This window comes from Canis lupus, chromosome 21, assembly GCF_048164855.1.
Source record: "Canis lupus baileyi chromosome 21, mCanLup2.hap1, whole genome shotgun sequence".
Lineage (NCBI taxonomy): Eukaryota > Metazoa > Chordata > Mammalia > Carnivora > Canidae > Canis > Canis lupus.
The window spans coordinates 52894926-52967014 of NC_132858.1; the positions used below are offsets into that span (position 1 = coordinate 52894926).

The 72089-nt window shown below is 36.7% G+C and overlaps 1 pseudogene; it reads right to left on the reverse strand.

Moving 5' to 3' along the window:
• Positions 1–1631: 1631 nt before the first annotated feature.
• Positions 1632–36096, reverse strand: LOC140613255 (mesoderm-specific transcript homolog protein-like; annotated as a pseudogene).
• Positions 36097–72089: the final 35993 nt, after the last annotated feature.

A 72089-nucleotide genomic window follows, 5' to 3' on the forward strand; every position in this document is an offset into this window, starting at 1 on the left:
TAATAAAAAAAGAATTTAAAATGATCACTTAATCATCCTGTTTTGACTAAGACAATGAAACTGGTTTAAAAGAAAGAAAAGAAAAGTATTCAGCACCACTTGCTCATTGGCTTTTCAGAATTTGTTCCTAAAGTTTCTGGAGATTTCTTGTCTGTAAAGTATAGGAGTCACAGAGTTACATGAGGAAGCCTTTCTGGGACAACCAAGGAGGAGTTAAATAATCATCATAAAAAGAATCCCTGTACATTCAGCTCAGTAACCTGGACTCGACGATGACCCTCTCCCCTGTAACTCAGGAGGGACATGCTTCCATGCACTGAGGTATGAAGAATCAGACTGTTATTTGCTGTTAGAATTAGCCAATAGCAGTGGCTCTCTGGCATAGATGCTACTGGTCCTTAATATCCAGTGGCTTTAGGAAAGTCTGCAAATAGTTTTGATCTAATTCAATTTATTCAGAAATTAAACACATGTAATATGGTTCACTACTCTACCAGAGTATCTGCTGGTTTTGTGTCCTTATATATATATGTGTGTGTTATAAGGACACACACATATGTGTGTGTGTGTGTGTGTGTGTGTGTGTGTGTCGGTAAATCATAGTCTTAAAACATACTTAGAATGCTGCATTATGCAGACCAAAACCCATTTTAACAAAATGTCTATAATTAAAAGCAGCTGATGAAACAAAACCCAAAATATGACAAGAGAGACTCATCTCACTTGAAAATGTGTTGCTTAGAGATTAAAAAAAAATGTGCCCTTAAAGCCATCCAAGGACAAGGAAGGAGACACTCTCTCCTCATTCTTTGCCATAGGATTCCAATCAAGGATGGGCCAGAAATTTGCATTTCTAAATATTTCAGAAAAGTCCATAGAAGCGTTAAAAAGACATTTAATAATGTTTCTCTTTATCTGTGAGTAGTAGTGCTCATAAGAATTTCCAAATAATGCAAAGACTCATTCACTCAGATGTGAAAAGAATAGGAGGTGGACTGTTGGTCATCCTTTTTTTTTTTCTTACTCTTTTTTAAATTAAAAAAAAATTTATTTATTTTAAAGATATATTTATATATATATAAATTAATTATATATTAAAATTATAGTTAATTTAACATCTCAGCCTGCTTAAATATATATATATATATATATATACATAATTGCATTTTGATTTACCAACATCTAGTATAACAACCAGTGCTCATCCTATCAAGTACCCCCCTCAGTTCCCCTCACCCTGTTACCCCATCCCTCTGCCCACCTCCCCTTCCACTAAGTCATTCTTAGCCATAGCTGCTTCTATTTTGTTTAAATACTTGTTTATTTATTTATTCATGAGAGACACACAGAGAGAGGCAGAGACACAGGCAGAGGAGAAGCAGGCTCCATGTAGGGAGCTGGATGTGGGACTTAATCCCAAGATCAAGACCTAAGCCAAAGACAGACGCTCAAGGTGCTCCTTTAGCCATAGCTTCTATGGGCTTTTTCTATATGCTGATCACCAGTGTGACTCAGGTGGGCTTTTGTGAGAGAAGGATGTTTGATGACTAGAACCAGACATTTCTTCCTAGTGGAATACACAACAGATAAGGGAGTAGGGGAGGTAATTTAGGGGACCTTCTCTTTCCACCTCAGAAGTAGTTGGTGAAGCCCATATACACATTTAAGGTGTCCATGGGGTCCTCTAGCTGTGAATAGTGGCTTCTATGGACATCCAGAATCTACACTGTTGACTGTGTGGTAGCATTTTCCTATACAGCTCCAAAAACTCTGGGTAGGGATTTGTAGGATCCAGTGGCACATAGACAAAATAAATTAATATAGTCACAGAAGCAAAAGCTACCACCAGAGTCTTCTGAACTTCCTTTGGTTGATGTTCCATAAGAGATGGTCGATAACTAAGTTCCCTCCTTGTTGGGTATCCCTTCCCACATGTTCCACAGCTCACTCTCAGAGGGTCAGGTATGCAGCCCAAAGGCTGGGGTGAGACCTCAGGAGAATACAAAGAAGTTCATCAATCATGTGAGGATGGGTGACTGCTTGCTTTCATCTTTGAGAATCTTTTGGAGAAGAAGACAGTGAGTCTCAGGAAATATACCTCCATCTGACAGACAGAGACTCTTTATAGTAAACAGACCCGATAGATGCTGCTTGAACCTATAGAGCAGCTCCTGAGCAATGATATCTCCATAATCATGAGACAAAAAAAATTGATTCTGTGATTCTGGAGCCCCAGATGCCACAGACATGCACCCACACTGCCAGCCTGCTTAACTATGGAATAGTCATATGGTCTCGGTTTGTCACTGAAGCCAAAGCTCAAGAAAGGAAGAGCAATCACTTGATAAAACCTCAAGGTCAGACTTTCCCAAATCGTGTGCCAATCATAGCTGGATGTTGGAAAGCCATGTGAAAGTACAACTATCTCAGGACTTCCAAACACACCCACAGAGTCTTGGTAGAGGATGTGCAGTCCCTTACAGATGAGAAATTTGCCTAACAACTTCAACGAGTGATGAGTGAAGAGCAAGAGGAAGCAGAGAAAGGAGGCAGGGGGAAGATATGAAAGTAGGCCACAAGCAAGGGCGCAACCACTTGCCCCACTTGAACTCACTACCTCCTTACCCTGATTCAGTTAACACCTGGGCTACAAGACTCCATGTTTGGAGGACACTCATATTTCATATTTAACTAGAACTCATGGCTAGTAGGAGACCTGGGAGAAAATAGCAAGACAGAGAAGTGAGGAGATAGGATATTATATAGCTTAGCAATGTATAGCTTAGGCAGGAAATGCAGGGTCCTGGAATTAGGGAATCCTAGTAACAAAGAACCCACTAGTGTTTATTAGGAATCAAGGAGCAACAACATCTCAGATAAGTCATCCAGATCACAGGAAGGTACACGGAGTACTGTTCTAAAGCAATGCACCAGAATATTAGATGATTTAAGCAAAATAGTGTGATGCCAAGCTTGAGGGAGGGAGACATTTGCCTTTAGTATACATGCATATGTCTTGTGCAAACAGCACTGGATTGGGTAACACCAGATATGAATTCTGGTCCCAAATGTCTTGTGTGTAAATCAACCCACCTCAATTTCCCTCTCTGTAAAAGGTAACTTTTATCTACTTCTCAGGGACAACATATTAATAAAATGTCCAATAAAAAAGAATGGGAAAATACACACATGGATATCAATTTGTATTGTGCTCAGAGTAGTGTGGCAAATAAATTTCAAAGTGTGTGAATACCAATATTATGAACGGGGGTTGTTCTGGGAGCAACGTATCGTGACAGGGATCCAGGAGCTAAACAACTATCATATGGTTTGAAATCTATCCCCTGCATTATAGAAACAATATATAATTCTGGAACTGACCAGCAGAGGTCAATGGTACCATTTTCATATGCAAGTGCCATACACAGTTCTTTCCAAAGACTTCCTATATGTTCTACATTTTCATTGGTTGACATAGCTGTAGTCTCTGGGTGCCTCTGTTTCTTTTAATGATGTGATGAAACCTGATTATCTACTATTCAGACTTATTTTTCACAGTTTCCTTTGAACTCATCTACTTGAGATCTAACAAAGGGAAAACTAGCATTGTTGCTAGGGGCAACATAAGAAATGAATTCTATCCTGTGTGAAACAGGCTCTTCCCTTGGAAAGTCTGTCAATAATGATTTCCTGCACAGACATCTCCAACAGGTAGATAGTAACCCATCAATAGCTTCATCGCCCTGTGTTCTCAACCCCAGAGTGTCTTCTTCTGTGCAACTTCAATCCACAAAATAGGTAATGATTGGCAAGAATTCCCCATATCTCTGCTGTCCCAACCCCTTGTTGATAATTAGGTAATAAGTAGCAAACTTAGTTTGCATCAGGCATCTGTCAAGCACTTTACAAACATTAACTCACTCAATCCACATGAGAGTGGCATGAAATAGGGATGATTATTATGTCCGAATTATAGAAGACAAAAGAAACAATGAGAGCATGTAATTTGCCTGAATTTGTACAAGTAGAGCTGGGATCTAAACCCAGATATTCTATACGTAATGGGTTCAACCACTCTGCTAGGCTGATGCCCAATACTTGAGGTGACGATTTGTGTAGAATGAGTAATAAATTCACACAATTATATTTTAAAGTCCTTTACAAAATTCTCTGATAACTTGTTTTTATTGTAAATTTTTGCTTAAACTCTTTGGTTTAATCTTATTCTTTTTGATACGACCACATGATGTCAAATTTGGTTGGGACTGAGTTTACTGCACAAGGTCAAAGGAAGAGCATGGGGCCTCATACCTTACCTGGACACAATGCACTGTGATTTGTAGGGCAGCTTTTTGATTACTAAATTACACACCCTAGTGCTATATCTCTAAATTGGTGAAGGCCATTATAGTGTCTTTTTGTGGCCAGAAACAAATGTTAGAGGAGTTGCCCTGGTGTTCCAGCTTGGAGGAAACCTGCACCCACAGTCTTTTAATTGCAATTGAGTTGATGTGCAATGATGCTGCTGAAGGCCAACATGTGTGTCTTTCCTAAGATTTCCCACCGCCATGTCCTTCGGCTTCCCTGAGACTGGGGCTCATCTGCTGATATTAGATGTACCAAGTAAGCTTGCCATTTGTTTACTTCAAGCCAACTGTGATCAAAAGCTCCTAACATAAGCTAAAAAGATAGCTTAGTGGAATCAACATCTGGTAGATAATACTTAAATTCCCTGCAATCCTGCTTTTACATCCTAGTAGGGTAAAATCAATCTTCCTTTTACTGGGAAAAATGCAATAAACTATAACTTTCTCAGTGTGAGTTTGTTGGTTTTAAACTTTTAAAACTAAATCATATTTGTTTTACACAGTGACAACTGACAACTTTTGAAGTGATTTGTGACTTCTTCGGACAAACTGGGTATATAATGAAAATCTGTCAATACCTCTTTATGACTACTGGATCAAACACAAGTTTCAGGTTGAGAAACAGTATCTTAATGAAGTCTTAAAGTATGTTTATTTTTATTATGAAATGATGAAAATATCACAACAGAAAACTCAAAAGTAAAGCAGGATTTATTCCCTTAGATGATTATAGAAAGGTGGGTTTTAAATTTGAAAATGACAATAATAAAAAAATAATTAAATAAAATTATATTTTACTTATATTTATCTGTAATTAAGTGACTTTGAAGGATTTGTTATTTTCAACTGTGTGGACCTTTCCCATTCTGAAATGAATTTTGACAAATAAAAGTTATTGCCACAGTGAGTCACTATTTCTGATGAAATTATTTTAATTCCAGTGTCTTGGAAAATATTTTAGACTACTGATTTGAAAACTATCATATGAGTTCATTATATTGCTATTGATATAACTTTATCCAAACTGGATAAAGATGTGAATAAGCAGAAAAATAGTATATTAGAAAGAAAATACAGCCTTAATTAAGTGTATTATTTTAATTTTCTATAAAAGTAATCTTATATATAATTATATATAATATACATATATATTATGGAGTACATAATATGGATTTCAAATTCCAAAGACCAGACCAAATCAAACATCTGTAAGATGTAAGTATTGAGATTGATATAACATAACAAGTAATTGGTAGATAAAATTATTTGAATCAAACTTTATTCTTATTTTGTAAACTTTAAGTTATAAAATAATTTTAGCTGAACTCAGACACCAATCTGGTATAATTATTTTTCTTAGAGAGTTTCTTAGAGAATTCATGAGACTCTCTAAGAAGTCCTATTAGAAAGGAAAGAGAAAAAATAGTTCTTTATTTTCTCACAGATCTTCTTTTAGACTCTACATTGAAAGTCACTTACCTGTATACTTACCATGTACAAAACAACTTGTTAGGAAAATGTACAGGATGCTCAAACCAAATGAACACATAATTTTAGAAAATGTTTTGTGCATTTAATCATCCTTCTTGGAGAAATAAGACCTCAGTGCAGCTTCTGAATGGTAACTAACTGATTAACCCAAGTACTTCTCTATGAAAATTCCAACAGTATTCAGTACTTTGGGATTTTTTATCCCAAACAAATGGATACTTTGGGAATAATTGGGCCTATGCAATGCATGGAACTATATACACTTTACGTAAGTGTATTAAACACAAACACAGCAGAAACTTATCATGGGGCACAACCACGAATTACAACATCATGTAGTATATATTTGAATCCTGTAATTAACTTCTAATACAGCCACATGTTGGCGAAACATGACCCTATGCCAAAAACAACCAACAACAGAATCAACAAAAAGACACTGTTTTTTCACTTTTATCTTTGGTCAAGTGTATTGTCCAAAACCTACTTCCCATACTTCAATGGAAAGGCTATGGTTCTTCTCATAAGACCCTTACTACTAAATGGAAATTTCTTCTCATTTGGATCACAATTGCTTGCTCCATGTTGGATTCAAGAGAATCCTTTTCAACCGTATTTCTGTCTGAGTCTTTATTTTTAACTGAAAAGTACTCTCTCCTTACTGCTCAGAAACAGCATCACCAGGTATTTCAAATTCCATGAAATACCTGATCTGAGATCTCTATCTTTTCCCAATTGTAGAACAGGACGCAAAATACGTATAAAGATGTTGAATCCCATGATACTTCTTGGATAAATCAAATATACCTGCTCCCCCCCTTCCACAGCTGACCCTGATGAGAAAGATAAGGTGTGATCTGGTTGCCCAAGTAATGCCCTGTTGCTCACAACACGGCCTTTGTTGATTTATCTGTTTGTTGTAACCCTCTTCTCTCTGTGCTTTGTGTGTCCCACCTGAAACAAAACAATTGGTTGAAGTCTATGATTTTGTCTTCAGGAGAGTGGAAAGCCTCTACCTTCTAACACTTCCCCAAAACTTCCACTTGGCAGCACAGGTATTGTAGCAGTTCCTCTCTGTCTAACTCAAAAAGGATGAAGACAAACTTGTAATCCGCAGAGCTGCCTCTAAAGGAAGTGAACAGGTATGGGAAACACATCTGCCCCAACACACTCCATCCATTACCAGAGTAAAAATCAAAGAAATATAAGGTTGGCAGTTACAGCGGCTTGAGAGGTCACAACTAGCAAATGAAATCAGATGGGAAGGAGGATTCATATAATTCTGCTGAAAAGGAAAAGAATGTGGTGAGGTTTAGAATCAGACAGTCAAGGCCAGCAAAAATGTGGGTGGGATGGTGGCATGTTTGGGAATTAATTTAACGACAGTAATGGACCTTTTATTGTTTTCTACTTCAGAACGATATAGTAATATATAAAATCTTTAATTACTCAAGACATTCTAAATCATTCTGGTTACTTCCTTGTTGGGTGTAGCAGGAAAGGGGCCTCACCGGGAGCTCTAAAGGAAAGATGACACATGTCTCTAGCTGTGCCAAATACTGATGACCTTTCATTGAGCTCTTATTACCTGCTATGCACCACATCATGTGATTATTTTTTATCTACTTTGATGTCATCTGCCTGACAATCTGTGGAGTGGTTCTAGACTCCATTTTACAGATGACAAATTAGAGGCTGAAAAGACAGATAACTTTTCTCTGCTAGCAAAGAGTAAAGTCAGATTAAAGATTCCATGACTCTTTAATGAAATCTAACTTAATGATTGATCTGAAATTTCATTTCTGGAGAGTCCTTTCATTACATGAGATATTGCAAGAGTCACAGAGAGAATTAACTTCAAATAATAATAACGATGGATGTAAATTCATTTATTCATGATATTTTATGCTGGATGCTGCTGCTGCAGTGAACAAGAGACAAGGCCCCTGACCTTAAGGAATAAACATAGAGTGAGTAACTAAGGAGAAACAGAAAAAATAAGCATATTTACATGATATGTCAGATAAATAGATGAGAGTAGGAAATTTATTGAGAATGCCTTTTTATAAAAGGGTTGATTAGGGATAGTCTCCTTGATAAGGACACAACTGTGATGAAGCAGGAAAGAATCATTTTTTTGTTTGTTTGTTTTGTTTTGTTTATTTTTATTATTATTTTTTAGGAAAGAACCATTTGGATATTGCTATAGAAAGACTTCCAGGAAGAGAAAATAGCAAATTTCAATGGCTTTGTGAAAGCAAAATGTACTTGGGAAACAGTACTGAAGTTCGTGTAGTGGAAGCAGAATGGAACTGGAACAGATTTGCACAGTGGACCCTTGAGCAATCTAGGGGTTAAGGGCCTGACCCTCTTCATGGTCAAAAATCTCCATATGACTTATGAGCCTTCCAATTTAAATACTAAGAGCCTCTATTGTTGACCAGAACCTTTACTGATAACACAAATAGTTGATTAACACACGTTTTATATATAATGTGTATTATATAATGTATACTTACAATGAAATAAGCCAGAGCAAAGAAAATGTAATTAAGAAAATCAGAAGGAAGAGAACCTATGTTTATAGTTCTTCACTATATTTATTGACAAAAATCGTAAATTAAGGGGCCCACATAGTTCAAACCCATGTTGTATGAGCATCAACCATAGAAATTAGAAATAAATGCAACCACCAGGCTTAATAGAACATGAAGGGTCATCTGAAGGTTTAGAGCAGAAGAATATCATTGTTTCTGCAGCAGAGAAGTTTTTTAAGGGGCCAGGTGTTAGTCGGTTTTGACTGCTTGAACAAAACACTGTATACCATATGACTTAAATACTGAAAATTTATTTCTCGCGGTTCTGAAGCCTAGGAAGTTGAGATCAGATATCAGCATGGTCACGTTCTGGTGAAAGTGCTCTTCCTAGTTTGCAGACAGACTTGCACCTGCTGTGTCCCCACATGGCAGAGGAAACAAGCGTGGGCACCTCCTCTTCCTAAAAGAACACTAATCTCATCACTACCTCCTGAAGGCCGCACCTCACAATACCATCAAACTGAAAATTAAAGCCTCCACATATGAGTTGGGAGGGGGGGCTCAAGCATTTAGTCCATTGCACAGGGAAATCAAAAAGGAGGTGTTACAATCTGCACTACAGTCGAGGTAACAGATGCTGTGTGTTGTCAAATGCTTACTATGCTTACTCTACATCTGTTATGATCATATAATTTGTATCCTTTATTTTGTTAATGTGTTGCATCAGGTTTATTCCTTTGTGTTGAACCATCCTTGCATCTAAGAGATAAATTCCACTTGACCATAGAGTAAGATTCTTTTAATATATTGTTGAATTTACTTTGCTAGTAGTCTCTGGAGAATTTTGCATCTATATTCACCAGAAAACTGAACTAGACTGTGATTTTCTTTTCCTATAGTGTCCTTACTTTACTTTTTTATCAGGTAACTTGGCCTCATAAAATGAGTTGAACATGTTGCTTCTTCCTTAATTTTCAGAAAGACTTTGAGAGATTTGTGTTCATTTTTCTCTTTTTTTTTTTTGAGATTTTATTTTTATTTGAGATTTTATTTTTCTTTATTCATGAGAGACACAGAGAGAGACAGAGACACAGGCAGAGGGAGAAGCAGGGAACATGACGTGGGACTCGATCCTAGGACCCCGGAATCTCCCCCTCAGCCAAAGGCAGATGCTCAATTGCTGAGCCACCCAGGTGCCCCAGTAAGTAAAATCTTTAAAAAAAAAATAAAGAAAAGGGGTCTGTCTTTCAAGAATAAATAAATAAAATCTTATTTATTTGAGAGAGAGAGAGAGAGCAAGAGAGAGAGAGTGGACAAGCAAGGGAAGAGGGGCAAGGGGAGAGAGAGGAGCAGGGGCTCGATCCCAGGACCCTGCGATCAGGACCTGAGCTGAAGGCAGATGCTTAACTGACTGAGCCACCCAGGCGCCCCTATTTTTTCTTTAAGTTATTGCCAGATTTCACCATAGAAGTTATTAGGTCCTGGGCTTTTCTTTGTTGGGAAGGTTTCATAGCTGATTTGATCTCCTTAGTCATCATTCATCTATTCAGATCAAAATAGAACAAAAATAGATTTTTGTTTCATAATTTAGCCATGGTAGGTTGTATGTTCTAGCAATTTACCCTTTTCTTCTAGGTTATCCAACCTGTTGGTGTATCACCGTTCATAGTCATCTCTTATTCCTTCATGTATCTGTGGTATCAATTGTAATGTCTCTTCTTTCATTTATGATTTATTTGATTCTTCTCATTTTTTTTCTTGGCCAATTTTGTTTATCTTTGTAAAAACCAACTCAGTTTCATTGATATTTTCTACTGTTTTCTTATTTTCTATTTTACTTCTTTCTACTCTGATCTTTATCATTTCTTTTCTTCTGCTAACTTTGGATTTAGTTTATTCCTCTTTTTCTAATTCACTTAGATAAAAATGTTAGATTGTTTATTTCAGATCTTTCTTTTTTTAAATGTAGCTATTTATTAGCCCTAAACTTTCCTCTTAACTCTACTTTTGCTGCATCCTATAAGATTTGGAATGTTGCGTTTCCACATTTGTTTGTCTCAAGATAAGTTGTTTAATATATTTTTTGATCCATTTGTTGTTCGGGAGTGTGTTGTTTAATTTCCACATATCTGTGAATTGTCCTCCTGTTATCGATTTCTTTTTTTTCATATCTTTATAGTCATAAAAGAAATTTGATATAATTTCAATTTTCTTGCCTTTTTAATACTTGTGTTGTTTCCTAAAATATGATTTATTTAGGACAATATGATGTGTGCTTGAGAAGAATACATATTTTGCTGCTGTTGCGTGTTCTATTAGAAAGCAAAGCCTGTTAGGACCATTTGGTCTATGGTGTTGTGCAAATCTGCTTTTTTCTTATTGATTTTCTGCCCAGATGATTTATCCGATGTTTATAGTGGAGTCACCTACTAAAGTTTCTTACTATTATTGCCTTGCTGTTCATTTTTCCTTTCAGTTCTGTTAGTATTTGCTTTATATATTTAGCTGTTCTCATGTTGGATGCATAAGCATGTGTAATTATTACATCTTCCTAATTGACTGTTTTATCATTATATAAACTTTCCTTGTCCCTCCGGACTACTTTTAACTTAAAGTTTATTTCCTTTCTGTAAATGCAGCTTCTCTTGGTTATCATTTGCTTGGAATACATTTTCTACCCTTTCATTTTGAGAGTATATGTGTCCTTAAAGCTCTTTCCTCTTCCTTTTCTTCTTCTTCCTCTCCCTCCTCTTCTGTCTTCCTCCTTCTGTTCATCATTTAATCCATTTAGCCACCCTATGTCTGTTGACTGGAGAATTTAATTCATTTACATTCAAAGTAATTCTTTTTAGGTCAGAACTTACTACTGAAACATTTTTAATTGTTTTTGACTGTTTCATAGTTCCTTTCTTCTTTTTTCTCCCTTGCTGCCTTCCTTTGGATTTGATCACTTTTTTGGCAGTATGCTTTACTTCAATTAAATTCACCATTTTGCGTATCTACTATACAGGCTTTTCCTTTTGTGTGACTTACATAAAATACCTTACCATTAGATCATCTTATTTAGGCTAACAACAACTTAACTTTGATACTAGGGCAGAACTATATTTTTATTTTTTCCCCTTCACATTTTACATGATCAATATTTAAAATTTACATTTTATATTATGTATCTAATAACAAATGATTGCAGTTTTAGTGATTTTTAATGTATTTGTTTTTCAACTTTTAAACTAGTGTTGAAAGTGATGTACGTACCACGATATAATATTAGGAAATAAACTAGACTATGTATTTACCATTATTGGTGAGTTTTACTTTGTATGTTTTACAGTATTGATTAGCACCTTTCTTTCCCCTCCCATTCTTTTTTATTTTTCCAGTTTTTTTTTTTTTCCTTTACTTTTTACTGTAAAAATTTCTATTCACAGACTCAGAAGTTCGGGTATTTTTTTTTTTTTCTTTAGCTATGTCAGTTTACTAATGATCCCATCAAAGGTGTTCTTGATTTCAATTAGAGGTTCTGGTTCTTTTGCTTTTTTCTTAGAATTTCCATCTCTCTGCTTAGATTATCATCCAATCTCGCATGTTATCCAGATTTTTCATAGTTGTTTCACATTGAATGTTTGGTAATTCCAACATCCCTGCCATAGCTGAGGCTTACTCTGATGCTTACTCTGTGGCTTCAATTTTTTTTCTTTTGTCCTTGGTATACATTATATATATTTTTTTAATTTTGTGGAAAGCTGTACATGATGTACTAGGTGAAAGGAACACTACTAAATAGGCCTTCAGTGAGGTTGTGATGAGGAATATGGAGAGGAAAAGAATTCTATAGTCCTTTGATGAGATCTCAGCCTCTTCGAGAGCCTGTGCCCCTGAGCTGTGAACTTCACAAATACCTCTCAGTTCTACGTCCCACCTTAGGGGATGCAGAATGGCTTGAGGAGCTTAGGGTGACTGTAGTTGGGTCTTTCCATTCCCCCAAGTAGTTAGGCTCTAATAAAACCCCAATAGATTTTGGTAATAGGTTCTGGTAAGATAATTTATCTTGAGAGTAGTCTTTTTTAGGAAGAAAAGAATGCTCTGGCACATTTCCACATAGTTACTTTTCAACTTCCCCTGCTTAAAGCCCAGGGGGATTTTTCTCAGCTATTCACTGTCAAAACCTGGGAAAGGTCCAGGAAATAAAATTCACAGAAGTGTGGGGGACCCCCCTGGAGTTTTTAACTCCCAGACTTTCTGGCACTGATCTCCCAGCAATTTGTCAATCACAGTTCAGGTTTTCCTGCCCTGAGACTGGTTTCCACTGAAGTTTCTGTTCCTGGAATGGGCTTTCTGCTCTAGTAAGTTGTGATTCCCAGTATCAGCCTGTATGTTTCTCTAATTTTTAGGGGAAGCTGTTTGCCCCATGACCTTAACAGACCTTTGATAGCCCTCAAAAGAGCTGTTGATTTTTCAGTATGTTGAGCTTTTTACTTGCACTGAATACTTTTCTTTTAGAAATAAAACACAATCACAATACAAAATTTCACCAAAATGTATTTGAACAAAATGTATTTGATCTTTTTTTTTTTTTTTCATAAAGAAAGCTAATAGCAATCAGGCAGGAAAGAGGTAACAATTAAAAAAAAAGCAAATTTAAGTGTGTTCTATTAAAAAACACTAATAGCAAATAGTAGCAATAAAGGTAATAAACCTGTACATCATTTTGTTGGTTTAACAAATGAGAAAAAAAAGGAGAACTAGACTTCTATAATGATGGAGTAAGGATGTTATTCAATCTTCTGCCGCATAAAAACAAAGATGATATTGAAAAAAAAAATTCTGATCTCTGAAATTTAATCAATAGGACAGAATAAACTAGAAAGCATTTATTCAAGAGGAGCTACTGGATATTGATAAGAACAGCAAGGCCTGTGGTACTTTAACTGGGGTTGCACCCATTTCTACCTTAGGGACAGTGGTGTGATAAGACCCTTATAAAGCCCCCAGTCTGAAGCCCTGTGTATTTTGATAATACTTCCAGCATTTTCCAGGGGAAACTGTATTCCCATGGCATTGTCAATCTTGACATGATTCTGATCCCTGCCCCCAGGATAAAGCCTTTCCTCCAAGGTGTTAATAAACAATAGCAATTGGCTGGAATTCAAAATTACAGTTGTCTAAGGCTGTGAATTTTTGTGGAGCAAATATAACAGCCCAGCAAAAATTTAAATAGAAAGCTTCAGAAATAAGAAATGGATGATTATGCATGACTGAGATGCTCTAACACATTCTGCTGTTATGGACTAATTGTCTTTCCCCAATTAAATTCATATGTTAAAACTGTAATCATCAGTATGACCATATTTGAAGATAAGTCCTTGGGGAGGTAATTAAGGTAAAATGAGGTCATAGTGTGGAGCCCTAATCTTACAGGGTTAGTGACCTTCTAGGATAAGGAAGAGTCATGAGAGACCTCTCTACACACACAGAGAAAAGACCACGTGAAGATACAAAAAGCAGGTGGCTGTTTATGAGTCAGGAGGAGAATTCTCTTGAGAAACTCAGCTTACCCGTAACTTGATCATGAACTTCCAGCATCCAGAACTGTGAGAAAATAAATGTCTGTGGTTTAAGCCACAAGTCTGTGGTCATTTACTATGGCAGCCTGAGCTGACTGATAGGGATGCACATATATAAGCATGGCTATGCATATGCCCGAGATTGACCCTGGTAACTTATCTCTGCTGGTGGTGAGGTCCTACAGAATAGGAAATGATCACTAAGGATGACTTCTGTTAGCTTTTCATCATCCTAAAATTTGAAATTATGCCTTTAACAATCACAAATCACTATGCTAATGTGTGTAATACTTGCTGGGTCAAGGCATTTTAGGGACTCTTCTGACCCATTATTGGCTAATCATCAAACTATGCTGACTGAGAGGCAGACCTTGAGAAGTGTAGGCTTTTAAAAATGGATTCTAAAAAAAAAAAAAAAAAAAAAAAAAATGGATTCTAAAAATAAAGGTGATCAGAGAACTCAGTGGCTGCATGTAGCCTTGAATACAGAATCTACAAAATCAGTCCTGGAAATCTGGTAGGCAAACAAACAGAACAAGAAGGAAAAAAAACAAAACAAAACAAACAAACAAACAAAAAACTGTTAGGAAAAACCCATGGGAGGGGAAGAATGAATTTCAGATTTGTTAGATCATCTAACATTCCCGCTTTTCAACAACAACAACAACAACAACAACAAAATCATGAGAACCTCACAACAAAACAAAACAAGAAACAACACAAACCAGAAAGACTGTCCTGATGGGCTTATACTGTCTAAAAATGTAATCTGTATGATAATGACACCAAAAAGGGAGAAAGAAGAGAATGATATGGGAGCCATTTCAATGTACTAGATAATCAAATTATCATTAATCTGTAATAGATTGGTTTAGGTTAAGCTGCATATTGTAATATCCAGAGAAGCCACTAAGAAAGTAATTCAAGATAACATTTTTTTAAAGAAATTTAAGTGGCACACAAGAAAAGACCTGTTAAACAAAAAAGCAGGAATAGAGAAACACATAAGACATAAAACACATAGAAAGCAAATTGCAAAACCCAATCATATTAATAATTAAACTAAATAAATGGATTAAATACTCCAATTCACAATCTGGTGACTGTATTAAAAAACAGAATCTAAAATAATAATAATAATAATAAAATAAAAAACAGAATCTAGCTACAGACTATGCAAAAGACAAATTCTATTCAAAGACAAATAGTTCAAAAGTAAAAGAATTGTAAAAGAAATGTCTTACAAACAACAACCAAAAGAGAATTGTAATGGCTATACTAATACACAAAATAGGTATTAAGGCAAAAATATGATACTAATAGTAATACTAGAGACAAAAAGAGATATTTTGCAATGATAAAAGATTCCATTCAGCAGGAAGCAATTACAGATATTTCGCTAGCAACAGAACCCCAAAATACATGATATTTAGTCAGAACTGAAGACAGAAATAGTTCATAATAGTAGTTGAAGATTTCAATATTTGATAGAACTCAATAATTGATTGAACAACTTGTCAAAAAATCAGAAAAAATTAGACAATTGAAGAACACTGTCAACTTGACTAGCTTATGATAACCAATAACAGCAAAAAATACATTTTTTTAAAAGACTTGTTTATTTATTTGAGGGGGGGGAGGGACAGAAGGAGAGGAGAGGGAGAGAGAGCAACTCAAGCAGACTCCCTGCTAAGCACACAGCCGGATTCAGGGCTTGATCTCAAGACCCGGAAGTCATGAACTGAACTGAAATCAAGAGTGAGAGATTCAGCTGACTCAGCCACCCAGGCGCCCAAAGCATATTATTTTCAAGAGAAAACAGAACATGTAAATATCAATATGATGTTCATAAATAAGGAGTATAAACCACATGATTATCTCTACAGGCATAAATAAAACATTGGGAGAAACCCAACACTCATTCACGATTAAACACTCTCAAATTTTTCGTAGACATTAACTCTTTAATAATGGGCATCTATACAACACTCGCAATGAGCACTGCACCTAATGGTGAAAGATTTAAGATATCCTGCCTAAAATCAGTAGTAAGTCAAGCACGTCTGCTTCTATCATTTCTATTAAATGTTGTCCTGGGATTTCTAGCTAGTCCAATCAGGCAACAAAAAGAAATAAAAGGCATCTAGATTGGAAAGGAGGTGGTAAAACTACCTTTTCTCACAGACAACATGATCTTGTATATAAAAAATGTCCAAGGGCATCTACAAAATAATTAGAAGTAAAATATATAGAGAGCAAGTTAAGTCAATACTGAAAAACCAACCATGTGTCTTTATACAAGCAATGTCTAATAAGAAAATGAAATGAGGAACAAAATTTTTCACAATCACATCAGAAAGAATAGAACACTCATGAATAAATTTAACAACAGTAGAGTAAGACTTGCATGCTAAGAAATAATAAAATAAGAATTGCCGAGGGAACTTGAATGTCAGAATAAACAGACATTCCATGTTCTTGGATTGAAAAACTCAACATTGTTATGATGTCATTTCTCCCCAATTTGATCCATAGATTCAACAAATAGGATTAAAAAATATAGATTGTCTACAGGATCTACAAATATTCTATAAATATTACAACAAACTTTTTTTACAGATACTTTGAAGCAGATTCTAAAATGTATATAGAAATGCAAAAATCCAGATAAACTATTTTTTTTTTGAATTTCAATAAACTGTCAGAGCAGTTTTAGGTTCACAGTGAAAGTAAGCAGAAGTCAGAGCGTTTCCAAATACCCTCTGCCCCTGCCCCCACAGTTTATCTCTCCCACTATATAGCACCCTGCATTGGAGCCATACATCTCCTACTATAGATAAACCTACACTGACACGTGATGCCATTATCACCCAAAGTCTTTATTCCACATTAGGGTTCACTCTTGGTGTACATTCTATAAGATTCAGCAAATTTATTATGACATGTGTACACCGTTATAGTTCCATACAGAGTAGTTTCACTCTTCCCAAAATCCTCTGCCCTCTTCCATCACCTCTGGTTACCTCTGATCTAGAACTTTGCTTTTCTTCCACAATGTCATATATTGAAATTATACAGTATGGTGCCTTTCAGACTGGCTTCTCTCACTTAGTAATATGCATTTGTGTTCCTCCATGTTTTTGTTTATGGCTGGATCACTCATTTCCTTTTAGCGCTGAGTAATATTCCATTGTCTGGATGCACTACAGTTTAGTTATCTGTTCACCTGCTGAAGCTCATCTTGGTTGATTCTGAGCCTTGGCAATCATGATTAAAGCTGCTATAGATATCTATGTGCAGTTTGTTGTGTGGACATAAGTTTTCTTTCTTCTTTCTTTCTTTCTTTCTTTCTTTCTTTCTTTCTTTCTTTCTTCTTTCTTTCTTCTTTCTTTCTTTCCTTTCTTCTTTCTTTCTCTCTCTCTCTCTTTTTTTTTAGAGTTAGTCATTTGTTTATTTGATAGAGATATAGCGACAGATAGCAAGAGTGGTGGGGAAGGGCAAGGGAGAAGCAGAGTCCCCATTGAGCAGAGAGTCCTATGTGCTGTTCAATCACAGAACCCTGGGATCAGGACTTGAGCTTAAGGCAGATGTTTAAATGACCCAGCCACCCAAGTACCCCAGTGTGGACATAAGTTTTCATCTCCATTGGGTAAATACCAAGAAGCATGATTCATCATAGGGTAAGAGTATAGTTTTGTAAGAAACTGTCACACTTTCTCCCAGAGTGTCTGTATCATTTTGCATTTCTACCAGCAATGCATGAGAATTCCTATGCTCCACATCCTCACCAGCACTTGGTACTGGCAGTATTTTTTAACTTTCACATATTACTAGGTGTGTAGTAATCTCTCCTTGTTGTTTTGCTTGCCATTCCCTAATGACACATGATGTTGAACATCTTTTCAACCAGTTACAAGTTTTAAAAGAACAAAGTTCGAGGACTTTCACATACCAGTTATGAAACTTAATATATAGCCATACAAAACTTGCACACAAATATTCTTAGAAAAATTATTTATAATGCTAAAAAATTGGAAGCCTCCCAAATATTTATCAACTTGTGAAGGGACATACAAAATCTAGTATGTCAATACCACAGAATATTATACATCCATAAAGAGAACAGAATGCTGATACATACTACCACGTGAATAAATCTCAACAGTATTATGCTAGCTTAAAAAGCAAGACATGAGATGACACATATTGTATGATTTCACTTATATGAATACTCAGAAAAGGCAAATCTGTAGAGACAGAAAATAAATGATTGATTGTATGAGGCAGAGCTTGAAAAATCAGGATTAATAGTAAATGAGACTAAGAGATCATGTTATTTGAAAAAGAATGTTCTAATACTGCTTACCCATGATGAATTTACAACTCCATAATTTCTAAATATCATAGAGTTGAAAACTCAAAATGGGTAAATTTAATGGTATATAAAATGGGACTCATTACAGTATTTTTCACAGTAGCCAAGATACAAAAACAACCTAAATGTCAGTCGAATAAATAGATAAAGAAAATGAGATACTGTATAAATATAATATACACAATATAATGTTTTTCAGCCTTTACGAAGAAGGAAATTATGACATTCATGACAACATGGGTGAACCTGGAGGACATTGTTAACATGAACTAAACCAGACACAAAATACAAACACTGCATGATCTCACTTTTCTGTAGAATCAAAAAAGTTGGACTCATAAGCTGAGTCCAGTTGTTATCAGGGTTTGAAGAGTAGGGGAAACAAGATATTGGTCAAAGGATACAAAGTTTAAGTTGTGCAGGATAAATAAAGTTCTGAAGATCTAATGTACAACATGATAATTCTAGTTAATAGTATTGTACCGTATACTTGAAATTTGCTAAGAGTTGCACACACAGTAACTGTGTGAGCTGAATGATAATGTTAATTAGCTTGAGTGTGGCAATCATCTCACAATTCACATATCAAAACATCAGGTTGAATAGTTCAAGTATATACAATTTTGGGGACGCCTAGGTGTTCAGTGGTTTAGCGCCTGACTTCAGCCCGGGACGTGATCCTGGAGTCCCAGGATCGAATCCTAGGATCGAGTCCCACATAGGGCCTCCTGCCTCTCTTCTTTGTGTCTCTCATGAATAAATAAAATATATAAAAAATATATACAATTTTTATTTGTCAATTATACCTCAGTAAAGCTGGAAAAAATTGAAAGATATGAGACCAAGTAATCAACAAAAAAGTAAATACTCTCCACATGCACATCAGATATTCACTTTGAGGAATAACAAATTCCATCTCAATAGGAGTCAAACTAAAAGCCCTGAATCTGTGGAATGTAATGGGAGCAGGAAAGAAATATGTTATGCAGTCTTGTGTTCTCAGTGGCAAAACTGCAGAGCCAAAATATTAAGGAGAGAGCTGTAAGAATCATGTTCAAACATGATTTCAAATGCTGTAAATTTTGACAAGTTGAAAAACCAGTTTTAAAATTTTCAGCAGTATTAAACATTTACAACCATCATTATCTCACAGCTCACCAGGAGCACACTGTTGGGAACACAGAGGCAGACTGTCCTAGTTCCAAAAAACACAAATTACCATACCCCAAGGTAGGATCCAATAGCTCCCATGAAATTCAAAGGAATTGTAAGTGTATCTTGCCCAATGGTGGTCAATGCTTGATACTCTTAACAGCTCGATAAAACTACAAGCAAGAAGAGAGTAAGGAATTTTCTTTTCAGAATTCATCATTTAAGAGATTCTGTGACTTTGTTATAGACTTGGGATTTTTGCAGAACCTGGATCAAAATGTCATATGGAGATGCCTTTGAAATGTTTATTCTGAACAACAGAGATGTTTATTCTGAAATAGGTCGTTGCCAGCCATAGCCACCTGTATCCTTAACTTACATTTAAAAAGTATAGAATGAAAAAAAATTAAAAAAATAAATAAAAATGCATAGAATGGTTTTCTTTAGTGTAATACATACTCTCCTGCTTTAGAAGATATAGAAACAAAGGTATTATCAGAAACAAATAGTGGCTTCAAGAAGTATGTGAACTGCAATGTCGTTTTACGACACTCCCTACTCGAAGACAAGCCAAAATGGCCTGAAGCATATGGTTGACATATATTCTTTAATTTTCAGATGGATAAATAAAATCATAGCATAAGTCAGTTTGTCCTATTATAGGGGACTCAAAATCTGGTGGTTTCACCAGGAAACACTATCACTTAAAAATAACATTGATTTCTACTCAAGGCAACTAAGTATTAGATAAATTGTATTTTCCATGTTTTGTGTCTGCTACAGTAAAATTTTCTAGCTTCTGTTAGGCATTTTTGTAGTTTTAGTTACTTTGGAGTTATTTAAAGTTGTTCTTTGAGGAAAACCTTTGGCTTTCCATAAGGAAGTATTAAAGACTACCTACACAAGTTTAATTATTTATTTATTTTTAAATATTTTATTTATTTATTCATGAGACACACACACACACACACGCACACAGAGAGTCAGAGACATAGGCAGAGAGAGAAGCAGGCTCCATGCAGGGAGCTCAATGTGAGACTCAATCCCGGGACTTCAGGATCACGCTGTGGGCCAAAAGCAGGTGCTCAACTGCTGAGACATTCCCTACCTACACAAGTTTTAAAAATAATGTTTATATTGGCAACCTAAAAACTAATATTCAGTAACTACAAATCTTAATTTGATTAGCAATGTAGACTCTCACCAAATTCAATCTTGGATAATTTTGCCTGTTAAAAGGAAAATTATCCACTTTCCCCCCCAAATCCTGACCCACACAACATATACTTGGGTAAGGAAATGCATAATAATTGTTCTTAGAAGAAAGATAAATTAAAGATTCAATCTCATTCACAATTGCACCCCAAACTATAAGATACCTAGGAATAAACCTAATCAAAGAGGTAACATCTCTGTTCTCAGAAAACTATAGACCACTCATGAAAGAAATTGAGGAAGCCACAAGGAAATGGAAAAACATTCCACACTCATGGATTGGAAGAACCATTATTGTTAAAATGACTATGCTACCCAGAGCAATCTATATATTCGCTGAAATCCCTATCGAAATACCATCAACTTATTACACAGAGTTAGAACAAATAATCCTAAAATTTGTATGGAACCATAAAAGAAGCTGAATAGCCAAAAGAATGTTGAAAAAGAAAAACAAAACTGATGGCATCACAATTCTGTTTTTCAAACTCTATTATAAACTTGTAATCATCAAGATAGTATGGCACAAAACAGACACATAGATCAATGGAACAGAATAGCAAAACCAGAAAGGGACCCTCAACTCTATGCTCAATTAATTTTCAACAAAGCAGGAAAGAATATCCAATGGAAAAAAAGACATTCTCTTCAACAAATGATTTTGAGAAAATTGGACAGCCACATGCAAGAGAATGAAACTGGACCATTTCCTCACCATTCAAACAAATATACTCAAAATGGATGAAAGACCCAAATGTGAGACAGGAATCAACCAAAACCCTAGAGAAGAACACAGGCAGCAACCTCTTTGACCTTGGCCTCAGGAACTTCTTGCTAGACATGTCTCCAAAGGCAATGGAAAGAAAGCCAAAAATGAACTATTGGAACTTCATCAAGATAAAAAGCTTTTGTACAGCAAAGGAAACAGTTGACAAAACAAAAAGGTGACCAACAGAATGGGAGAAGATATTTGCAAATGACTATCAGGTAAAGGGCTAGTATCCAAAATATATAAGGAACTTATCAAACTCAACACCTGAAGAACAAATAATCCAATCAAGAAATGAGCAGAAGACACAGACATTTCTCCAAAGAAGACATACATGTGGCCAACAGACATGTGAAAAAATGCTCCACATCACTTGGAATCAGGGATATACAAATCAAAACCACAATGAGACACCACCATACACCAATCAGAATGGCTACAATGAACAAGTCAGGAAATGACGGATGTCAGCGAGGATGTGGAGAAAGGGGAACCCTCTTACACTGTTGGTGGGAATGCAAGATGCCGCAGTCACTCTGGAAAACAGTATGGAGGGTCCTCAAAAAGTTGAAAATAGAAATGCCCTATAACCCTGCAATTGCACTAGTGGGTATTTACCCCAAAGATACAAGTGTGGTGATCAGAAGGGCCCCTGCACCCCAATTTTTATAGCAGCAATGTGTACAATAGCTAAACTGTGGAAAGACTCCAGATGTCCATCGGCAGATGAACGGATAAAGAGGTGGTGTATGTACACAATGGAATACTACTCAGCCATAAAATATGAAATCTTGCCATTTGCAAAGATGAGGATGGAGCTAGAGGATATACACTATGTGAAATAAGCCAACCAGAGAAAGACAATTATCATATGATCTCACAAATATGTGGAATTTAAGAAACAAAACATAGGATCATAGGGGAAGAAAAGAAAAAAATAAAACAAAAGAGAATCAGAGAGACAGAGACAAACCCTAAGAAACTCTTAATCATAGGAAACAAATTGAGGGTCGCTGGATGGGAGAGGGTGGGGAGATGAGGTCACTGGGTGATGGGGATTAAGGAGGGCATGTGATGTAATGAGCAGTGGGTGTCATATAAGACTGATGAATCACTATGACCTCGACCTCTGAGACCAATAATACATTATGTTAATTAATTAAATTTAAATAAAGTGAAAAATGAAAAAAAAAAAGAATAATTCTTACGAGTTGCCTACCTAAAATGTAGCCCGTTGGCAGGTGTAGGCTCTCAAACTTTTTTCTTTCCAGTCCATAATAGTTTAAGAACAGGGAAATCTAGAAACTTTTATAGTAACTTGAGAAAATAATTATTTTCTGTTGAAGATAATCATTAAAAATAGAATGTTGTATTGCATTTCTTTTTATGTTATTTTTCTTTCATTTTTTAAGAGTACAGATCTGAGAGGTATTGGAAAAAAAATGTTCTTTCCCCATAAAAATGGGTTGAGAAGCAAGATCTGAGGTTTTGCTAAAAATAATGATTTCCTGTTTGCAGTTGATTTCGTGGATGTGCAAATAAAATGGGAAATTGTTTTGTGTTGATAATTCTTCAAAGTAGACCATCCTTTTACTTAATTTTAACAGTAGCTAAAACAAAACCACAGCTGCTGCTCAAACTGTGAAGGTGTAAACCTCTAGGGTAGAGTTCCCAAGTATATGAAAGGGATCGTGTTGAGTGTGGGTCATAATGGACGACCGCAAGGGGCCAGATGGGCTGGAGAAAGGCCAAGTGTTCTGAGGAGAAAGTCCAGGAGTGTCTGGAGTCCTCAAAGCAGTGAAGGGGACATGGTGAATCTTTCCGAGGCTCAGACATGGTAACTCTCTTGTCCCGGCTCACACAGCAAGGCTGAGGGGCAGGGCCAGGCCCGGGCATTTGGCACAGAGCATGGTGTGCTCCCCTTCTTGATGTCTCCTCAACCTCTGGGGCTTTCAGGGAGTTGGGGTGTCTTACCTCCGACCGTCTATGTAGATCAGTCTGTGAGGGCTTTTATAGATCCTGTCCACATTGTGCTCGTGTGTATGCATGTACACACATGTGAACACACAGATATGCACAGATATACATATGCCCCGGCCTCAGTCCTGTGCACCCTAACCCCCGACACCCCCATCCTCAGTTCTGCAGGCACCTGTGTTTCTATACCTGCCACTCAAGGCAGTAGCTCTAGCCCTGCATCTGTACCCCGCCAGGCCCCAGCCTGAGAACTCTCTGAGCAGAACAGGTACCTCGCCCAGGACAGGGGAGCGGCCTGGTCTCACCTGGTCATGCCTGCACTGCTCCCATTTCTTCCTACACTGCCAATTAAAGTGGGTTTGCTTCTAAAACAAACAGGAAAAAAAAAAACAAAAACAAAACAAAAAAAAAACACATGAAACTGATTTCTCCCTAAATACAACTCTCTGAGTGATTTGGCATCTACTTCTGGGTCCCATCACTTTGTACATCATTTGGAATTTTTAAGGATATTTTTTAGCATTTGGGTTTGTTAGTATGGATTTCTAGAAAACATTTAAAAATGCTTGGGTTTTAGGAATGGTAGATTTATTTTGTGTAACTGGGATTCTCTTTTAAACCCTGTATTGGCAGCCAGGGTGGCTCAGTGGTTTAGCGCCGCCTTTGGCCCAGGGCTTGATCCTGGAGACCCAGGATCGAGTCCCCCGTCGGGCTCCCTGCATGGAGCCTGCTTTTCCCTCTGCCTGGGTCTCTGCCTCTATCTCTCTCTCTGTCTCTCATGAATAAATAAATAAATAAATAAATAAATAAATAAATAAACCCTGTATCATCCAAAGAAATAGAGGAACTTTAGTGAGTTTTCATAAAGGCAGGACAAAACATTTAATTCTGCCTTTAGTTTTATTTCAATGTAAAATAAGCAAATATATTAAAATGACATCAAAAGTGATTTCCTTTGGGGGCATCTGGGTGGCTCATTTGGTTAAGCATCCAACTCTTGGTTTGGGCTCAGGTCTTGATCTTCTGGTTATGGGGCTGGGCCCCAGACGCTCAGTGTAGAGTCCACTTCAGATGCTTTCTCCCTCTCCATCCCCTTCTGCCCCTCTCTGCTCATGCACACTCACACTTTTTCTCTCTCTCTCAAATAAATAAATGAAATCCTAAAAAAAATGATTTCTTTTGCATTTAAAAATATCATTAAATAATTCTTCATGTGGAAACTGGCTATAGGTGAAGCGGTCCATGTGGGGAGTATTCCATAATTCAGCGATGCTGAATAAATTTAAACTCCTCTTAACTTATTTGCTTGATTTTGCAGGAACTCCCTGACTTATTTGTGTAACCCCATGTTAGAGATTGTGTTGGAACTTTTTAGATTAACTTTGGATTAACTTCCTACTCCCTCATAGCTGTAATTGACTGATTTTACTTAATTCTCTAGTAGAGCAGGAACCATTTCGCCAGCGTAGGGTGGTAGCAGTGGAGGAAGGGCAGTGTGTTTCACTGTCTCCTTTGCCAGTTATACATATTAAATTTATAAAACAGCGTACATTTTTGCCTCCCCCCTTTCTAACACACACACAAAGGGAAAGTAAATAGTTCTGGTGATTGATGGAATCTGTCACTACAAGTTGAAAATCAATGGATGCCTGCATTCTATCCATTTTTTCCAACAAATTTTAAGTTTGTCCTTGCCTCAGGTTAGGTGTTAAATCTCATTTGATTAGCTTCTCACAAATATCACTTCCGTGAGCAATGGCATCAGGGATGCTTTGCTTTTTCTGAGGATAGATACAGCTACTACCACCTAAAGAATTTCTGTGTAAAACCACTTTTTAAGTTTGTCCAATTTCTTGTTCAGTGAGCATATGGCAATTTTTGTTTAGGTAATTAGTTTCAGTGATCAGCTTCAGAAAAAAAAATTAATGATATTTTCTTTTATTAGGCACTGAAAACAGATACAACTTTCTTTTTTATGTTTCAATGGCTGCAAAGCCCTAAGCCAAATTTCCTATAAAACTGTGAAAATGAGCACCATAGCTTAAATAGCTTAAATATCTGATATATATATATATATATACATATATATATATATATATATATTTCCACCCTTGGGTGGTAAAGTTTTGTTCTCCTTGTATTCTAACTATCAGAGGCCAATGCTTTTCTTCTATTCAAGTTCTTCAAGTCTTGTCAGTCAATCACACGTTCTCACTGAATACATTATTACACTATTTCCCTTCCTGTTTTTCATACTCTGTAATTTGCTCTAATTCCACATTGTAATTTTTCACTTAATTCTTTCTGTACAGAAAATGTTAATTCCTTAAAGCATTTCACAAAACAGCTCTACATTTTTCTCATGACAAAAGTATATGATTCAGTTTAACGAGGTAGGTTTCATACTGAGGATTGTGTGTATGTGTAACTCTCCCTTCACACACACACACACACACATGCGTACACAACAAATACAACAAACAGACATTTTGAGCAGAGTTAGAAACATAATGATGTGCTCATCTGTGATATTACCTGCCTTACAATCCAAATATTTATTAAAGGCTGCACTTCACCTTCCAACACAGTTATTGCAATTTCTATGGGGCATCTCTATGAAGGCTATATCAAAACCGGAAGCACTTCTTTACATTTGGGTTATAAAAAGAAATGTATGCAAAACCACCAAATCCATACTATAAATTTAAATTAAAAAAAAGATTTTATGTATTTATTCAAGAGAGACAGAGAGAGAGAGAGAGAGAGAGAGAGAGAAGCAGAGACACAGGCAGAGGGAGAAGCAGGCTCCATGCGGGGAGCCCGACGTGGGACTCAATCCCGGGTCTCCAGGATCAGGCCCTGGGCTGAAGGCAGCACTAAACTGCTGAGCCACCCAGGCAGCCCTAAAATTTTATGTAAACATAAACTAAGCATCTATAAAGTAGTATTTCCAAATAGAATTGGTTAAATTGTAAACTGTATGGGCTAAACCTATTTCCTTCTTTCTGTTTCTGTGTCTCCATTGGGAATGTTCCTCTCTCTTCTCTGTCCTGTACTTGCCTGAGTGCATTTATATCACTACATCTGAAAATCATGGTTGAGGATTTTCAATCCTTTCTTTCTTAGATCTCACTTTTATGTCTCTAGCTATTTCTGATCTTAATTCCGTAGATGTTAATCCATTTTTGTTACTCATTTTTGCATGTGGTGTTTCTTTGTCTATAAGACACCATTATCTCTTGTTCCCTCCCTCTTCTTCCAATTCCATGGTTTTCCTCTAAGTGTCCTAATTTTGACCCCAACAATGTTGTGTTTAAACCTTTGCTTATAACACTGACTTCTGCATTATTTAGCACAATGGGGTCTAATCCGCAATTACCACTAAATCAGTTTACCAGTTTTCACAGTACTTCTAACTTCATATGAGCTCAAACAAACAGACTGCTACTATGAGTCACAGATTTCTCTGTCGGGGAAAAAATGTGTGTATATATATATATATATATATATATATATATATATAATTTATATATTTATAAATTTTTTAAAAAAATTTTTTATAAAAAATTTATAAAATATTTTTAAAATATATATTTTATTATAAAAATATAAAATTATTTTATAAATAATATAAAAATAATTTTATATTTTTAATATTAATTTATAAATAATATAAATTATGTTATAAATATAATATAAATATAAATTTTATATTTTTATATTAATATAAATAGTTTTATATTTTTAAAATATAACATATTTATAAAATATATAAATATATAACCCCCCCCCCCGGAAAGAAAAGGAAAGCTGTATCCTGCACATCTGACTGCTCTGACTGGAAAGGATTCAAGTTTAGTTGGAATGTCAATGGCTACTAGACCAAAGCTCAAGTTAGATTCAAAGGCAACTTGAACTTATGATCTGTTGGATGCTGTTACAAATAATCCTAGAAATCTCAGTGGCTGAACAAATGTAGGAAACTATTTTTTTAGTTATGTAGAATCAAAAGCTAGTTCCTCATTTGTGGGTGAGCTGGCTCATGATCATTCCAGAACCTACATTTCTCTAATCTGTATTCTGTTTTCTTTAAGACCTGGTGTTCCTTGCCATTAGCCAATGGGTGGGGAAAAAAGCAGTAGAGGAGTCATACCTACTTTTATACTGCTCTGGATATAGGATCTAAACACAAACATCTGTTCATGCTCTTTCTGGAAGAATGAGTCTTTGACTCCAATAGATGCAAAGACAGCTGGAACTATAGCCCAACCAGAGCACACACATCTCCAGAATTCTGCTTGATGAAAAGCGAACACAAACTTGTAGTTAGGTGCTGTCAGAGTGATGCTCGGAAAATATTTATCCCCCAAATCTTTAATTTTATAGGTGCTAAAACTGAAGCCCAAGCATGCAAATTATATGTCCAAAGTCACCAAGATAAATGGTGGCAGATACAGCTGGGAGCCACTTACTTTGTCCTCCATGGTGCCTTCTGTGATGTTCCCATGATGTAAGATCTCAAGCAGGGCTTGGTTCCATCCATCATTAGTTACCCGGGAATTATGGCTTTCATGGAAGATGAGAACTGGGCTGAAAGGAAAAATACAAGTTGTAACTAGGGTAAGCATACAATTTATATTCCAGACTAGGACACTTTGAGATTGTCATGGGCAAACCAGAAATAAAAAAAAAAAAAAAAGAAAAGAAAAAAAAAAGATTATATAAGTTTAATTTTCCTCACAAAATTCACCTGGGAAGTTTTCATACCAAAATCTTCAAGGTGAGAGTTGATAACATATAAGATTTTGTTTTCACTTTTCTAGTCCCAATTTAACAATTATAACACATTTCTTGAGCAGAAATTATTTCCTGTTGACATGCCCATTGATTTTTAAAAGAACTCAAAATATATTTCTTAAAACTCTATAAAGAGCTTCAAGGAGCAACCTCTACAAAACAAACCACTCCATGGAATATAATTCTGAACAAGTTGTTTCCATTTTGCATCTGACAATTTCAAAATCATCTATTGCCAAGACATGGTAGGAAGACAGAGATGGGAGCCAAGGGTAGATAGTGATCCAGGAGCCACACTCTCTTCAATTTCCAAATCTCCCAGGTATATGAAGTCTTTGAAATATGAAGCAGAAGTAAAAATGGACTACAGATAAAATATTTCATAAAAAGAAAACATACCTTTATGTCATGTTTCCTGGGCAAGCTTCTCCACGTGCCAAGCCCTGCAATACAAAGAACGTCTCCCTCAAAGCATCTGTAAACATTTGCAGTTCCCCGTGGAATGCCAACTGTAGCTAACATATGGTGCTATCAACGAAGTAGTCCAAAATGACTGCCCACACAGATAAATTCACTTTTAGCTGTCTTGTTATTCCAGTTTAATGATGTAGTGTTGGCTAACTCCTGTGATACCTTACGGCGGGAAAGAAAACGGAGCGACTTCAAAATCCTGTTTCAAGAACATTCTTTAGTCAAATTACACCATCATCTATATCAATTTTGCCCCGCCGTCATCAGTTTTGATCAGACCTCAAACACGATTCCTGCTTGGAGATGTTGACTCTATATGGTTGAATGTGCTGTGCAAACATCATATCCACACAGCCTGGGATTCGCAGCCCACTGAGGAGAGAAGGAGCAGTTTGAGCCTCCATTTGGCACAGGAAGAAACAGCGGCCTTTCTAAGGAGATGATTTTTTTTTGCTGTTGTTTACTTACACAGTTTATAATGTCATTTATGGAACTGTTAATTAATAATTGATTATACGGGTGAGCCTAAATGCCTCAGTCGATTAAGCATCTGGATGTTGATTTCGACTCTGGTCATGACCTCAAGGTCCTGGGGTTAAGCCCCACATCAGGCTATGGTGCTGGGCATGGAGCCTGCCTGGGCCTCTCTCTTTCCCTCTTCCTCTGTCTTTCCCCCTCCCTCTCTAAAAAATAAAATAATAAGACAATCTATTATCAGAACATAATAATTCCTATTCCTAGCATAAGGCGATGGATGCCTAGAAATTTGGGACTTCATAGTCTATTAAAAAAGGAGTGTGGTGTGCATTACCTGGCATGGTGTACAACCGACAATAATAGCAAGGGCCAAATATCATGGGTTTCCTGTGCACCAGACCAGGGGGTCTCGGTGCTTCTCGTGCTAATTCCCTTAATCTTTCCAACTCAAACCCTAGAAGGTAGGTGAGTGAGCTTAGCAGCCCCACTGTATTATTAAGGAAACTGAAGTTAAGTAAATTTCTCCAGACGTCTGGGTGGCTCAGTAGTTAAGTGTCTGCCTTCCGCTCGGGTCGTGACCCCGGGGTCCTGGGATCGAGTCCTGCATCGGACTCCCTGTAGGGAGCCTGCTTCTCCCTCTGCCTGTGTCTCTGCCTCTCTCCCTGTGTCTCTCATGAATAAATGAATAAAATCTTTAAAAAAAAATAAGTTTCTCAAGGTGGCTATTCATTTAGTAATAGATTAAAATAGACACACACACATATATATATATATATTTCTGGTGTATACATTATATCATATACAGTATATACGTCAGAATAGACATTCATATATACACATATATATCTAGCATATATATGATATATGCATTATGCTTCAGAATAAATACAGGTGTGTTTACATATATATGTCTATTATATTTGTTTATACACACAATATACTATATATATAAATATAGTATATTTATATATGAATATACTATATATAAATATACAATTTATATAATTTGTATATAATTTATATTGTTAGAATATATTTTATATATTCTAATATATAGATATTATATATTATATATAATACATACTAGAATATATAGAGGTATATAATATCCATATATTAGAATATATAAAAACTCTAATATTTATCTGCTCCCAGTCAATGAAATCTTTCCTTATAATATTTTTTTTAAAATTTTTTTATTAATTTATGATAGTCACGGAGAGAGAGCGAGAGAGAGAGCCAGAGAGAGAAGCAGGCTCCATGCACCGGGAGCCCGACGTGGGATTCGATCCCGGGTCTCCATGATCGCGCCCTGGGCCAAAGGCAGGCGCCAAACCGCTGCGCCACCCAGGGATCCCTTTCCTTATAATATTAACCATAAATTCAACCGTCTGTTTTATTTCCTTTAACTTCTTTTTACAGATTTTAGATGGTAGTCATTCTTAACTCCTTTTTCTTTTCTTTTTTTTTTTCCCCATTAAACTAAAGCCTGTCTCATAGCTCTTCCAATTCTGCAGGTGCCAGGAGCCTTCTCCTGTTCACAGCTGACAGCATCTATAATAGTGCCTGCATACAACAGGCATTCAGTACTCAGTTAAAATGATTTGATTTCACAGTCACTGTCGTATCCAACCTGCTCTTCCCACCCCCACTGCTTGGTATTTACATTGCCAGGGCAGGGGGCATCAGTTTGAAAAATCAGTTGTATAAAGTTTAAATAAAATGATCCTGGATAAATCCCTTAAATCTTTATTCTTCAGGTTTCTTATCTGTACTATAGGGGTATAAGCAAACAAAGAATATTATGAGAACCTCTATAAGATTGCCAGTGAATCTGCTACATCTAACTTTGTGATGCTTAAACTTGATTTCCACCAGGATTTCAACATGAATGACTGTCCTCTATTAACTTGTTGGAGATAATAATCCTAAATCACTATCATGCATGGTCTTACGCTTTTAAACAAATCAAAGTTAGTGTTTCCCTTCCAAGCCAGGAGGGCAGTTAGACCTAAGTCCAGAGAAGAAGCAAAGCCATCAGTCCCCTGTTGGTACCTGTGCCTGTGTTGTGTGCTGTTCCCTACAGGCACCTCTGGCCAGTTGGCCCTGTGCTATTCATGCAAATGGGGAGAGTTAGAGCAGTGAACATAAAGTTCTCTGAATGTATGCTTCCTGAGATCTTCATTTCTTTTTGTGGAGCACACAAATGCTTTATGAGAAAACATTATTTATAAAGCATCTATTTCTCACATATTGTACTAAACATATGTATTTTCTCTAATATTCATAGCATTGCTTAAATGAATAAACCTGTTTGGTGAGCTAAACTGAGGCTCAGAGGTTCATAGATATAGCTCACTTTCACATAATAAGGAAAAGAAGGGCTGCAGTAAACATGTCAGTCATGAATGGCAGACTGAATGGTTCTCTCTAAAAGTCTGGCAAAGGAGGGTTTGCTCTGAAGCTAAAAAAATTTAAGCTGCATGGGCTCTCTCTTTCACACCACCTGACAGCGTTCTGGGACAGGCCTTAGCAATGTGTTTCCATAGCCATGTGTTTTGATAAAATATGTGAGTGTGAGATTATCTTTCTTATAATCTACCCCTCCATCCAAATTTTATCAGCTTCAGCATTCACAAATCATGTCTCTGGCTTCCAGTGATCCAATTCAGTCCCTTTATGCCTGCGTCCTTGCTCTTAAATCCCAGGGTAAACAATTCTTGAAGCCTGACAAATAAGGTTAATTGGGCCTTCTCTGGGTCTGTGTGTTCCTGTCTATATATATGTGTACACATGCATGCACATGCACACACACATACACACTCTTGGTCAGGCTAACTAAAAGCCATTGAGCATTTAGTGTATTCTGAGGAGAGTTCTACTCTCATATTATTACATTCAAAGAATTTATAATGCAGATAGTGAGATCTAACCAATGTTGATATACATGGGAAGAGGATATGCAGTCATACCTAGAGTATTCATTTAAGGTTTCTGGATATTTAGACTATTTGTAGATTATACTATTATGTGGATTATTACTATTTATTAATACCATATCATATTTTCATGTAATTAGGCAAAAATATTTTGGGCATCCCTCAACATAATAAAGGCCACATATGAAAAACCCTCTGCTAGGGGTGCCTGGCTGGCTCAGTTGGTGGAACATGAGACTCTTGATTTCAAGGGTACAGGTTTGAGCCCTTATTACTTAAAAATAAAATCTAAAATAAAACAAAGCAAAGCAAAACAAACAAACAAACAAAAACAACAACAAAAACCACACAGCTAATATCATCCTCAGTGAAGAACAACTGAGAGTTTTTCTTCTATGATTAGGAACAAGACAGGGATATCCACCTACTAACTGTCATTTAACTAGTACTGGAAGTCCTAACCACAACAGTGAGACAATAAAGAGAAATAAAAGGCATCCAAATCAACAAGGAAGAAGCCAAACTTTCAATATTCACAGGTGACATGATAAACTACATAGAAACCTGAAAGACTCCACCAAAAATTTGCTAGAACTGATACACAAATTCAATAAAGTCGCAGACTTTAAAATATAAAATCCATGTATAGAAATAAAATCCATGTATAGAAATTCACTGCATTCTCTACATTAATAATGAAGCAGCAGAGAGAGAAATTACGGAATCAATCCCATTTATAATGGCACCAAAAACCATAAAATACTTAGGCTAAACCTAACCAAACAGGTGAAAAACCTGTATTCTGAAACTTATAGAACACTGAAAAAGAAGTTGAAGGTGACACAAAGAAATGGAAAAATATTTGATGCTCATATGAAGAAAAAATATTATTAAAATGTCTATGCTACCCAAAGCAATCTGCACACTTAATGTAATCTCTATCAAAATACAACAGCATTTTTCAGAGAGGTAAACAACTTTAAATTTTTTATGGAACAACAAAAGGCCCTGGATAGCCAAAGCAATATTGGAAAAGAAAAGCAAAGCTGATGGCATCACAATTCCAGACTTCAAGTTATATTTTTGCACAAAGCTATGTGCACAAAAATATATGGTATGAGCACACAAATAGATACATAGGTCAATAGAACAGAAGAGAAAACCAGAAAACCTAGAAATGAATCCATAACTCTATAGTCAATTCATCTTCAACAAACTAGTAAAGAATATGCAATGGGAAAAAGACAATCTCTACAAGTAGTGTTGGAAAAACTGGACATGCAAAAGAATGAAACTGGACCACTTTCTTACATCAAAGACAAAAACAAATTCACAATGGATTAAAGACCTAATCCATGAGACATGAACCATTAAAGTCCTAGAGGAGAACCCAGGCTGTAACCTATTTGACATTTGTTGTAACAACTGCTTAGTAGATATGTCTTTTGAGGCAAGGGAAACCAAAGCAAAAATAAACTATAAGGACTACATCAAAATAAAATGCTTCTGCACAATGAAGAAAACGATCAACAAAACCAGAATGCCATCATGGAATGGGAGAAGACATTTGCAAATGACATGTCTGATAAGGGGTTAGTATTCAAACAGATAAAGGACTTATAAAACTCAACACCCAAAAATGAATAATCTAATTAAAAATGAGTAGAGGACACATGATTAGACATTTTTCCAAAGAACACATACAGATGGCCAACACATACATAAAAGATGTTCTACATTACTCATCATGAGGGAAATGCAAATAAAAGCTATAATGAGATATCACCTTCACACCTGTCATAATGCAAAAAACAAAACAAAACGAAATCACAAGAAACAACATATGTTGGTGAGGATGTGAAAAAAGAAAGGAAACTTCTTGGACTGTTGATGGGAATGCAAACTGGTGCCGCCACTCTGGAAAATAGTATGGAGGGTCCTTAAAAAGTTAAAAAAAAAAAAAAAAAGTTAAAAATAGAACCACCCCAGATCCAGCAAGTCTATGACTAGGTATTTACTCAAAGAATACAAAAATACTAATTCAAAGGGGCACATATATATGTTTATACATATGTTTATAGTAGTATTATCTATCATAACAGAATTACGTAAAGAGCCCAAATGTTCATCAATTGATGATTACATACATATATGTTACATATGTTATATACATGTGTTATATATATATTACATACACATGGCACACAATGGAATATTACTCAACCTTAAAAAATAATGAAATCTTGCCATTTGCAACGGCATGGATGGGGCTAGTGAGTATTATGCTAAGTGAGATAAGCCAGTCAGAGAAGGACATACACTGCTTGATTTTATGATTTTCTACATATGTAGAATTTAAGACAGAAAATAAATGAACTTGGGGAAACAAAAGGAGGGGTAAACCACAAAGCAAACTCTTTTTTTTTTTAAATAAATTTTTATTTATTTATGATAGTAACAGAGAGGGAAAGAGAGGCAGAGACACAGGCAGAGAGAAGCAGGCTCCATGCACCGGGAGCCCCACGTGGGAATCGATCCTGGGTCTCCAGGATCGCGCCCTAGGCCAAAGGCAGGCGCCAAACCGCTGCGCCACCCAGGGATCCCCACAAAGCAAACTCCTAAACTGTAGAGAACAAATTGATGTTTACCAGAGGAGAGGATGGTGGGAAGATGGGTTAATAGGTGATGGGGATTAAGGAGGGTACTTGTGATGAGCATCAGATATAGTGTTGAATCACTCTATTGTGCACCTGAAATTAATATTACACAGTATGTTAACTAACTAGAATTTAAATGAAAACATTTTAAAAAGATGTAAGAGAATGGGTTAGGAATATAACTGAATACTATTTTTTTAACAAAGGAACAGATTGCCTCATATAAGACAATTTTTCAAAATCAAATTATTTCAGTACAATTTAAAAGAATACTTTTTGAGGGGCATCTGAGTGGCTCCGTCCGTTAAGCGTCTGACTCTTGGTTTCCGGTCAGCTCATGATCTCAGAGTCCTGGGATTAAGATTGTGTTTCATGTTCAGTGTGGAGTCTGCTTGTCCCTCTACCTCTGTTCCTCCCCTGCTCTCTCTCTTTCTCCCAAATAAGTAAATAAAATCTTAAAAATATATATATATATATTATTTCTTAAAACTCATTCTTTTTCACTACTACAGCACTGTTCTAGGCACAGAAGTTTAAGTTTTAAATTTTTGTAAGTTCAATGAATCTACTATTTGAGTTGCATTATTGAATTTATTCCTTCTGGATACCATGTAACTGTGATTACCATTGATTACAATTGTTTCACAACCTACATGTACAATGCTGACCAAAGAAATCCGGTTAAAACATTGGCAATCCGGGAACAGGATGTGGAGTAGAGCGACTTCCTAGATTGGCGTAATCACACTCCTGCCAGAAAGAATATCGTACAGAAACCCCTCCATTTTTGCACGGTAAGGCCAAATCATCTCAGTGGGGGGCACCCTGAATGTCCTTTTTGCACCACTGTTGCTAGCTCTGCATGGGTTAGGTGCTGGTTATTGACCTTTACCTCTGCTGACTACATGCTCCCCAAGAGGGAAAACAGTGGCCATGGAGAGAACGTGTAATGCCCCTAAAAATCTCCAACAATTTTCCTCGAGGATTTTTCCCTTGTTGTATTTAGATCCCACAAGCCACCACGCATCTGTCTCTAGTCCTATGAATTCCCACTGCTTTTCAGAGAGAATATTACAGGGAGATATTAAACCCACCATGGCTGAGGCCTCACAGTGGAGGATGACAAATGAAAAGTAGAGTTGAAAGAGCCATCTGTTTTCCTTACGTGACATCCACCACAACATTTGTAATGGGATTAACATTATTCCTTCCAGCCTGAGTCAGGAGCGTCCCTGCTTTATCTGCAAAGGTACTCCACTTAATTTGTTTTCCCTGTGATGGATGTGTGATTGGATTTAAGACCATCATGGGGAATCAGATGTGCATGCCTAGAGTGAAAGAGCGCAGTAAAGAATTATAGGTAGAATGTTACAAAAGTAATATTTTTGCTGAAGTCATTTGGATAAGGGAGAAAAAAAATAGATGCTATAAAGCTGGAAGGCCCAGGTAACAGGATGTTCTAAGGCGACCTATTGCTCTCGTGTATTCCCAAGGGATGACAGTGTGACCCTTACATCCGAGTGGGCTGTGATTAAACATGAGGACTCTTCCTCTCTGAGAGGGGAGTAAATGGTCCTCTGAACCCCAAATGACACTAGAGTCACTGCTCCTTGGAATCCTGCTTCAATTAAGATAGAATTCCCGTTTTCTCCATATTCTTAAGATGTAGGACTAAATCACAAAACAACACACAGGCCTGGGTAACAGTTTACAAGTCGAGGTTAACTCCTATGCTTTGCAGTCCGCCTTGGTTACCAGCTCATTACCTTAAAAAAGACCCGGCTCATGTATTAAAATCGAAGACATCCTGAATTGCTTATGTCTTCGCAGCCGTTTACTTAGTGGAGACAGGATGATTAATAATATTAATCAACTTAATTTAAATGCCAGAGGGTAAATATTTTAGGTCACATGTTTTGGTGCACTATTTTTGCAAATGTTGCTGGAGATAAATGAGTGTATTTTACATACACAAAGTCTATATACATTTTCTAAGCATTGATATATGATTAATTTTAAATCTTTTATGACCTAAATGTGAACATTTTAAAAGCTCATTAACAAATTCCCCGGCTTTCAGATACTTCCAGGAAAATTATTTACAAGCTCTTTTTAAACCGTATTTGACAAGGAAAAAAAAAAAAAAGAAAGAAAGAAAAGAAAGAAAGAAATCTTACTGCCTTGAAAATATAGCAGGAAATCTGGGATTTCGGGGGCACCTGGGTGGCTCAATTGGGTGAGCATCTGACTCTTGGTCTCCACTTGGATCATGATCCCATGGGTTGTGGGACTGAGTCCCACATTGGGCTCCAATAATCGGCAGGGAGTCTGCTTGAAGATCCTATCCCTCCGCCTTCCCCTGCCCCCAACTCACAAGCATGTGTACATACTCTCTCTCTTTAAGGTAAATGAACTTAAAAAATAAATAAATAAATAAATATCTGGGATTTTCAGGACATATAGTCCTGCTTTTTATTGAAATGTAAATATTTTAAAAATAATTAAAATATAGTGACTACCATAAAACTGCCTTGTCAGAGTCCTACTATTTTGGTGACAATGATTTTGGAAAAGGTAGTCTCTTCTCTCATCCTCCAAGCTTAGCTGCAAGCGCCTCAGATTCTGTCTTTATTTTATTTATTTATTTATTTTTTAATTTTTATTTATTTATGATAGTCACACAGAGAGAGAGAGAGAGAGAGAGAGAGAGGCAGAGACACAGGCAGAGGGAGAAGCAGGCTCCATGCACCAGGAGCCTGACGTGGGACTTGATCCCGGGTCTCCAGGATCGCACCCTGGGCCAAAGGCAGGCGCTAAACCGCTGCGCCACCCAGGGATCCCAGATTCTGTCTTTAATTCCTGAGTCACCTGGTCTGATCCAGATACTCATCCCTGGACCTTCACAGCAGAGTAGGATCGCTTGTTACTTAACACTAATGATCCCACAGTTGGTTGTTTCCAGTTGAACCATTGTCTTCCCTTGTGTGCCTCTCCTAGTCCAGGCAACCAGGGGCCATGTCTGTCATGGAACCTGAATTAGAGCCATCTTGTAATGGTTGGTGCTCTGGGCTCTGACCTTGAACTAGAGACTTATTCAGCGTGTGATGTACAAAATTAAGGACACAAGAATCAATGGCCACATCTATAAATAGATGAATACACTGGGGGGGGGGGCACAGATCAGCTACTACTCCTGCTTCCATGTATTCACAATCTTGTGCACTTGTTAATCAATTAATGATAATTAAATGCAAAACAGAATAGCTTTTGCCTGGGTGGCTCAGCAGTTGAGCATCTGCCGATGTGGGACTCGATCCCCGGTCCCCAGGATCACTCCCTGGGCTGAAGGCTGATGCTTAACCGCTGAGCCACCCAGGCTGCCCAAATCATACAGTTTTGGAGGCAGGCATCTAAAGAGCTAAGGCGTTAGTATGGCTGGTTAGTTCTGGAGGCTGAGAGAACAATCCATTTACTTGTCTGTTCAGCTTTTAGAAGATGCTTATATTCTTTGACTCATGGAATCTTCCTTTTATCACTCAGACTTTTGCTTCTGTCATCACATTTTCTGCTATTGAGTGATCCTCCTGCTTTCCTCTTATAAGGATCCTTGTGATTACACCGGATGCAACCAGACAAGATTATTTCTCCACCTGAAAGTTTTCCACTAATCACACCTCAAAATATGTGTGCAACAAAAATAACATATCGACAGCTCCTGGGAATTAGGACATGGACATCTTTGGGGGACCACTATGCAACCTACACATCTCTCATCTAAAAAGAAAAACAAGTCATCTCTTGATCCTACCTCGACAAGCATATCCCAGTATCTGTGTCATCCTTAACATCGTAAATCCTTGGAAGTGTCACTGTTTCTGTTCTTTACGTCTCCTCTTCTTATTCTATCTTGAACACAATTTCAACAGTCTTTCATACCTACCACTGCACAAAGCTCATGTTAAGTTTGCCGCCATCAGCATTACTACATCCCAAAGTCAACCTATTCACTGGACTTCTTGGTAGCATTTAACAAAGGCAATTTCTTTTCCTCCATAGCTCCGTTGAGGAGTTTGCATTCTCCTATTAATCCTCCAGCCTTCTTAATTTCCTTCTAGCTTCTTTTCATCTCCTTAACTCAATGTCCTTGGGCTCAGTCTTTGAATCATCCATCTTCTCAATCTGTGGTCATTCCCTCGGTAATCTTGTCCAGATTTAAGACTTTAAACACCATTCACACTCGAAGTCTGTATATCAAGCCTGAGGGTCCTAATAAACTCTGGACTCTTCTTCAACTAATAGATATTCAAATGAAATGTTCAAAAACATGACTCCCTCATCTTCCACTCCAAAAATCTCCTCTACTCAGTGGAAGATTCAGTCTCCCATTTCTTAAATAAAACCTATAGACATTCTTGGTTTCTCATTTTTTTCTCACATTCTCAATAATCATTTACTGTACCCTATGGTCTCTGTCTTCAAATGATATCTGATATGTGGGCACTCTACCACTCCTTCCAAGACTCCATTATCCTTTGCCTGGTTTACTGCAATGGCCTCTGAACATGGCACCTTGCTTCTACCATTCTTCCCTTCAGGACATTGTCAACACTGCTATTGAAAAATCATCTTTAAATATAAAGTCAGAACATGACATGTATTTGATGTAGGAAATGAAGACAAAAGAAAAAAAGATAAGTCCCCTTACTACTTACAGTCCATTGACAAATCCTTGAAACAGGGAATGTGACCTTCCTGTTGGAGCTTAGCTGCCTGATACTTTGCTGGGGCAAAAAGGCAATTTAGCTTAACAGACCCCTCTCTCATCACCACCTCTAACCTGAGAGTCAATTTTAACATATAAATTCCTTTGAAAACTTCCAATTTCAATCCACCCCCAAGATATATGTTAGCATTCATCCCTCCAACATATGACCCACCAATATACATCTGAAGGGTCTCATGACTGAGGTTTTATTAGATAGTAACAAATGACCTTTTCCTAACAATAGTCCCCTCAAGTCCTGGAAAGCTTGTTTCCAAAATTCCAGATTTATGCTAATCCCTAATCCCCTCCCAATTTAAATTTACCTAATGGGTCACCCCTCCCACCCCCAGTGCAGTTTTTTTCTGCCTCACAGATCCTGTCCCTGTGCTTTATTTAATAATACCACCTTTCTGCACTGAAGATGTCTCAAGAATTACTTTTTTTTTTTTTTTTCAAGAATTACTCCTTAACCATTTGCTGCGACCCCAACATGTTCACATCACCAGGAACTGGTATGGGGAATAAGGATATAGCAGTTATCAAAACCAATAAAAATCCCTGTCCTAATCAAGATACACCAAAAAAGAAACAAATAAATTAAATGCTTCATAGTATAAGGTGATAAATGTTATAAAGTATGGTGTGTTGAGATTGGAGTGGGGAGAAATTTTAAGTAGGGGAGGAGGAGAAATAATTTTTCTCTACCCTACTGAGTTCTTCCTTGAGACTCCCTGTAATATAGAACAGATTAACAAAAGGAAAACAAACAAGTTTATTAACATGTATACCATACGTATACATGAGAGTTACTTAGGAAAACTGAGTAACTCCCTGATATGGCCCAAGTCATCACCTTAGTTACCATCTTCAGCTAAAGAGAAAAGAAAGAGGTAGGAAGGGGGGTGGAGCTAGTGATGGGAGGTGACCAGGGAAGCACCTTAAACAGGGTAAAGTTTGTTACACAGATATAAGTCCTGCCTTCACCACTGATGAGAATTCCTTGTGATTTAAAGTCTTCTTTCTCTTCCAAGTACACAGAGACAATTACAAATGGAAATTTCCTTTATACATGTAAATGTATCTTACAGAAGGGTAAACTACTTTTGTTTCCACAGGTTCTCCTGTGTCAGCTGTTTCTAAAAAAAAAAAAAAAAAAAAAAAAAAAATTTGAAATAATCTTTATGCCCAAAAGGCATATGTGGCTACCCTTCAGTAGTCAGGATAGATTTCACTGAGAAGGTGATATCAGGGCAAAGCTTCGAAATAAATGTGCCCTACAAATACCTGGAGGAAGACCTTTCTATCCAATAAACAAGTCTGTCCTTTTTCTTGTGGCTAGAGAAGAATAAACAAAAGACATTGAGGTCCTCATTAATTGCAGTCAGATCATTTTCCATATTTTCTCAAAGCTTGTAGACCATAGTAAATTTTTGACTTATACTCTGTCTAATATGAGGGAAGCTTAGAGAAATTTTAGTAAATACAATGTAGGAAATGTTGAGGTTTGGAGCCGACTGCCAAGAACAATTATTGAGACATCTTCAGGCGGTTTTATTAAAGCACAGGGACAGGATCTGTGAGCAGAAAGAACTGCACTGGGGGTGGGAGGGGTGGTCCATTATGTAAATTTAAATTGGGAGGGGATTAGGGATTAGCATAAATCCGGATCTTTGGAAACAAGCTTTCCAGGACTCGAGGGGACTAACTATTGTTAGGAAAAGGTCATTTGTTACTATCTAATAAAACCTCAGTCATGAGACCCTTCAGATGTAAATTGGTGGGTCATATGCTGGAGGGATGCATGCTAACATATATTTTGGGGGTGGGTTGAAATAAAGGAAATTTTCAAAGGAATTCTTTTTTTTTTTTTTTTTAATTTTTTATTTATTTATGATAGTCACAGAGAGAGAGAGAGAGAGGCAGAGACACAGGCAGAGGGAGAAGCAGGCTCCATGCACCGGGAGCCCGACATGGGATTTGATCCCGGGTCTCCAGGATCACGCCCTGGGCCAAAGGCAGGCGCTAAACCGCTGCGCCACCCAGGGATCCCAGGAATTCTTATATTCAAATAGACATAGGGTCTTGAGGGGGTTGGGATGAGCTAAAATTGCCTTTGTCAACATTGATGCAGCTGAGTTTCTTAAGGAAGGTCACTCTACCTGTTTCAAGGACTTGTCAGTGGGCTGTAAGCAGTAAGGAAATTTTTTTTTTCTTTTATCTTTGTTTCCTACATGACCAGGCATATTTAGTGATTGCTCAAAAAAACACCTGTTGAATTGATAAAAGTTTAGTTATAAAAACAGACACATAAACAAGATATGAAACAATATAGTAAGTAAAATTAAAATATATATATTTTTATGAATTATTAGACACTTCAAGGAAAACATTAACTGTGACTTTGACAATAGGATATTAAGTTGACTAACTCTCCCACCTTCATTGTGTACCATAGACATGAAACAAGCACAGATAATGTTATCAGTGATGATAGAATATGCACCACTGGAAAGGAATGAAAAGCAAGTTAAATGTGTTGATATGCAGAATAGATGACAGAAATCAGCAGAGAGCTAAGGGAAGGTTCATGCTGAAAAGATACATAAAAAGCGTCATCCATCACAGCACTTTTGGCATATGATAAGAAATTTTGAGTAAGATCTTTTGGTTATAGCTAAGTATAAGACAATAGTAAGAGAAGGACACACTAGTGGCTCAGCGGTTGAGCATCTGCCTTGGGCCCAGGGCATGATTCTGGAGACCTGGGATCAAGTCCCACATCGGGCTCCCTGCATGGAGCCTGCTTCTCCCTCTGCCTATGTCTCTGCCTCTCCCTTTCTCTCTATGTGTCTCTCATGAATAAATAAATAAAATCTTAAAAAAATAATAATAGTGAAAAAGGCTGAAAACAAAATTTAGGTTCAGAATATAGAGTACAAACCTAAATCAGTGGATCATAGGGAAAAAAAATTAAAAGGATCCTAATGATGTCAGTAATTCATATAGTTCACATGTTAAAAATGAAATTTTTTAATCCTCATAAAGACCCATAAAATTAGTAGAGTCCTTTGCTCAAGGTCAATAGCCAACTTGTTCTTTCTATGCTGAAGACCAAGCACTTCCAGGAATACTGACTCTCATTAGCAAAGAGAATCGTGGTAACAGGTTTTGCTGGTTGGTATCCTAATTACAATGGTGCTTGAGAAAGATTGGTTGAAGGCAACAGGGCAAGGGCAAAGGACAAGTGGTAGGGACACAAATCAATATGTAATATTGTTTAGCTGAGTCCTTACCTTGAGAGGAAAGTGATGGTAAAAATGTCAAACATTGAAAAAAAAAAAAAGAAAGAAAGAAAGAATCCATTCAGTAGGGGTGCATGGGTGGCTCAGTGGGTTAAGAGGCTGACTTTGGCTCCAGTCATCCTCTCAGGGACCTAGGATCCAGCCCTGCGTTGGGTTCCCTGCTCAGTGGGGAGCCTGTTTCTCCCCCTCCCTCTGCTGTTCCCCTTGCTCGTGCTCCCTGGCATGTGCACACACTCTCTCTCTGTCAAATAAAAAAAATAAATTATCTTAAAAAAAATAAAAAGAATCCATTCAGTTGAAAGGAAATTGACAAATATAAAGATGAGTTCAGTCTCTACAGATTCCAGAGAGAATGTTCCTTAGAAAGGGTTTTTTATCACTATAAATTTAATTCAGATCCAATAATACAAACTAAAGGTATCATCTTCTTTCCAGAATAGAGTCTAATTTACTTATATGTCAAGATCATGACTACTTTTAGTCCTAAGCTTACAAACTTTAGTTATCTTTGATGCATTTCTTTCAACTTCCTATAAATCTTGTCAGCCAGTTTCATCTGTTTTTTTTTTTTTTTTTTTTTTTAATTTTCATATGCACCTCCTTAATCCAAATTATATTTAGGGGAAAAAACACTCATTTGCTTACTATTGCTATTCCTAATTTAAGATTTAAAAACTGGAACTCCAAAAGGATAATGACTTAAAAAAAAAAAAAAAAAAAAAAAAACACTGCTTGATACTGTATATCAGAAAATACACATTTTCTAATTTCAAATCTAGTTTTCCTTGCACCAAACCACTGTGCCTCCAATGATACCTAAACTTGGTAGAGTGTCTCTTCCAACTTTCTCCAAATTCCAGCCATCCCACATCTTCTACTTTACCCCATCAACTTTATGTGAGAGAATGTGTACATCATGATGATGCTTTTGATCCATCAACATGAAACATTTGCCTTCCATTATTTAATTGATTCTTATAAGGAACAAGTGAACTAACTAAGGATGCCCTGTAACAGAGATGAGAAAAGTGAGATATTTAGATTTACTTTTATAGGAGAAGAAAAATATTCTCCCCCCTATCTTCCTAATTCATCACCTTAGACCCCTCTGCAATAAAACAGAAGACATAATTAATTACTCATATTTGTTCAGAAGCCCCACAAAGAAACAACCCATTTATGAAAAATTGACAAAACAAAGGGGTTTGAGTTAGGCATAGTAAAAGGGTGAAGAAGTATAAAGTTTTGCTTATACATCCTTCCTGACCCTAAATTCCTTGTCTCTCATGTTAGGGATGCCATATTCCCTCTTACTACAGAGAGGTACCTTTCACAAGAGATGCTTATCTCCTGTTTCAGGAAGACACAGGAGGGACAGAGTGTCCTTTTTCACTGGCTATTTCTCAGACACCTTTAATCCAAAAATCACTATGCCAAAATGGCATATTTTGCAGTGATATATTCTGAACCCCTACACTTAAATACTCCTATATATCAGAGGAGATAATTGTATCATCTGTTGCTTAGATGCAACCTCCTAGAAGGGTAGAATGAGCGAGGTGTCAGCTCAACATAAGGTGATTTTTCTAATAAGTCAACCTCAATGAGGAGAGAGTCCCCATTAACACAAACCTAAAGCAACAGTGACAGTAGCAGCCATCACCTCCTCTCCCTCCCTGACACACAGGATCAAGTTGGTTATGATGCTGATGACGAGATGAGTATTCTTGACCATGAGACAAACTCGCTGCCCAATAAAGGACATCTGCAAATCTGATTCTCAAGGAACTGGATTTTCCGTCTTTATAATCTCACCTGTTTAGAAGAGATGAAAGCCGTCTGACAGGTCTTTCAGATCAGCAGGTTTGATGGAGTTGATTCAACCGACCTATACACACGATCCATTTACTTCTGCAATGCACACCTCAAGGACAGGGTACAGGCTTTTGCAATCCAGAAAGAAGAAGTTACCGGAGCAGTGAATAATTTTATTGTTGCCTTATTAGTCAGAAGTAATTGTCATAGCCTGTAAACTAATACATAAATAAGACTATCTACCAAAATAGGATGTTTTTTTTAACATGCTGTGCTTCTGGCTGTACCTTGTTTCTCAGCTATGATTATAATATGAATGCATTTATTTTAAGTGATGGATAGTGTAATCATTTTTCACATTTGTTGGGAATGTGAATTTTGCATCTCTAGCAGTATTTTATTCTAATAGAATCATGTCATTGCTGGGAAAGTACATAAAGTTTGCTCCTCTTTTATGATTTAAGAGGAAGTTGTTTTCTAAAACTCAGACATTGTAGTGCATCTGCTATAATTACAGTTCCACAATTATGGTTTAATAAGCTGTGAAACACCTACAGGTACTCCACATGGTAATTTCTGTGACAGCACAGACAGTGGGTAGAGCTTGTCATATGTACTTAGAGGATCTCAACTTGCAGCAAGTGTTTTGACGGTTCACATTAATAATGGTTGAATGCACACACATCTCATACATTTAAAAATATTTAGAACTCAATTAACACCTGGCCAAATGAATTTGAGTCTTTTAGAGAAATAAGAATAAGCATAGTCCTCATTTTGAGTCCCCCGAAGTTCCCTCATCTCATGGTGTTTAAACTCCAAAGCAAAAAATCTCTTTTCTTTACCTTTTCAAAGGAAGAAAATCTCTTTGCAGTCTGACAGACCGGAAATTTATTCTGACTCCATGACTTGAATAAATACATTTGGGTAAGAAACTTGAAATCCTAAAGCCTCAGTTTCCTTTCCTGCAAAATGACAATTGTAGGAGTCCTATTATGGAAGTATGTAAGAACAAGTGAGTTAAGATATAGAAAGCAGTTGGCAAAGCTGAGCAAAGCCCTAACTGTTCACCATTATTTGTATTTTAAAAGATGTCACAGCACACCTGTTCACAGTTTTCCGTATATCTGTGTCTTTTTCTAACCTTTTGATTATTATGTTACCTTATGTATAATGATACGCGAACCTGTGCTGTTTTTGAAAAGGTGGCGATGCTTTTAGCTCCTCTATGGATACCACCTACAGGATTACTCTCCAGTCAGCTACCATAAGGATATAGTAACTACTGTGTATCTGACAATGTCCACTCCATTGGCTTCCTAATCCTCACCACTGACCACGTGGAAAGCCAAAGTAATTGTTCAGAAAACCCACGATTTCTTCCCTAGATTTCTGGATCTCTGTCAATTAGAGAAAGTACCTGAAAGAAGGTGTAGGTAGGACTCACTGATTTGAACATTTGTGAACAGGGTTGTTTTCATGCTTTCTCCACTTACCCATCAGATAGGATGGTTTCTGTATATTGCCCATCTACTCTTCAGGAGACAATACTCCCAGAAGTGATACCCACTGAAACAAGGACTTGAGGAAAGAACATCAGCATTAAATATTACTGATTTGTCTGTCCAGTGAAATTAAAGTCCACAGATGCAAGTATCTGCTTACGTCAGTCAAAAGACCTGATACTCTGAATCTCAAAGGAAAGCCAAAATACCCCACACTAATTATTTGAGAAATAAAGAACTTAGTAAAACATTTAGATAATGCTCCTTCCATGGCATACATGCCTCTGAGTCTTTGCACACGTTTGACTGATGTGTCAGGGATGAGGGCGTGGGGAATGTAGATTAAAAAAAAAATGCCTACCAGGATTTACTGGGTGGGACTTGGTAGAGAAGTAGATGGATTTTGGTCTTAGCTCCCCAAGTTCATTTAGATCAATTACAAAGTTCTCTAGCCATTGGGACATCATCAACATGCCTTTATTTGCTATATTTTCTTTTATCCTAATAACTATTTACTCTTTGGAAATTGAGAGTGTGTCTGTTTGCTTGTTTATTTTAAATTTAGAAATTGAAACTGAAATATGTAGTATTCAGGTAATGCACGCCAGGGAGCTAAGATCAACCTTCTGTGTTCAACCTTTTCAACCCATTATAAATGATGTGAATCTGTACACATTTTCCTTCAGCTAAAATTGAAACTCTTCTCACAGAAATGTTATCTGAATTTTTCTCTATTTTTCTATTTCAATTCCCTGGGTAAAAACAAAACAAAACAAAAAACAAAAACAGAAAACAGAAAACAAGACCTCAAATACTCAAAAAAAAAAAAAAAAAAAAAAAAAACGGATGTAAAATACTTTACTAAGATAAGTTTGCCATAAACAATATGCATGCGTAGATAAGTTGTCTCTTTCTGAGTGAGTGTTGAAAATACAGCCTGTATTTTCAGGAGAATATATCCAACTGACCCATTTTCTTATCCAGTGGATTACAGGAAACAGTCACGATATTCTGCAGCTTAATTTTTTAGTTCAAGGCTTACCATCCATAAATTCTAGACATGGTTATAGCTGATAGATATCATGCTTGGATTCTGACCCAGAATTTAATTTTTTTAAAGAATTTATTTATTTATTCATAAGAGACACACACACACACAGAGGCAGAGACACAGGCAGAGGGAGAAGCAGGCTGATCAAGGGTAGCCTAATGTGGGACTCGATCCCTGAACTGGGATCACGCCCTGAGCCAAAGGCAGATGCTCGACTGTTGGGCCACCCAGGTGTCCCAAGAATTTACATTTTCATAAGGGGTTCTGTATTAATTTGCTAGAACTATACTAACAGAGTATCAGAGAGTGGATGGATTAGATAACAGACATTTATTTCTCACCATTGTGAAAACTGGAAGTCCAAGACCAAGATGTCAACAGGGTTGGTTCCTTCTGAGCCTTGACTTTCCATTTGTGGATGACTGTCTTCTCCCTGTCTTTGTTAATGACCTCCTTGATGAGTTATAGGGGGAGACTACACCAGTTGTTCAAATAAGGAGGTCAGAGATTAGCTCCCAAAGCCAGGAGTCCCTGATTAGGGGTGAATGGATTTCTTTTATTTTGGGTTAGGATGAATATTTAGAAATAGGAGTTTATCATCACAGGTAAAGGTGGACATAAGTTTGCACAGGTCCTTAGAAAAGGTGCCCAGGACAGGCAGGGTATGTTATGGTAATGAAGCTTGTGCTCCTCCCAGGGTAAGACTTGGACATTATAATGAAGCAAGGAGGAGGGACTAGGGTCATGCTCTAGTATGGTACAAACTGGGTGGGGTCTTGGGCTCTTTAACTCAGGTGAGGAATGAAGGGCCTTCCTTACTTTTGAAACAGCACTTGGAATTTTACTGCTGTTTTATTGTCTATGATATGGGTAGGCTACTTCCTGGACTGGTTAAGACTGTTTCTGCATTCCCCATGTCCCCTTAAATGTATCCTTAACTGGAGGTTTTTGCATTTCTTTGTAATTCTGACACCTCCTAGGAAGTCCTGCAAGAAGTGTGCTCAGGCAAATAGGAGGAAAAATCACAGAAAATAGCTGGCAGCCCCAAAAGACTACTCTTTCTGGGGTTTCCTGACTCTTTCTGCTTACTTACAACTTCAAATCATCTTCCTACTGTGTGTCTCTGTGTCCTGACCTCTTCTTAGGAGGACTCTGATCATACTGGACTAGAGCTCCTCCACATGACCTCATTTTAACTAAATCACCTTTGCAAAGACCCAGTCTCTAAACTCAGTCATTTTGGGAGGTACTCAAGGTTAGAACTTTAACATATGAATTCTGGGATATACAATTCAGTGTACAACACCTACAAATATGCAAAATTAAAAACAACCAAACAAGCATTATACATCTAAGCCCTCTCTTATAATTGAGAGGATTCTTTGCATTATTACTTCTTCCTCCTCTTTGTCACTTGACTCCATCCAAATTCTCTGTAGCTCTGCTCCTTGCCTCCTCTGTGCTTCTGCAGGTTTACTGCCCACTGAGGGTCAGATCTCTTGATCTTGTTCTCCTAGTACTTTCCATTCTGAATTTGGAGGGTTGCTCTCATGAGCAACTTTGCCTCCTCCATGTGACTGAGCAGATGCTGATAATGAATGACTGGATACCTCCTACGCATCCTGAGATCAACCTCCACTAGTTTGTCTGTAATGTCATAGAAAAGAATGAGACAAGAAGAGTAAGGAAAGGTAATATAACATCTTCACCCAGGGTTGATCTCTGCAACCAGCCTCTTTATGTGTTCTCACATTTTTGCTTTTATAGTAGTCGCTGAATCTATAAGGCATGCTTTAAAAAAGTGTATGGGCTGCTAAAACCCTTGGAATTTCCTTAGCTATAAGACAATCTAAAGATCTTTTGTTATAATGTTTGGTCTTTTGTGCTCAGTTCCTGAAATCGCTTCAGAACTGTAAATGTGAAATGGGTGTCTTGTTATTCCTAGTACAAGCTCCTTTCAATCACATGTGAGTTTATGTTAATGAGGTGATTTTGGGAAAGCCTCCTGGAATAGGGCTGGTTGCCAGGGGAACAATCAGGTGATTAGGGGGTCAGAATTTTTACTCCCATCCCCACCTCTGGGAGGGAAGAGAGGCTGGTGATTGGATTCAACCACCACTGATGGATACCAGTGATTTAATCAATCATGTTTATGTAATGAAGCCTCCATAAAAGCCCCGAAGGATAGGGATTGGAGATGAAATGAAATGGAGGAAGAGTGGGTGCCCCAGAAGAACAGGGAAGTTCCACTCTTCCCTTCCTGTATACCTTGTCCTATGCATCTCTTCCATTTGGTTGTTCTTGAGTTCTATCCCATATAGTAAGCCCATTACCTAGTTGCTAAGTTGTTTTCTTGAATTCTGTGAACCACTTCAGTAAATTAATAAAACCCAAGGAGGATGCTATGGGAACCTCCAAACTATTGTCAGTCATCCAGAAACACAGGTGATAACCTGGGCTTCCAGTTGGCATCTGAAGTGGAAGGAGGGGCAATCTCATAGGACTGAGTTCTTACCCTGAGGGGGTCCTATACTGTTTTCAAGCAGGTAGTGTGAGAATTAAGTTAATTGCTTGGTAATGTTGAAGAAAACACAAATTGGAGCAATCATCTTAATTGTTGTGACGTGACCTAGCATTCGGGAATCAGTCCAGTTGCTTCTTTCAGATAGTTAGAAATTGAACTCTATCAACTCTATTTCCCATGCACATTGTATGTATTGAAATTTTAAGTAAGTTATTCATAAAAGGCACTGTTATCTCTCAAGAAATGCAGACTGATTTTTTTGATCACATAGAACAACACCTTGTCAAAATGTGAATGAAGATATAATTTAAATTTACAATTTACATCGGTAGCTGGCATTTCTAGTCAAGAATTTCTGCTAATATAAATAATACATATATATATATATATATATATCAAAATGCTATTTATCTTTGTGTGTGCTGTTGTTGTTTTATCAAATCACTAAATAAGGTAGGGCAGCAATTCCTAGGAACACTCAGGTCTCATCATTTGAAATCATGATTCTCTGTGCTTGGAAGAAATCTCCCTAATATTTCTTCTGTACATGCTCTAAAATCATAGATAATATCAGTACTACCTGCATTTTCCTTTGTGGAATTGTGTAAAACTTCTGGACACGAGAGACTCCATTTTGGGAAAAGCTCCATTTTCTTTCTAAAACAAGTGACTCATGAACTCTGGAACTGGGCAAAAAGACCCTTGGACTGAGTGAGAAGCAACGAGTATTTTGCAAGTAGTTATCTGTAAAGTCAATAGGACAACTTGCATCTTGACCATACAACTCTGGAGATGAACTTTCTGAAGACAGAATAGTTCGCTAATACATACCAGGAATGGATCCATTTGTTAACACCAATAAAATAGTTGATCAATATATAACCCAAAGTAGCTCAACTTGATAGTACTAATCGGCTATTTTCTTGTCTTTTATCCACCTCATGTAATTGACCCCTCTTCCCTTTTCTCACAAAACCCCCTTGCTTTCATCACACAGGTAGGACTGCTACTAGCCACTAGTGAATCTGTGCTCCCCAGATTGTGATTCTTCTATCACAATAAACATTTGTTTGTTCCTCATGGTAGCTTTTTATCTTCAGGTTGTCACCTTTGAAAGGATCCCTCAAGTCTGGCTCAAATGCTGCCATTTGTGGAAGGCTTGAACTTACCTTCAGAACACAATATTCCTACTATAATTTGATTTCTATTACACATACTAATAACACTTTTCGGTGTAACATTCTAAGCTATTAAAATTCTCTGAATGATTAATGTGTTATAGTCCTATTTTCTTCAAAGCAAAGCAGGCACTTTGTCACCTTTATACAATCCAGACTCCACACTAAGTCCATGGAAGTTGTTCCATAAATACCTATTCATTGCCTGATTAGATCATATGATTTTACTGAAGCTACTTTGCCTTGTAATTATGCTGTATTTATTCCGTTATGAAAATGAGTTCTAATTTCCTAATGAGCAATGGAGAGATATCCAAAAAAAATGATCCAGGAACAAACTGGAATATAAGGTGATGCAGATGGCGCATTATAACTACCTTTGAGCAGCACTCTGTCATATATAATCTGCTTATGGTTGACCAAAAGATGATGGAGTTTTTAAAACTATTTTCTGTAGAAAGGCAAGTTTTATGTTCAAAAGACTTCATAATTCTCTTTCAATCATTGAGAAGGGATTTGTGTGTGTAATTCCTGGTAAAGTTGATGAACATTATGGAATCTGTGTTTGAAGTCAGAGGATTATCACATCATGTATGTATTTGTATTTAGATTTTTTTTAAAAATTATAATACACTAGTGACTCTATGTATTAGCCAATTAGTCTACAAGTAGCAAGTAATTAATTAATCTGGATGGACTGAGGCTCCCTCAACTCCAGCAGCCAAATCCAGAGCTCCTGAATAGCTATGAGTAGTAGATCTTCTAGGAAAACTAACACTCTATGCTCTTGAATAGCATATCTTGCAGGAACTTAAAGGAGGACTCCCACTAAAAAGAGGGACAAGGAAGACTGGTGAAGACTGGACCAAATAGCCTGCACCAAGATGGATTGCAGCACTGAACTTTCACTAGCTGTCATCTTCCTAAAAATCGTGCCCAGGGTGGAGGTGGTGGAGATTGAACCTGCTAACAAGATGTGCAATGTACACAGAAGCATGTTCTGTCCACTGTGCCTGCACACCCAACCTCCTAGATTTCCCAGCCTCACCATGTTTAGACCTTGCCCCTTTCCCACCTCAGCTCCTTTAAAACTTTTCCCAAACTTTGTTCTGAAAGTCAGCCTGAAGGACATTTTCCCTCTATGCTATCTCCCTTGTGCTGACATATAAGACCTAATAAAAGCCTCACGTGCAATTGCTGTTTGGCCTCTAATAAATTTCAATTGCTTGGAAGGCCAAAGGGTGGGAGTCAGTAGCATGGGGATTTCATATCTTTAAATATTTTGTAAATTGACCCTTATTTGAAAACCTGAGGGTAAATGAATTCAATCCCCCTCCTGAAAGTGTCAGAACAACATAAACAGGACTGAACAACAGAATGGCCCCAGAATCTAGATAAAGATCATGGACCTGTAAGGAAACTTGTACTGCTGTTGAACCCTTCAAAAACATAAGTGACCCTGAACAAATCTTATTCTAAATTGTTTTTCCGCTGAAAGTTTTGGAAATACACTAAACTAGGTTGACTCCAAGGAAGTAAGCATCCAAAGAAGTGTTAGATGATTAATATCACTGATGCTATAAACATGATTAATTCATATTATTCATGAACCATTGCAGGTCAAATAGGATACTATACAAATACATAAAAATATGTATTTCATAAGAAATGGAATGAAAAATTAATCAAAATACAATAGCAATGATAGAATTGACCATTTTCTTTGCTGTTCATCTGATTTAGTCAACAGATAATAATAAATAGAAATAAAGAAAATATAAATTAATAATATGGTGGATTTGTATCTAATATATAAAAGCATAAAACTGCTGGATGAAATTTATTTATTTATTTATTTGTTTGTTTGTTTATTTATTTATTTTAAAGGTTTTATTTATTTATTCATGAGAGACACACAGAGAGAGAGAGAGAGAGAGAGAGAGAGGCAGAGACACAGACAGAGGGAGAAGCAGGCTCCATGCAGGGAGCCCGACATGGGACTCAATCCTGGGACTCCAAGATCACATCCCAGGCCAAAGGCAGGTGCTAAATCACTAAGCCACCCAGGGATCTCTGAAAATATTTATTTAGTAAATTTCTGTGTAGCCATGAGAAGAGAGAGACATTATGTTTAACATAATATTTTCTTTTCTTTTTTTTTCTTTTCTTTTCTTTTCTTTTCTTTTCTTTTCTTTTTTCTTTTCTTTCTTATTTTTTGTTGTTAAAGACACTATTTATTTGAGAGAGAGGAAGAGAGTGAGAAAGCTCAAGAAGGGGGAGCAGCAGAGGGAGAGGGAGACCTAGACTCCCTGCTAAGTAGGAGCCCAGGGGCTCAATCCCAGGGCCCTAGGATCATGACCTGAGCCGAAGGCAGAAGCTTAACCAACTGAGCCACCCAGGAGCCCCTCAAAGACCCCATTTTAGTCAGGCCCCTGAACCTTCTCCTGGTCCCATCTGAGCACTCCACTGTAAAATGCAGTTTTAGCAGGAACCACATACCCTTATATATATTTTTAAGATTTTATTTATTTATTCATGAGAGTCAGAGAGAGAAAAAGAGAGAGAGAGAGGCAGAGACATATTCAGAGGGGTAAGCAGGCTCCATGCAGGGAACCTGATGTGGGACTTGATCCTAGGACTCCAGGGTCATGCCCTGAGCTGAAGGCAGGTGTTAAACCACCAAGCCACCCAGGCATCTCCATACCTTTGATATTTGATAACCCTGAATATCTAATCAGGTTCTTCATCTTCTATCCTCCCCCAGGAGATGTCTGATTATCCTGGCTTGTCTTTGATAAGCATCCTCCCACCCTCTGCTATTTCCTCTTAGTGATTCTTTAAATGATTCATTTATTTATTTGAGAGAGAGAGCAAATGAGTGAGCAGGGAGGGAAGGTGTAGAGGGAGAACGACAGTCTTAAACAGACTCTGCACTCAGTACAAAGCCCAATGTGGGGTCTGATCACAAGACCCAAGATCACTACTGAACCCAAAACCAAGAGTCCAGTGTTTAACCTGCACCACCCAAGCACCCCTCCTCTTAGTGATTTCTATTTACTGACTTCTACCCTGTTCCTTGGTTATAAATTCCTGCTTGTCCATGCTTTGAGCCTGTATTGATGTCTTTTCTCCCCAATAGTCCTGGATAAAATCTGTTGTGATCATTTTGCTGTCCAACTCCGTTTTTTTGTTTTTTGTTTTTTTTTTGTGGGGGGGTTGTTTGTTTTTTAGTTTTTTTTGTTTTTTTAGAACTTGTATCACATCCACAAACATTGTTTCACCAAAATAATTCTTTTGGATGCTGATGATTTATAATTTAATGTTTATGAAGTTTACCATAAAGCTTTTTTTAAAAAACGAGGCCAAATCCAAGATTAGCTCAAGAATGTATTTTACTGTTTACTTGAAAGGAAAACAAATGTCTAAATGTGGTTTTATAGGCTTAAAGAATTACTTTAAAACATTTGTTGTAAAATGCCTCTTTATCCCACTAATTAGAAATATAGTCTCAGAACAATCTCATGTAAGCAACAAAAACTTTCTGGGAGTCTGCTGAATGTTGAAAACACATGCTTATTTAATGGTATTTTGCAACAGGAACAAAATGAAGCACAAAATTTCAAATAAACTGAGTACATCTTTTTTTTTCTTTTTTTAAAATGTGACATCTGAAGTGCAATTTTAGAAGAGACTATCATTACTATATCATGCTGTATTTACATATATATTTTATTTAGACATATTAAATATATTTAATATGTTATATGTACACCATATATATGTATTACCACATAAGGAATATAAAACATAAATTAGATTATTCAATCTTAATTTAAGAAAATAATTTATAGTATTCATTGACTTATGGAACACTACTGTTTTTTTGAATCTCTGTTCTATCCACTTGAGTACAAAATAATTCATTTAGCCATTAATCTACAAAATCTCTGAGTGTCATTGAAAAAATGCTTGGTATGGATTCTATAAATTTTGATCTGCTAAAAATGAATAATGGCTATTTTTATTAGATACTCCTAGTGAATTATTTGATCATGGTTTTAGATATGATCTTCTTATATATGTTAAAATTGTAATTAGTTTTCAGGGATTGTCTTGGAATATTGGAAGTCTATGGGTTATACATGAAAACTCAAGCTATATGCAAAGGGGCTCAAAAAGTGGATTTTATGGATCACTTCAGCAAAACCCAAGATTACTCTCACGGAATATTCTATATATCATGTTTTTAGAACAAGATGTTGGGTGAATAGTTACTATTTAGGCCACATTAAAACATATTTACCTATGAAGTTAAGGTAGATTAAGGGAAAAATAAACCTCAGAGAATTGTTTTGGTTACCCATATTTTGAAATCCCTAAGCTAAACTCATAGCTATTATATTTTAAGAGCTGTAATTTGAAATATTTGGATATTTTATTTTCAGTAGAAAGAAAAAAAATGGCCAAGTCCTTGATTAAATTGAACTCATTTTCTTTCATTTACTTAAGGGTTTAAATGTGTTCAATTTATTTCATTGTATTTTTAAAAAGTATTGATGGAATATTTAGTATCCTTAAAGAGATCATCATCTTTAATTTCTTAATCTATTCTATTCTGTCTCACAAAAATGTTTTACTCACGAGTGCTATGCAAGTTCTCTTTTCATATTTAGTTAAATGACATTTTATCAATTTATTATTGGTATGTTGGACATGACTAATTCATTGCCCAATTAAAGTGCATCTTTCCCTGTCTTGCTCACTCACTCCCTGTCACTTTAAATTATATTTACCGGGGGTATTCCTTGGAATACATTGTCTTTGGAAACTTTCTAACAGATCCCATTAATTTGGGGCTGATTTTGTTAATAGACAATCAGTGGTCACTTTTACCTCATTAACAAAATTGTCTATTGTCTTGTGATTCATAAGACCTCAAGCCCATCTTATGATTCAATTTTACCTTCACCCGCAAGTCAGGGGGAGGAGACCAAGCCCTCTGCTCTCTATTGTTGCCAGTATTTCCTGTGTAGCTGCTCCCACTTTGGGGCCAAAGCTGACAAAAAGAGCAAAATGGGGGGAATCACAGTTCTCATCCGATTGAATGTCAGGTAGTTCTAGTTTCAGCAAAAATAGAGTAGCTCCATTCTTCCCAGGTCCTTCTTACAACTAGGAATGCCTGGATATAGCACAACACACAAGCATATACAGACTCTGAAAAGTGGGAAGAAGGAGGATTTTCCAGGGAATTCCAGGAAACGAGGCCTGAAACCATGATGAGGCCTCTGAGTTTCTTATTACCTCCTATATCCTGGACAGGACACTGTAGAAGCCTTCAGCCAGGAACCTCCAATAAGCGCAGACCAAAGAAGCCCCAAGAAAAGCCTATTGTCCCAAACCATAGGACTAGAGTAAGGAGAATTAATAGAATAAAAGCTTTCCAGAAACATTTCCAGGTTCTTGTCAAATACCAATGGAAAAATGCCAGTTCCTTTTGATTCTCCCAACTGTCCATGATTTTAGTGAGTTTGAGTTCAGGGCTGATTTTTCATCCTGCCACCCCATTCCATAGAAGCAAGAGGCAGTGCTTCAAGTCCCTCGCACTGTGGTGTCAATTGACAAATTAGAAAGGTGTCCCCATCTTTTTCCATATAGCAGAATTCAGGCAGGGACACTCTGTTTCCCTAGCCATGGCAGTGCCAATAGGGCAGAGCGAGGATCTGCTTAGCAGATGGTGGCGGTCCTCCAATTATTCAGTCAAGGTAGTGTTGGCAGAGACCAGCATGGGCTTCTTCACACTCACCTGCTATCCATAAGTCTGAACATGGCCTTTTAGCATTTGTCTTTGCCCTCATCCACGGTGGTAGCGTGGCATCGTAGGGGGCTGAACCTCCTCTCTAGCCTTGCAATAGTGAGACTGAACACTGTGGTACCAAGAGGACTGGCTCCTCAACACTCTGCTCCCCACCTGGTTCCATGTATCTTAGACCCAGGGGAGAGATGAGCCTCCAGCCTACATGGCATCACTGAGGCGGAATAAGATGGTGGGAGGCAAAGTCAGCTGACATTCTGCTCTCTCTTCCCTCCTATGTTGTTCTCAGGGACCAGCAAGAAGCTGACCTTCCACCCCACCCTGGAGCAACAAAGCAATGTGGATAAGCCTTTCTCTGGTGTAGGCAAGGACCTGAGTGAGGCTGAGCTTAGATCTCAATTCAAACTCAGTGAGGCAGTGTGTGTAGGTGACCCACTTTAAAGGTGTCATTGTGGATGAGAAAAGAGCTAAACTTCCATTCCATCTACTTGCAATGAAGCAGCATGAGTTAGCTCTCCACTCTCCATTAGAGTGTTCTAAGCAGAACCTGGCAAGAATTAATTTCAAATGGTATATCACAACAGAGAACTATTTAAAAACAAAGGAGTTTAAATAGGCTTTTGAGACTCATTATATATATATATATATATATATATATATATATATATATATATATTAAGATTTCATTTATTTATTCATGAGAGACACACAGAGAGAGGCAGAGACAAAGGCAGAGGGAGAAGCAGGCTCCCTGCAGGGAACCCAATGTTGCACTCCATCCTGGGACTCCCTCCCGGGCTTCCTGGGTCATGCCCAGATCCAAAGGCAGATACTTACCACTGAACCACCCAAGCATCCCAGAGACTCATATTTAAAATAATAATGGAAAAATCAGCCATAAATTATTGTATCCTAATACCTACAACTTGAATGAAATGAAACAACCAACAATCAGATGCTGGAATCACTGAAGAAGGATTTTATTTGTTTGTTTTTAAATATTTTTATTTATTTATTTACTTTTATTTTATTTTTATTTTAATTTTTATTTATTTATGTATGATAGTCACAGAGAGAGAGAGAGAGAGAGAGGCGGAGACACAGGCAGAAGGAGAAGCAGGCTCCATACACCGGGAGCCCGATGTGGGATTCGATCCCGGGTCTCCAGGATTGTGCCCTGGGCCAAAGGCAGGCGCTAAACCGCTGCGCCACCCAGGGATCCCTATTTTTTTTTATTTTTAAATATTTTTAAAATTTATTTATGAGAGACACACAGAGAGGGGCAGAGACATAATCAGATGAAGAAGCAGGCTCCCTGTGGAGAGCCCAATGTGGGACTCTATCCCAGGACCCCATGATCATGCCTTGAGCCAAAGCCAGATGCTCAACTTCTGAGTTACCCAAACATCCCTGGACAAGGATTTTAAAACATAAAAAAAATGCTTCATTAAGAAATGACAAGTTGGAGATCCCTGGGTGGTTCAGCAGTTGAGCGTCTGCCTTCGGCCTAGGGCGTGACCCCAGGTCCCGGGATTGAGTCCCACATCAGGCTCCCTGCACGGAGCTTGCTTCTCTTCTGCCTGTGTCTCTGCTTCTCTCTCTGTGTGTCTCATGAATAAATAAATAACATCTTTTAAAAAAAAAAGAAAGAAATGACAAGTTCTCTTGAAATAATTTTTTTAAAAATTAGAAAACTCCAGCAAGTAAGTAGAAATTAAACCAAAGAACCAAATGGAAACTTAAAACTGAAAAATAAAATCACTGCAATAAAAATCCTCCTCGATGGTTGTCATGGGACCTTGGGAAAAACAGAGCATAGAGTCAGTGAACTTGAAGGTTGGCAAGAGAATTTACCCAATATAAACAGGACATAAAGTGGATTTGAAACATGAACAGAATTTCAGAGACTTTAGAATAATAAACAAATAGTTAAAATGTGTATTATGGAAGTGCAAGGACATGAGAAAAAAGAGAAGCAGATTCAAAAGGAGGTTCTTAGAAATTATGGCTGTAAACATCCCAAAGTATGAAAAATACATGAACCTATAGATTCTGAATATAGAGGTTGAATTAATTCAAACAAGATAAACCCAAAAATTCACACCAAAACACATCATAATTTAACTTCTGAAAAAAATAAAAAAAATAAAAATTAAAAAAGTGCTGAAAATAGCCTGGGAGAAACAGTAATTCAAAGAACAGCAGATTTTGTATCCAAAATAATAGTGGCAGAAGGAAATTTCACAATATTTTCCAAGAGAGCTGGAGTGCTATCACACAAAATGGACTTTAAAACAAAAATGTGGGGCACCTGGGTGGCTCAGTCCATTAAGCACCTGCCTTCGGTTCAGGTCATGATCTCAGGGTCCTGGGAAGGAGCCCCCCTTGGGCTCCCTGCTCAGCACGGAGTCTGCTTCTCTCTCTCTCTCCCTTTGCTCTTCTCCACCACTCATTTTCTCTCTCTCTCTCTCTCTCTCAAATAAATAAAATCTTTTTAAAAATTTACTAAAGATAAACATTCCTAAAGAGGAACATTTCATAATGCCAAAAATGTCAATCCATAAAAAATATTACAAATATACATTCCCCTAACAATAGGTCCCCAAAGTGCACACAGATTGAAGGGAGAAATAGACCATTAAACATTGTTGAAGATTTCAAAGCCCACTTTCATAATGGACAGACAAGGAGACAGAATATTGATGAGGAAGCAGAAGACTTGAATCACATTACACACTAACAGATTGCATGACTATACATGGGAGACTCCATCCAGCAACAGCAAAATATATGTTCTTTTCACTTGAACATTAAACGTCCTTCCAGATAGGTGTGTGTCAGGATACAGAACAAGACTAAATGGATTTAAAAAGATTTATATCATTAAAAAATATTCTCTGACCATAATTGAATGCAATTAACAATAAATAGCAAGGGGAATTCACAAATATATGGATTAAATAACACTATTCAAAAACCAAATAGGTCAAAGATGTCACAACAGAAATTATGAAACACTTTGAGGTAATGAACATAAAAGTACAACATATCAAAACTTATAAGATGCATAAAAAGCAATGCTTAAAGGAAAAAAGGCTGTAAATACCAATATTAAGAAAAAGGAAGATCTCATAAATTACTTACCTTTCTCCCTTGAGACACTGGAAAAGTAAGATAAAAATAAACAGAAAACATGCAAAAGAAGGAAATAACAAAGATTAGGTTAGAGTGGAAACTAATATAAAGAAAATACTAAAAAAAAAATTTTTTAAAGAAATTACCAAAACTAAAAATGGACTCTTTGGAAAGAGCAACAAAATTGGCAGACTTTTAGCTAAAGTAGACCACCACCACCAACAAAAACAAAGAAAACTCAATTTACTAAAACCATAAATGAAAGTTTTTGTATGCCAATCACACAGAATGTAAAAAGGTTATAAGAACAAGGTGTAAGAAAATGTATGACAACAATATAAATATTCTACAAAAATAGGCAAATTCCAACAATGGCACAAAGAAATGAAACTGACTCATGAAAATATGGAAAATCTAAATAGACCTATAAGAACATATTAAATTAGTAATAAAAAATCTTCACAGAAGGGGCACCAGGTGGTGTGGTTGGTTGGGTGTCCACTCTTGGTTTCAGCTCAAGTCATGATCTCGGGGCTGTGAGATCAACCCAGTGTCAGGCTCCAGGTTCAGCACAGAGTCTACTTGGGACTCTCTCTGCCCCTCCCTGCTGTGTTCTATCTCTAATAAATAAAAAAATAATAATTTAAAAAATTCTTCACACAAAACAGTACAGACCATGATTTTGCAAATGAATCTTACCAAAAAGTTAAAGAATTAACACTAAAGTTTTGCAAATTGTTCCAAATTAAAGAAAGGTATTTCCCATGAAAACTGCAGATAAACATCTCTTCTGTGTATAGATGTACATATCTTCAGCAAAATCCTTGCAAACTAAGTCAACAACACACAAAAAGGATTATACACCATGACCAAGGAAAATTTATCCCAGGATTAATGTGGTTTAACATTCAAAAGTCTATTCATATACCACATCAATAAGATGAAATCAATGATTTAAAAAAATAATTATTTCAATATGGGAAAAGCATTTGACCAAATTCAACACATCTTCATGATAAAAACACTCAGCAAACCTCGATAGGGTAAAGGAAGCTGCAAAAAGCTTGAAACTACCATTATACTTAATAATGCAAAACTAGGGATGCCTGTGTGCAGCAGTTGAGCATCTGCCTTTGGCTCAGGGCATGATCCCATGTCTGGGGATCAAGTCCCATATCAGGCTCCCTGGAAGGAGCCTGCTTCTCTCTCTGCCTCTGCCTCTCATTTTCTCTCTCTCTCTCTCTCTCTCATGAATAAATAAATAAATAAATAAATCTTTTAAAAAAAAGAAAAACTAAATTATTCTCCCCAAATGTCTATAAAATCACAAAGATCTTCATTCTTACCAATTAATTTTAATATTGTAATGGATGTTCCAACCAGGGCAATCAGACAAGAAAATTAAATAAAAGACATCCATATGAAAAAGAAAGAAATAAAACTACCTGTATTCACAGGTGAAAGTATGATAAGAAAAATCTTAAAAGATCTGATAAAAAAATCTATTAAAACTAAATCTACACACACAACCACATACACCAACAAACAAAACATTAAGAAAGGCAGCTGAGTACAAAATCCATATAAAAACTCATTTGTACTTTTATACTAGTAAAGAAAAATCAAAAAAGAAGAAGAAAAGAAAATATCATTCACAACAGAATGCCTGTTGTGAATCAAAAACTAAAAGCCTACAAGTAAAATGAACAAAAGTAGTGCAAGACTCAGGGCACCTGGGTGGCTCTGTTGGTTGAACATCTGCCTTCAGCTCAAGTCATGATCCCAGGGTTCTAGGATCGCCCTGGACCTGACTCCCTGCTCAGCTGTGAGCCTGTTTCTCCCTGTCTCCCTGCCTGCTGCCCTCCCTGCTTGCTCACTCTCTCTCTCTCTCTCTCCCACTGTCAAATAAATAAATAAAAATCTTTAAAAAAAGAAAAAAAAAGGAAGTGCAGCTCTTTACACTGAAAACTACAAACGTTGCTTACATAGGGTAAAGAAGACATAGGTAAATGGAAATATATTAACTTCAGATATAATTTAAGATGGCAATACTCATCTAAAGGATCTAAGGTTTCAATGTAACACCTATAAACCATTGCAGCTGCTTTTTTTTTTCAAAAATTAATATGCTGCTCCTAAAATTTGTGCGGAAATGCAAGAGACCCAGAATAATCAGAGCAGTTTTGAAACAAACAAAAAAAGTTGCAGGACACACACTTCCTGACTCCAAACCTTGCTCCAAAGGTAAATAATTAAGACATAATACTGGAATAAATGTTCACATACAGATCAGTAGAATACAGCTGATAGCTTTAAAAAAAACCTGATAGGTATAAACAACTGATATCTAACAAGTATGCTAAGACCATTGAATGGTCTTTTTGACAACTGGTGTTCACACAACTGGATGGCCACGTGCAACAGAATGGGGCCCTATCTTACATCAGATGCAAATATCAACTCAAAATATATATATAAAAAAAAAACTCTATGTGTAAAAGTGAAAAATATAAAACTCTAAAGAAGAAAATCTAGGTATAGATTTGCATTATCATGGATTAAGAAATGTTGTTTGTTTTGTTTTTTGTTTTAAGTAGGCTCCAAGTCCAGCATGAAGCCCAACACAGAGCTTGAACTCACAACCCTGAGAATAAGACCTGAGCTAAGATCTAAGGTCAGATGCTTAACTTACTGAACCTCCCAGGCACTGCTGGGCAATGGTTTCTTATGTATGATCCCAGAAACATAGCAACAGAGTAAACAAAAATAAAAAGTAAATAAATTGGACTCCATCGAAATTAAAAATGTTTATGTTCCAAAGAACACTACCAACAAAGCAAAAAAGACAACACAGATGGGAGACATATTTGTAAATCACATACCTGATAAGGGTCTAGTACCCAGATTATGTACAAAACCATTACAGCGCAGCGTTAATTGACAGATAATCTCATTGCAAAAGTGGAAAAAATAATCTGAAGATATATTTGTCCAAAGGAGATATACAAATGGCCAATAAGCATATGAAATGACATTCAACATCCTTAGTTATGAAGGAAATTCAAATCAAAAGACATTGAAGTACCATCTCACACCTATAAGTTTGTCATCAAAAGTAAAAACTGACAAGGATCTGGATCAGTTAGAACTCTTAGTACAGGAGATGAAAACGTAAAATAATACAGTTGCTTTGGAAACAACTGAGTTCCTCAAAAAATTAGCTGTCTGCTTACCAGATTACCAAGCATTCACATTCCTAGGTACATACTCAAGAGAAATGAAAACATATGGCAACATAAAAGTGAATATTTAAAACGGAATTAGTCATAATAACCAAAAAAATAGAAACTATCCAAATGCTCATCAACTGATGAATCAATAAACAAAATGCAGTGTGTCCATAAGTGGAAATTTTTTTTTGGTCTTTAAAAGGAATAAAGCACTGATACAAACTACATCTGGGCTTGGAAACATTATCTAAGTGAAATAAGTCACTTACAAAAGGTGATATATTGTAGTCTTCCATTAATATGAAATGCTCAGAATGGGCAAAGCCATAGAGACAGAGTATAGACTAGGAGTCGGGAAGTAGGGGCAGGGAGTGGGGGAAATGGATATGGGGTTCTTTGGGGCTTGTTAAATCCTATAAAATAGTCATGATATTTGCACAACTCTGAACATCCTAAAAACTACTGAATTGTACAAGTTAAAGGGTAGATTTTATAGTATATGAATTGTATCTCAATAAAGGTATTATAAAAAGTAGTATAAAACTAAAGACTCACAAATGAATACAAGTAAAACTGGGTAAATCTGAATGAGATCCAAGAATTGTATCAATGTGAATATTCTGGGTATGACATTGTACTGAAGTTTATAGTGAGCTCTCATCATGGGATAACTGGATAAACTGGAATATATATATATATATATGCATATATATATATATGCATATACATTATATACATATATATGTATATATATATGTATATATATACATATATATGCATATACATTATATACAACATATACATAATATATTTGTAATACAGATATATTATAATACTTAATTAATTAATTAAATATATATATTTTATAATTGGATGTGATTTTATAATTATCTCAAACTAAAAGTTTTAACCAAGAACAAGGAAATAAAAGGAGGAGGGAGATGGTGGGGACTGGCTGCTTTCTTTTTTTTTTAATAATAAATTTATTTTTTAATGGTGTTCAATTTGCCAACATACAGAATAACACCCAGTGCTCATCCCGTCAAGTGCCCCCCTCAGTGCCCGCTACCCAGTCACCCTCACCCCCCGCCCTCCTCCCCTTCCACCACCCCTAGTTCGTTTCCCAGAGTTAGGAGTCTTCCATGTTCTGTCTCCCTTTCTGATATTTCCTACCCATTTCTTCTCTCTGCTTTCTTTTCCCCTAGATCTCCTCACACAATCAGAGTTAAGGGTAGAGAAGGCTGGCGTTCTGTATCTGGGATAGAGAGGAGCTCTCAGAACAGCTTTATCCAAAGATATCATTCCCACAAAATCTTTCCTTTCCTGAGGTGACAAAGGGCTTCAGGAATTCTGTGACAGGTCCTTGGAGATATTTCCTTTATAAATCTGCCTGTTGGCCCTTGAGAGGAGGGTTTTTCTCACACTCCGTTTGGTGCACAGTTAGTGCTCAATCAAAACCAACGTAGGAAAGCTGCCATGCTAATAACCACTAAAGCAGGGGAAAGAAAATTTTGTGCTGGACATCTGTTAGGTTTTATTCAAATGAGTCCAATGACGGAGAGAGTCTTCAGTATAAAACTGAACTCAACTTGGAATACAGCTAATGCAGCTGAGTATCGACATCCAACAAGCAGAGTGAGGCAATCTGTACATGGAAAGTCACCAACAGGAATTTCAAGGGCAGAGGGATTTGTGCTCCCCTGGCCTCACAGGATTAGTGCTCATGGCAGGCGAGGACTTGGACACCAAGCATGGGGATGTGGGGCTTCATCAGATACCAATGGAGTGCTCTCTAAAGGGACTCAGCAGGAGTTTTGGCTGAAATCTGGTCTCAGAGAGGATGGTCAGGACGGCTGAGGTCAGGCCTAGTTGAGAGGCTCAGAGGTGCTTGACTCAAGTCTGGTCAAGGAAGGAGTCTTTGTTACACATAATTATCAAAAATTTAAAATTATTGCAGTTTTTCAGGCGCTCCAACAATATGACTAAATTGAATAGACTATATTAGGACAAGGCATTTTATTTTAATTCTGATTGAAGTGATACACCAAAGTCTATTTTTGCTTCGTAATGTTGTGAGAGTTTTGTTTTGTGCGTGCAATCATGCACGAGGTAAAGAGTTTTCCATGTTCATGATGAATTCAGTGAGATAAATGTGTAAAATCTCTCTTTCCTATTATAGCTGGGGAGTTTCTTAATTTTCACTCCATTTTGCATGTATAAACTTGGCCTTTGAGAGTTATTCCAGACTTAGTTGTATTTTTATATTCCATGAGTGTGCTGGGATCTCTGTATTATTTCTGACAAGTAGTTGTGAATCTACAATTATCCCAATATAAAAGTTTTAACGACAACCCCGCACTACGCTGTATGTAGTGCATTGAAAGTGATTAAATGTGTTTGCAGAATAATAGTGCCATAATGACAGCAATGATTTTAATCAAAATTTGGAATCTATATGGAGTCAGCACATTGCATTAAGTTTATATTTGTTCTCTAGGGCAGTTAACATCATATTTTTGTATCAAGGTTGTGTAAAAAGAGCTCCTGAGTTTATTTACATCCATTTGGTATTTTTAGTTTAGTTACAGTAGGAAGGATGCTAAGTAGCACCAAATGGAAGACAATTATATAGTGAAAACAGGCAAACAAATGGAAACAACAGAGTAATGGCTGGCTGGGGGATGGGGAGAGGAGTTCTGAACACAAAGCGGCTGCATGAGGAAGTCTTTGGGGCGTCGCACTTGCTCTTCATCCTGTCTGCAGCATTGATTACACACGTTTTTGCATTTGCAACACCTCATAAAACTGTATGCCAAAAATGGGAATTTTTCTATATGCAAAATACAAACGACTTAAATAATATTGGGAACAACAAGATATGATGCTAACAGGCAATGGAGAAAAAGGAGATAAAAGAGAAGCACATCATAAATCCAGGGTAATTACTCTGAGTTGTATCTTAAGGGATTGTGTACAGGACATAGACACTGGAATCAAAATTATCATTTTATACTTTAGAACTCAGTGGTAGAACTAAAGGTCAAATATGCTGTCATTTATCACGAAAAATTTTCTAAATTTTCCATACCATAATTTATCAAATATTCTAATTAAGTTGCTTACAATATAATTCTGTGAAGCATATCTAAGGTCATGCACTCATGGGCACATGAGAAGTATTTTTTTTAATATATCAACAAAGGACTGGAAAATATAAATGACAAATCACATGTTCAGGAATAACAACTCTCTTCTATGACTACCATAAATATTATTCTGTTAAATTAAATTAAAACTTGGAGGAAATAAATTTTATGCCTTTGAAATTAAGCCGAATGACTATAAATCATTTAGCATAGATATTCTTCTATGACTACAGTTCCATAAGCTAATATGAGAGGGACTATGGATCATCTTTTGCTGCTTTACAAGACAGGAGCGATAGAATCTTCATGTGGGTAAAGGAATTGTCACATGCCAGGTAGGGACCTGCATGGCTTCCAACGATTTCCAGCAGAAGGAATTTAAACATTTCTCATAGAAAATTGTGGCTCTCCTCACAGCGGAAACATTCAGATTGAATATCTGCAGTAATTAATCAAAACTTTGCCCAAGAAAAAAGCCACCTGATTCATCATCTCACACACTTTGGGAATTTCTTTTCTAATACAAAAAGTAGTATTTTACGGCATGAAATTTATGTATTTTAAATTGAGATAAAACTATCCCTTGTGTTTGAAATAATTTTTGTTTAATATACTATTATGAAAAGAAATGCATATCTGCTGTAATAAATTTAGAATGTACAAAAAAGGAAAAAAATAATACTCTTATTCCCTTGAACACAGAGATAATGGCTCTCAATATTTCTGTGTACTAATGTCATAAAACTTTGTAACTTGCTATTTTAATTTAAAAGTCTAGTGTAGAGGATCCTTGGGTGGCTCAGCGGTTTGGCCCCTGCCTTGGGCCCAGGTTGTGATCCTGGAGACCCGGGATTGAGTCCCACATCAGGCTCCTGGCATGGAGCCTGCTTCTCCCTCTGCCTGTGTCTCTGCCTCCTCTCTCTCTCTCTGTCTGTCATGAATAAATAAATAAAATCTTAAAATAAATAAGTAAATAAATAAATGTATGTCTAGTATATTTTTCCATAGTACTATTCTTATGAAATGCAGTTATAATGTCCACACAGTAAACTCATGATTGAAATTACAGATGTTGGAACTTACAGCTAATACCTATTTCCTACTACTTCTATTAATTAGCATCAGATACTGGTGAAATAACCTTTCTAGGCCTCATTTTCTGTAAGATGGGAATCAAAAATACCACTAAACTCTCCAAAGCCAACTTGAACTAGCACAAATCTCAGGTTTCTTGGCACATGATGATAAATGCAAAACCATGGTTGATTTGGGTTATCCAATATCCACAGTTTTACTACCACGACAAAATAAAAGTGAACCTCAGCCTGAGTCTGAGAGCTTCCACACAGTATATAGGGTTAGGTTTTATTGCCAAGCAGATATGAAACAATTCCTATAACCCCATGTTTGCACATGGCAAAGTTTTGACACTCTGTTCTTCCATGTACCACAATTATAATTTCAATGAAAGATAATTCAAATATCATGCCACAACATTTTAGGCTGCCGTCCTTAGATTCAGCATCAATAAAGAGGAAATCTTATGATCTGATGTCTAGGTTAAGTGCCTATGAGTGTTAATTTCATGTGTCAACTGGGCTGGGCTGTGGCTCCCAGATATATGGTCAAACATTATGTTTCATGCTTCTAAAAGGGTGTTTTTTGTATTTTGTTGATGTTGCTGTTATTGTTGTTTTGTTTTGTTTGAATGGGGTCAATATTTAAATCAGTGAACTCAGAGTAAAGCTCATTATCCTCTGCAATGCGGGTGGGCCTCATTCAATCAGTTGAAGTACTGACTAGAATAGAACAAAGATTGACCTCCCCTGAGCAAGAAGCAATCCTGCCAGCTTTTGGATTTATACCACTACTCTTTCCTTTTACTTCATCAGCACACCACTGGATTCCTACTTAAGCTTTCTTTCCTTTCTTATTCGTCTGGGGTCAATTGGGGACATGAAGTTATTTTTAATTTGGAATATTATTTTTCTCTTACAGAACTCAATGTGGTGGCAGTTGCTCAGCCATTGGAACTGAGAGCATATGCTCTGTTTCTCAAGCCCATTAGTACCCAGAAATCCTGCATCCTGATAGGCTGAAGAGAAGGCTGAGTTCCCCAAATAGACCAGAGAACCACCACATAGAAATCACTTCTACTTTACTGTCTATTACTTCCTGGCGCATTGGATGTACAACGTGAATGCCTATGCATAATCATATTTAAAATAGGTGACATTAGCAATTACAGTGTCACATAGTTCTTTTCTCTTCACTCCACTCCAATCTCCACACTTCAGACACCTATTCTCAGGATGTTCTTGTCCTCATAACAATGTGGAAAATCGCTGACAACCTAGGATGTTGAAGAGTACAAGGGACATTAAAATTTATCCAATTTTACACCTCATTTCACAGTTTGTTGCTGGCATTGGAAAATAAGTCACTGATGGAATTCGGTGTCTAACTTTAGTCTTTGGCAAATTACGGAAAATACAGGTTTGTTTAATAAATGAGTTGGCACAAAGTTCACATACACTAGGGAAAACGAAGATTTTGTTGTAACCCTCTCTTGACTTACATGTCTGTTTTCACCCACAAGCTTAAGGGTCAGGCTTATTCCTCCAAAACTAATGTATGGGTCAAAGGGAAAAGTGACTCCAAGTGTTGTGGGTGTTTCAAGGAATTCGTCATTGAAAGAATGCAAATTGTGAGTGAAGAATAAATAATAAGATTCACACACACACACAAAAAGGGGACTTGCAAGGCAGGTTGGGTTCAGATCATAGAATCTGTATGATGATACACAGAGGAGAGCAGTTTGTCATGTGGGAAGTGGAGGTTTTGGATAGCTGTGGAGAAAGGATATGATGTGACCTACATTTGTGTTTCATCCTGTTGTCTTGCTCTGAGAGCTTTTAACATATAACCAATTTGAGATTTTTAACACAAAGTGCTATGGAATTTTATAAGCAGATGTCATTTCAAGTTGGGAAAAATAAGAAAGACCATGTAATACAAAGCTTATACCAGACTTCTCTTTTCTTTCTTTCTTCTTTCTTTCTTTCTTTCTTTCTTTCTTTCTTTCTTTCTTTCTTTCTTTCTTTCTTTCTTTCTTTCTTTCTTTCTTTCTTTTCTTTCTTTCTTTCTTTCTTCTTTCTCTTTCTTTTCTTCTTTCTTTTGGCTTTAAGAAGAAGGAACAAAATTATGAAATGTGCAGTATTAATGGAGAATACATCCACTCTGACTAGAGCGTGAAATGTGTAAGAGAAGGGAAAGAGATGAAGAGTTGCAAGGAGAGTTAATGCCAGATTGCATGGTATTCTTTTAGATAAACAAAAACTTGGTATGTGTTCCTTGAGAAATTTCTACAGATAGCCATTTTAACATTGAAATTCTAATAGGCAATGTTGGGTGCATTTTAGCAATAGCAATCATTAAATTTTGAACCGATTTCTGCTCACTGTCTATAATAAACAAACAAGCACTAAGCTTGACCCACAAATCCCTCTTGATATTTCATAATATAGCATGACTTAGTTTTCTTTGTAAAAAATTAAAGTCAAATTATTCTTCCAAATCTTGATCTCCTATGTCTCCAATTCTTCTGGAAAAGAACACTCTGCTTGATCAGATTGATCTAAATATCAGGTCGATCCAAAGCCTTTTAAAACCCTTTGGCTTTATTTTAGTCACTGAAGGATTTCTTTCCTGGAGAAGAAAGCAAGACAGACTATTGATTACTGACTGTACTTTCTTAAGAGAATAGAGAGTTTATCTCTCCATCTCCGGTCCTAGAATATTTCTGTAATAAGCAGATAAAGGTTAATCCTTAATAAATATACTTACCTTAAAAATATAAGGTAGAGATATTAAAATAAGTTGGAAGACGGCAAGATCACCATGGTCAATGGTTGGCCCTTTCCACAATTGTCAATCTTTTTCAGGACTCTATGTTTCATATAATGTTATATTTTAAGAATGTTGAGATTTTGCAAAATCATTATTTGTACTGTGCATCTTTACCAATGTGAAAGTTGTTTCTAGAGAACTAAATCTATTCAATTCCTCCTCATATAATAAAATTATAGAATGAAGTTATACCATCAAAATATTTTTTTTTTCTTCAGTTGAGGCCAGAATCACATTCTGAGTTTTTTGAGAGCCAAGCAAACAAGCAAACACACACGCATGATTTGGTAGTTTTGTCGGTTTCATCTAATCAAACAGAGAAGAAGTGCATTTAAAAAGGCAAATTCTTTCCTAGCATTAAGCTAAAAATATCTTGTTCAGCTCAAGAATCCTTAAAAATAGGACACACTTGGGTAATTTTGTTTCATACAGTACCATGTTTTTTGTGAACTCTAATTTATTTTCCAATTATGAAAGAATGATTTTTCAAGGCATATTCCCATCTATTTATCTCTGTTTCCATTCTCCGGATACACTATTCACTGTGCCATTTGTAGATTTTCCTTGAGATGCATATTAGAATTTTAGAATAGATTCTACATAACTTTGTTTTCTGTTCTAATTGTCAATTGGAATGTCCAAATCACTGGATGTATTTAATTAAATTATTTTTATTTTGGCCTCTGTTCTGTGGGCCTTGTAAACTAAAATGAGATTTTATATTTTAAGAGTAAAGGGGTGAGACTTTATTGAATGAAGCAAAACAAATATTGCTAACTTTAGGATAATTCAAAGTGATACAAGACCAATAATTTACTGCTACAAACAAAATTGAAACTCATGTTTTGGGTTGTTTTGTTTGTTTAGCAAGTCTAGAATATTCCATTGCATTGTCAGTCCATAACATACACAAAAAGAGTACTGAACTATGTATCCTTAATTAATTCCATTATCAATTTTATTTAACAAAGGATTCTGTATTCATTATCTTTGTGTTGAATTTTAAGAGTGCCCTGCATTTATCATCTTTGTGTTGAACATATTTTTAGTTAACGCATTTTCAAATGACAACTAAATACAAAGATTTGAGAAGAAACAGAGACAAGCCAAAAGTGAAATACAGTAGTCATATAAACCTCAATTGTTGAATATCCCATTAAAGGTACATTATTTTGATTCACATCATATGTGTTTCATTTGAATAACTTCTGAAAGTGTTTTCAATATTGGTGTGATTTGGGCACCATGAGAGTTCTAATAAGCAAAATTTCAGTACCATGTAAGATAAATTAAGCAAGAATTTTTTTTTAAGCAAGAATTTTTGTTTACTCTTTTATTTTGAGCCTATACTGTGCCAAGAAGAATTTATTTAGCTATTTTTTAAAAGATTTTATTTATTTATTCATGAGAGACAGAGAGAGAGACAGAGAGAGAGAGAGAGAGAGAGAGGCAGAGACACAGGCAGAGGGAGAAGCAGGCTCCATGCAGGGAGCCTGATGCAGGACTTGATCCCAGGATCCCAGGGTCACGACTGGAGCTGAAGGCGGACACCCAACTGCTGAGCCACCCAGGCATCCCTATTTAGTTATTTTTAAGAAATATCTCTGACTGAGTTTTCACATTGGATTATACTGTAATATTATTTGGTAAACATTTTCTCATGATTGATGATAAATGGAACAGATCAGTAAGTGTGAACTTGTGAGGCAGGCTGCCTGGGTCTGTGGCATTCCACTGCCTACCAGCCAGGTGGCCTAGATGGTTTATTTTAGCTCCCTTCATGTTCCAAATTCAAAACTTAAGTAATTCTGTTATAGGAAATACATAGTTTTTAATATTTACTTTAGTAAAAATAAAAAGTTGAAAGTTAGTGATCTAAGTATCTAATTTTGAAAGATTTTTAAAAAATAAATTAACCTCCCCAAA